Source organism: Myxine glutinosa, chromosome 1 (assembly GCF_964187855.1).
Source record: "Myxine glutinosa chromosome 1, kmMyxGlut1.1, whole genome shotgun sequence".
NCBI lineage: Eukaryota > Metazoa > Chordata > Myxini > Myxiniformes > Myxinidae > Myxine > Myxine glutinosa.
The window spans coordinates 117,262,446-117,334,534 of NC_136261.1; the positions used below are offsets into that span (position 1 = coordinate 117,262,446).

The 72,089-nt window shown below is 47.2% G+C and overlaps 1 protein-coding gene across 2 annotated transcripts; it reads left to right on the forward strand.

Moving 5' to 3' along the window:
• Positions 1 to 965: 965 nt before the first annotated feature.
• Positions 966 to 54,058, forward strand: LOC137427866 (uncharacterized). 2 transcript variants are annotated; one of them, XM_078776412.1, is made up of 6 exons: positions 966 to 995; positions 1,275 to 1,478; positions 3,859 to 3,902; positions 4,075 to 4,140; positions 50,734 to 50,797; positions 51,058 to 54,058. In XM_078776412.1, exons 2-6 carry the CDS (start codon positions 1,407 to 1,409, stop codon positions 52,117 to 52,119), a joined length of 1,308 nt encoding a protein of 435 aa, XP_078632538.1. In that variant the 5' UTR covers positions 966 to 995; positions 1,275 to 1,406; the 3' UTR covers positions 52,120 to 54,058. The 2 variants fall into 2 exon arrangements, with proteins under 2 accessions (XP_078632538.1, XP_067973750.1); XM_068117649.2 differs by lacking the exon at positions 966 to 995 and having other exon boundaries at positions 1,127 to 1,478.
• The last annotated feature ends 18,031 nt before the right edge of the window (positions 54,059 to 72,089 follow it).

The window sequence follows — 72,089 nt, forward strand, 5'->3', positions numbered from 1 at the left end:
CTGCCCCGCAAACTGGCCCTCCAGGTGCGCGGGAATTCTGGGGGGGCGCGTGTGGCGGACACAAAAGCCCACTGGCGTGGTGACATCATTCCACGCACCAAGTGGGCGGTGGCCACGCCCGAGGGGTAGGCGTGGCCTCATCATATATACACCGGGCGACCAGCCCGGAGGAGTTCAGTTCAGTGTTACAGTGTAGTCTTACAATAAAGACGTTTGTATGTTACCGCTTGTCCGCTTCCTCCTTGCTCACAAGCAGCGCGCGTAACGCCGCGCTTTAATACGGTCTTCATATCAATAATTGTGAAAACCAATGTTGATATACCGTTTGTAATCAATTTATTTTCAAGAATTCTACGAAAAGTTGTGTTAGTTCCGAAATGGAGCAACAGGAAGCTCGTTCTACCAAATTGGAAAAGTGATGGAACCGTTTTATCAGGATTTTTTTTTTTTTTTTTTACATGTAGCGAAAATCTTGGAGGAACAAGATGACAGGGGTCAAAGGGTCAACATATACAAATCGGGGCATTATCGAGAAAACTGGACGAGAACCACTGGGCATAACAAGAAGTTCACAAGGTCAACTTTGATGGAAGTGAGAATTAGTCTCACTGAGTGTCGTAAACCTCATAGGTATAAATAGAGGAGACCGTGAGGTAGGTGGTGGTGGGGCAGGTAGCAGACCTGAGTCCTGGTGGGATGTACATGACCTCAAGATAATTACAGACTGATGGGAAGACGGTTCTACATGCGATGAATGGAAGTGAGCGACAAGTTTTGACTTCAGGAGGGAAACAAGCAATGGATTTCAAACAATGTTGTAACTTTATCACAACAAAAGCAACGCCGGTGTATCTTCACGGGAAATTGAACATACAGTACATATTGAGCTTGAGGTCCGGACGACTCCCCGTTAGCGTGGTCAACATTCGAGCCACGCCCCGATTCTGTCCGCCCCGCCCACTTTCACTCCGCACACCTTCCGTGTTGTAACTGTTGTCCGTCATTTTACCTTGGCACCTTTCATTATTCGTTTTTCACTCGATTTCGTCGTCATTTCGTTCACCATATTAAAACCTCGTTCTTTGTTTATTACGTTTTCATTCTCCCTTTACGTCATTGCTAGCTTCGGCCATTAATGATTAAATATTCGTCTTACTGCTTAGGAATGGCTTAGTTTGCACGATCATTCCTCTCAAATGTTTGCAGCTCCTCTTTCTCCTTCCCTCTTGCTTTTCTCCCCTCTCCCGCTCTTATTTCCTCGTTCCCTCCCCCAGACTTTGTATTCTCTCCTGAAACGCCATGACCGGCTCTTGACCCAATCCGACGACCGCTCGAGCCGTGACGTAGGTAGGCAGGACTCAGGGCGGGCTCTGGTGGTGGAAGCCCGCGCGAGCGGAGCGCGAACAATGGAGGAACTGAGTGCTGTGGGTGAGCAAGTTTTTGCGGCCGAGTGCATCCTCAAAAAGCGTTTCAGAAAGGTGCGTTAGTGGATTGGCAATCCGTTTGCATCGTGCAGGGGTACGACCGCCTTGGGCTCTGGGCTGCGAACAGATGAGTCTTTCGGACCCCACTGCCTCACGTCTGTGTGCGTGCGTGCGTCTGTACGCAGTGTGTACAGTGTACGTAACGTAACGGTACGCATGTGTCTATACGTACGTGTGTGTACGTACGTATGTGGGTACATGTTTGTTTTTGTCCGTACGGACGTGTGTGTACACGTTTGCTTGTGTAAGGTACATATGTGTGTGCTCGTTTGTTTGTGTACGTGTGTTTGTGTGTGTGTATGTACGTGTGTATACATCAGTACGTGTGTGTGTGTTTGTGTATGTACGTGTGTGTGTGTGTGTGTACGTGTGTGTGAGTGTGTAGGTAGCTGTGTGTGAGTGTGTAGGTAGGTGTGTATACATCTGGGCATGTAGGTGTGTGTGTGTGTGTGTGTGTGTGTGTGTGTGTATACATAGGTGTGTGCACGTCTGTACATGTGGGTGTAGGTGTGTTTGTCTGTGTCTTGCACGTACATGTGTGTGTATACGTGTGTGTGTATGTACGTGTTTATACATCACTCATCAGTACATGTGTTTGTGTGTATGTACTTGTGTGTACGTATGCATTCGTGTGTATGTAGGTGTGTGTGTGTGTGTGTGTGTGTGTGTGTGTGTGTGTGTGTGTGTGTGTGTGTGTGTGTGTGTGTGTGTGTGTGTGTGTGTGTGTGTGTGTGTGTGTGTAGGTAGGTGTGTGTACGTCTGGGCATGTAGGTGTGTGTGTGTGTACGTAGGTGTGTTTACGTCTGTACATGTGGGAGTAGGTGTGTGTCGTATGTGTGCACACGTACATGTGAGTTTGTTTGTGTATGTACGCGTTTGTGTGTGTGTGTGTGTATATGTATGTGTGTGTATGTACGTGTCAGTATGTTTGTGTGTGTATGTACGTGTGTGTGTGTACATGTGTGTGTGTACATGTGTATGTATGCATATGTGTGTGTTTATGTATGTGTGTATGTACGAGTGTGTGTGTGTACATCAATGCATGTGGGTGTAGGTGTTTGTGAGTGTGTTTGTGTGTATATGTACGTGTTTATGTGTGTGTGTGTATGTATGTGTGTGTATGTACGTATAAGTATGTTTGTGTGTGTATGTACGTGTGTGTGTGTACGTGTGTGTGTGTGTGTTTATGTATGTATGTACGTGTAAGTATGTTTGTTTGTGTTTGTACGTGTGTGTGTGTGTGTGTGTGTGTGTGTGTTTGTGTGTGTGTGTATGTATGTGTGTGTGTGTGTGTGTGTGTGTTTATGTATGTGTGTGTGTATGTACATGTAAGTATGTATGTGTGTGTATGTACGCGCGTGTGTGTGTGTGGGTGTGGGTGTGTGCGTGCACATACATACACATGCGTATGTACTTGCATCACATTGTGTCTTGTACTTTACACTTTGTGTGCCGTGGTATATATGAAGGATTCCCTTTGATGATAGCTTCCATGCTGATGGTGTACCACTTATCCAGTCAAGTTGCCAAATCATTTGACTTGGAATAATGAAATATATTCGTACATTACTTGTACTGTTTTGAAGACCATGCGTTCTGCTTTGTAAGTTTATTATCTCCTCAGTTTTTGTCATTGGATGTGAGTTATGGACAATGAAAAAGAAAGAGGAAGAATATTGACATTTTTGAAATGTGGTTTTGGAGACGAATGGTAAAAATTCCATGGACCTCAAGAAGACCAAATAAATCAGTGCTTGAAGAAATTAGACCGCCATGTACATTGGAGGACTGATGTCAAAACAGAAACTCGTACTTTGGGCGCATCATGTGTGCAGAAACGTTAGCTTGGAAAAGTCAACCATGCTGGGTATGATTAAGGGAAGAAGAGGAAGAGGCAGGCCTTCTATGTGCTGCATGGATGTGACAAAGGATGCAACCAACTGTCTTTATCAGAGCATCAGGAAGCAGTGCAGGATAGGGATGTTTGGAGAAATCTGATCGTGAATGTCACGGAGTCAGACTCGACTTGACAAAACAAGTTGACTTACCACCTCATAAGAACAACTTGTTTAATTGTATTGATGATGAATACACAACACAATTGGTAGTTTACACACGTTTACACATTGGTAGTTTACACAACACACGTCACTTACCACCTCATAAGAACAACTTGTTTAATTGTATTGATGATGAATACACAACACAATTGGTAGTTTAAGGCATATTTACTTCTTGTTAACCCACTGTTTCCACATCGGTGCTCGTTATCCAGGCTTTCTGTTCAAATTGTCCTTTAATAATGTGTAATTTGTTTTGGTTTGAATTGTTTTTGTGTTTGCTCTTTTGACTGTCTCGTCCTTAATATTTGCAGGGGAAGCCTGAATACCTAGTGAAATGGAGGGGTTGGTCTAATAAGTAAGTTTGTCAATTTGGTGACCTCCTCCCCACCCCACTGCACCAAACTCCCACCCCAATCTGCTGCATGTGCATCTCCCTGTAGAATCCAACGATTTCAACTTTACATGTTCTCCACGTTCTAAATCATCTGCATCTCGATGTTCTCTTAATCTATACCTCGTGTGTGTAGGCATAGCAGCTGGGAACCCGAGGAGAACATCTTGGATGCACGACTGTTTCTTGCATTCTACCGGCGGTGAGTTGGTGCTTGCATTGTTTACAGTGTTGTGCTCATATACTACTGTCCATGCAAACGTGTGACCAAATGATGGCCACTGGTCAACTGAGGTTTAAAAAAAAAAAAAAAAAATCAATTGAGCAACATGTGCTTGTCTTTGGTTGATAATGATAAAATTTCGTTTTAGCATCCTGATTCTAATGTACCATACTGTGTATTGTGCTGGTGCTGACAGAGCGTAAATCCGTTCAGCATTTGGTGCTGTCGAGGCAGTTTCTTGGTAACGGTTATGCTGGGTGGTTTACTATTGCCTTCCCAGCAGTTGTTGGGGAAGGAATTTGGAATTCAGCCATGGTGTTGGTGATAGCTCTCCTAATCTTCACAAAGGAAACTGTGGGATCTTTAATGTCCATCAAATAATGCCAGCAGATGGGACACCAAGTTTCATGTCCATCCTGCCTGTGGAACACTGGGATGACAGTTTATAGCTGGGTCGAGATTCAAACCCAGGCTCGACGGCTCAGAGGAGATCTAGGCCACCTGCTGACCTATAGTAGCATTACGTACAGTGAGCTATAAATGTAAAAATTCAAACTGCATGAACATTAGTGTGCTATGGTGGATATAATTATATACATACACATACATATACAACTGGGTACCTTCCCCGCCATGGCCTGCATACACACTAATCATCAAAACTCAATCCTTCATTTACAACACACGTCACATTTTAACCCTTTCCACCCGATACACATGCTTGCCTCTCATGCCCCTCTTGCCCATCACCCATACCAAATCCCCAACTCACCTACATACCCACATTCACAAAGCATGGTGATTGGTGACAATGGGAAACGGTACATTTCACACAATTCCAATTTCCACTGGGAAGCACGTTGAATATCAGCAGTGCCTGCCTGCTGCAAGCAATCTTCCCATGTATCCCTTGCCAATCAAACCCAGGGCTCTCTTTCCAAACCGAGGGCTCATTAATCACAGCGGAACATCTGTGGAAGCTCATGCGGCCATCATCAGGCCTTTTCCAATCACTCCATCATGTTCCGCAGATGCTCCAATGGTTGTCCGGTGGGCCATATTTCTACCCAGTCCATGCGGATTTACCCAAATCCATAGACCAGCACAGCAAGGCAGCCTCAAAGAGAGGCCTGGGCGGTCACCATATCAGGCCCTTACTGGCTCTCAATGGTGCCACAACCAAAATGCGACCCACAACACCTTCCCTAGTGGTCCACATGGTGCACCATGCCAGGTTCCCATTGGTGACATCTCGGACTCCCGGAGGTCTCAACTCCTTCTGGGGTCTAGCGACCCCTCCGGACCTGAGACACTAGCTCGGACTGCACCCTAATGGAAAAGGGATGTGACACTCCACCAGACTCCCCATTGGGCCTGGGTTGTGCCACAACACCCGTGGTCGGACCCGATGTCCAAATCCTGCCAGTGCAGCTCTCCAGCCGCTTGGAACAAGCCAATATTCCAGGGGGGCAATTTCCAACGAGGCCGGCCCCCTTAACCTCCCCTGATCCGAATCCTGCAGCCCTGGAACTACCACCAAGACTGCCCCAAATTAAACTCCCAATAAAATTTGAATTTAAAATTATCTGCCTCGTCTGTCCAAATGTGGCTGCACGTAATCCCATTATTATCGGGCTTTTATGCCCCTCCCTGCAGCCGCTCCGAGCATTGAGCTTCCCGCTCTTTCAGTCCCATCCTTTCTTCCTTGTCATGAGCCCCAGGGTGCTCATAACTCACAGCTCTTACATGACACGAACAAGCACGTGTAACAACAAATTCCAATTGGGGCTCCAACTCACAACGGCCCACAATGGCCTGTCTCTTTCTAAGCGCCCTACCGTTGATATTTTTGCCCTACCGTTGGAACCTACCGTTGATAATATGGCCTGGGTAGTCATCACACCCGCTTCCTGCGCTCACTTACTTCGTCCTTGCTGCTTCCTCGTGCATGTTTTCTTGCACATCCGCCATCGTCTTCGCCATCAACCATCCACCATCCGCCATCATGCAAAAGCTTCTTCCCACAAGTGATTAATTAATCTTTAAAAAATTATATGTCCTACAATCTACGCTTCCCACGAGCGGTACTACAATCACCCCTCCCTCAGAGGTGATCGTTAAAAATTTGGCGTTAAAATTTCCCAAGCTGAGCCTAGGTGGCTCAGGGGGTTCGACAATAATCCCACGCCTGACTCCAAATGTCGTGTTCAGGGCAATTAACACAATCTAAACGGATGGGCTGAACAGGCTTTAACTCCCTCAGACTGTCAATTATTGCAGACTTTACGCTCGTGTGCAGGACTGAGGAGAAACAGGAGACCCTTCAAACTTTTATAACCAAAAATGTTTATTCCCGAAAAACAAAAGCAGGAGAAGATTAATTCAATAATAACTAGACAAGCCACCTACGCCTGGGCTACTTAATAACTGCGGGCAGTTATGACTGGGATCCAATCTGCCCCGCTTTGATACAACTCCGCTTTCATCGGACACGTGACCTATGATGTCCTCTTTATAAAACTGAAATCAGAATAGCTAGTCCATCACATATTTACAGTTTTGCATTGATCGGACAAGTGGTTGCAGAGACAAAATAAATGAAAGTGAAATAAAATCCCACTTCCCCAAGGGGGTTGTCTGTCTTGGGTGAAATCCATGTTAGTGTGTATATCCGTGTTAAGATAGCTTTATCGTGGCATTTTTCAAAAGCTGCTTCTTATTACAAAAGTAACAATAAAGAGCAATCAAAGGTTGCAGACCCTCACCAGGACGTGTTTGTGAGGTGTATTTTGTAGGGTGTTTTTGTACACCCTTTCATTATTTTGTACAACCCAACTTTCATGAGACATGCGTGACACATGATGTCCTCTTTATAAAATTTAATTCAGTATTGTATTTTAAATATATATATTTTTTATGAGGCTGTCCTCGGGCCTTTTGAGTCCCCGGGTTATTTTACATCCTTGGTGTATTTTGGGTCATCAAGGTCCTATGACTTTTGGGTCCTCAGGGTCTTTTGGGTCTACAGAGTCTTCAGGGTCTTCGGGATCTTCAGGGTATGTTGGGGGTCTTGGTGGTCTTAAGGGTCTTGAGGGGTTTTTAAGGTTTTTCAAAGGTCCAATGGGTCTCAGCAGTCCAAAGTGTCGAAAGGGACATTCTGATAATACATAAATAATAGACTTATGTAATTAATCGAAAGGATGCCACTGACTTCAAACAGTACATAATTAATAGATTTATTGAAAACTCACATGGCTGGAGAAGATAACATAGTAGAGTTTCTTCTTCTTTAAACAATAACAATTTCTGGCTGCCAGACTGAAAGACCAATCATATTGAAATTTTAAACACATGTTCTGCTTTACAACTAGTACATTACTTTGAAGTTTCACATTGGTCAATGAAGCGGTTCAAGAGATATAATTTCTAAAAGATTTTCGTTCAATCCAACATGGCCGCCAAAACATGTGGCATATGAATTATTCAAGGTCAGCATGGTATACGCAAGGTTTCTGTTCAATCTGTTCAGACGTTCTGGAGAAGTGGTTTTATTCTTCAAAAAATTATTGCCGCCAAACCATGTGACCTATGACGTCATGGTCACATAACATTTTGTTCGTCATGGTTATGTGATCATGCATGTAATGTTTTGCTTTGCTTTGTTTAGCTGTTTTGGAGAAAAAAGGTTTTCTGTGGTGTCTAAGGCTTTTGTGTTAAAACAAATATGATGGCCGAACCACGTGACCGATGACATCATCATTATTATTTTTTTCCCACCAATTTTTCCATAGATCATGCTCAAAAAATGTAATCTTGATCGGATGAAGTTTCGGACTTGTCGAATTATGACGTCATAATGGAGGAACCTATGTCATCATCATTAATATATGTATGTTATTCCCCATGGAGAGTTCTTTACAATGAGCCATGTCTCAATTTTCTCTATGCGGTGCTTTCGGAGTTATAAAGGTGCAAAGTTTTTCAGGTTTTCCAAGATGGCGCCCGTATCACATGACCTATGACGTCATAATTATTAATTTTTTCTCCACCAATTTATCCCTAGATGACGCTCAATAAATTTCGTCTTGATCGGATGAAGTTTTGTACTTGTTGAATTATGACGTCATAACGGAGGAACCTATGACATCATCATTAATATATGTTATTCCCCATGGAGAGTTCTTTACAATGAGCCATGCCTCAATTTTTTCGATGCAGCACTTTGGAGACATAGAGGGGCAAAGTTTTTGGGTTTTCCCCAAGATGTCGCCATACCACGTGACTTATGGTGTCATAATTATCATTAAAAAATTATACAGGAGGAGGCGCACCAATAGTGAAAATTTCCTGTCAATCGGACCAATCGTTGCACAGAAAATCTTATTTATTCTGTGCGGACAAACGACAGACAAACAAACGGACAAATGCAATGCCCTCCCTCTCCTCTGGTGAGGGTAACAAATTAAACAGAATGAAGAGGAATTAAAAGTGAATATTGAAATTAAACTTTAAAAAATAATGATTATTTTTGTCTGGAAATGGTGTAGTAAATTTGATTAAAGAAATGCATTGGCATGGTAATGTTGATGTCACCTTGAGCCAGCATGGTAAATCATCCAGGCGGCAGAGCAACAGATAGTGGGGATGGAGGCTCAGACAGCCTCTGTGGAGTGTTGATTGACTCCCACAGTGCATGAGATGGTACCTGTAGAGATGCAGTTAGACACCCACAGAAGTTTAGCCATTGATTTGTTACTTGGTCAGCTCATCTCTTACACGGTTTCGATCTGCGCCCACGGTGAAGGGGTTGGAGTCTTTTGAGGCAGTGAAAGAGCAGGCCAGCTTGGAGAGGGGCAGGGTAGCGTAATTGTCTGATTGTTTTTTTTTTTATGACGGTTTAGTTGCTGGGAGTAATTAGCAGCTGGCGGTAATTGGCAGTTGGAAAAGACAACAGGAGGCTTAAGGACATCAGTGGCAGTGGGAAGGTGTAAAAAGGACAAATAGCCATTGGCCTGCAGCCATGCTTGGGTACCCAAGGCAATACAATTGTTGGAACATCTTTCCAGTCCAGGGACTCGGTCCCTGGACTGGATTTGGACAGAAGTAGTGCTCTGCCACCAAGTGGTGCAATGTCTCCAGCAGAAAGAAGACGGAACTCTGCCCATGCCTCGCCTCTCCTTGCTCCAGCAGAGACTGCAAATGGGAGATCTGTTATAAGGATGGTCTGGGTCATTCAGCGAAAAGGCAGGAAGGCCCTTGTTGACCATTGATAGGCCGCTGAATGCCATTTTGGTTACCCCTTCCGGCGAGGACATGGCAAGGAACCTGTTGTGGTGCTGGTAGGGGGAATATATTAGGTGCTCAGGATTCCCCTTAAGATGGGACAGTGTTGGCACCCTGAAGGCATCACCTACGTATCCTCCCCCCCCCCCCAACCTGCTCCCTCCGTTTTCCCTCACCTCTCTCTCTCCCTCCTCCCCCACCCGCTTCCCCCCTCTCCCCGACTCCCTCACCCCAGCCCCTCTGCTCCCTCTCATCTCTTCTCCCCTCCTCTCTTAATATTCTCATAACTAAGTGACAATGCATTGCCCAACAACGCTGGTTACCTTTGCTAGTGTTGTGGCGGGCACAAGGGACAATAATTCCGCGCACCAGTGGGTGGCGCGAGCGTCCAGGTGGGGAACTGAAAGGCACGCCCCGCCTTTCGACCGATCGGCCACACCCGGGGGCAAGGCGTGGCCTCGGGACATATATGCGGGCTCGAAGCTCGAGCCCGCCCAGTGCTGAAGTGCGACCTCTTAATAAAGACTTGTTGTATCCACGCGTTGTGGCCTACCTCTCTGGCAATCGAGTCGTGTGTGCACAGCACCACACTGGTGACCCCGATTGGTTCAGCCGTTGCAGACCCCCGAACGCGCCATGGCTACCAACGCCGTCACAATCAAACTCCCGGAGTTTTGGGAAGCGCAAGCCGACGTTTGGTTTGTGCAAGCCGAAGCTCAATTCCAACTCCGGGGCATCACGGCGGATGAGACCCGGTAACTACCACGTGGTCGCCGCCCTCGGGACCGGGACGGCCGCCCGCGTCGTGTCCATCCTTCGGCGCCCGCCGGGCGACCACAAGTACGAGGCGCTCAAACGTCTCCTCCTTGCCACGTTCGGGCTCACAGAGGTCGAACGTGCCGACCGCCTCCTGGACCTTCCCGCCCTCGGCGACACACGACCATCTGTCCGGATGGATTTCATGCTGTCTCTGCATGGGGACCAGCGCCCGGATTTCTTATTCCGCGCACTTTTCTTCCGCCAGCTACCGATACAGGTGCGCCTCGCGCTGGCCGGTTCCAACATCATGGAACCCGGCGCCCTGGCCGGAGAGGCCGACAAGTTTTTCGCGGCCTGCGACACGCGGTCGGTTTACAGTGCTGCCGTAGTGGATCCCGGTGCAGAGGCTACAGCGCCCCCGGCCTCCCTCGTGGCCGCTGCTGCGCCCCGCCCACTACCGCTGCCGCCACCACCACCGCCGCCGACACGGCCGACGCGGCCGCCACCGCCGCAAACCTGGTGCTACTACCATGCCAGGTTCGGCCGCAAGGCTAAAACGTGCCGCCCGCCGTGTTCTTTTGACGGGTCGGGAAACGACTGGGCCGGCGCTCACTTGCGGCCTTGAGCGTCGGCCATTCCGGCAGCCTCCTGTTCATCACGGACACCTTGTCCGGGCACCGTTTTCTTTGCGACACGGGAGCGCAGGTAAGCGTCCTCCCTGCCTCCGCGTCCGACAAGCAAGCCGCGGGCCGGGGCTCCGCTTTGCTTGCCGCCAACGGTACACCCATGCGCACATTCGGGAAGCGTTGCCTCTCACTGCGGTTCGAAGGGCAGCGCTTTCAATGGTCGTTCGTCACCGCCAGCGTGCCAATGGCCCTGCTCGGCGTGGACTTCCTATGTGCGCATGGGTTGTTGGTCGACGTCAAGCGCAGACGTCTCGTCCAGGCCGAAACCTTCAGCTCGCTCGCTCGCTTGTTCGCTGAGCGGCTCGTTGAGCAGCTCGCTGAGCGGCTCACCGAGCGGCTTGCCAAGCGGCTTGCTGAAAGGTTCCGTCCCGGCGAGGTTAGTCTGCATGCTTCCGGCAGCGGACGAGTTTACCCGCCTCCTCGCCAGTATCCCGGCCGTCACGCGGCCCACCTTCTCAGCGGTGGCCGTCAAACACGGGGTGGAGCACCATATCCCCACGTTCGGGCCGCCGGTCTATGCCCGGGCACGCCGACTCGACCCCACGAAGCTCGCCGTGGCGAAAGCGGAGTTCGCCACACTGGAACGGCTGGGTATCGTACGGCGCTCCAAAAACGCTTGGGCCTCTCCTCTGCACATTGTGCCGAAGCCCGGCGGAGGATGGCGGCCGTGCGGTGACTACCGCCGGCTCAATGATGCCACCACCCCCGACCGCTACCCGGTCCCGCATATCTAGGACTTTTCCGCCTGGTTGGCAAACACGACCATGTTCTCCAAGGTGGACCTCATCCGGGGCTACCACTAGGTCCCCGTACAACCGGACGATGTCCCAAAGTCGGCCGTCATCACCCCTTTCGGCCTCTTTGAGTTCCTGCGAATGCCTTTTGGGTTGAAGAATGCAGCCCAGGCGTTCCAACGGCTCATGGACAGCGTGTTGCGCGACTTACCTTTAATCTATGTCTACCTGGATGACAGCCTATTCGCGAGCGCGTCCCGGGAGGAGCACCTGCTCCACCTCCGCACGCTTTTCGAACGACTGGGCCAGCATGGCCTGATCATCAACCCCGCAAAGTGCCGTTTCGGCGTCGCCGCCATCGACTTCTTGGGGCACCGCATCACCAGGCACGGGGCCGTCCCTTTACCGGCCAAGGTGGAGGCGGATCAGGGATTTCCCGCGCCCCCGCACGATCGAGGGGCTCCAGGAGTTCCTGGGCATGGTAAATTCTTACCACCGCTTCGTGCCCCACGTCGCCCAGCTCCTCCGCCCCCTGCACGAGGCCCTCCGGGGCAAGCCAGGCAAAGGTGACATCGCCTGGACAGAGCCGATGGCCGTGGCGTTTGCGGGCGCAAAGCTGGTCCTGGCCAACGCCACCATGCTGGCGCACCTGGCGCCCGATGCACCGATCGCCCTCACCACTGACGCGTCGGACTACGCGGTGGGTGCGGTGCACGAGCAGTGTGTGTGTGGTGCTTGGCAGCCGCTGGCGTTTTTTAGCCGGCAGCTTCGCCCGCACGAACGCCGCGACAGCACCTTCGACCGCAAGCTGCTCGGGCTCCACCTGGCGGTCCGACACTTCCGCCATCTGCTCGAGGGCCGCCCGTTCACGGCTTTCGTCGACCACAAGCCCCTTGTGTTCGCGATGGCCAAGGTCGCTGAGCCATGATCGGTACTTCAGCAGCGTCACCTCTCTGCCGTGTCCGAGTACACGACGGACATCCGTCACGTCGCGGGTAAAGACAACCCGGTGGCGGATTGCCTTTCCCGGTCCGTCGCGCACGCGGTTCACCTCAGGATCGACTATGCCCGGATGGCGGAGGACCAGACCGCCGACCCCGGTGTCCAGGCCTTGCGGACCGCCGTCACGGGCCTCCGCGTCACCGAGGTGCCGTTCGACGTCGCGGGCGCGGCCCTGCTGTGCGACGTCTCCCTCGGCCGGCCTCGCCCCATCGTGCCCGCTGGCTGGCAGCGCCCGGTTTTCGACGCCATCCACGGCCTGTCCCACCCGGGCACGAAGGCCTCCCAGAAGCTCGTCGCGGCGAAGTTCGTCTGGCATGGCCTCAGGAAGGACGTCCGCGACTGGGCCAGGATGTGCCTCGCGTGCCAGCGCGCAAAGGTCCACCGCCACCCCCGTTTACGGTGCCTGAGCATCGGTTCGACCACGTCCACGTCGACTTGGACCTCTGCCCCCCTCGCGGGGGTTCACCCACCTCCTCACCATGGTGGACCGCACCACACGGTGGCCGGAGGCCGTGCCATTGGCGGCGACATCTGCGGCTGATGTGGCGCAGGCCTTCATCGCCACTTGGGTTGCCCGGTTCAGTGCCCCCTCGGACATCTCGTCCGACCGCGGCCCCCAGTTCACCTCGGAGCTCTGGGGCGCGGTGGCGCAAGGGCTCGGCGTCAAACTGCACCGCACCACGGCCTACCACCCCCAGGCCAATGGCCTGTGCGAGCGCTTTCATCGCTCGATGAAGGCCACGCTCCGGGCCAGCCTCCGCGACGGCAGCTGGGCCGACAGGCTCACCTGGGTCCTGCTGGGCCTCAGGACGGCGCCCAAGGACGACCTGCGCACGTCCTCGGCGGAGCTGGTCTTCGGGCAACCACTGCGGGTACCGGGCGAATTTATCCCCGACTCCACGGCTCCTTGGTCCGCGGCGCAACAGCGCTTCACCCTGCAGGAGACCGCCCGGAGGTTTGCCCCGGTGCCGACGGCACACCACGGTTGCCCGTCCTCCCATGTCGCCCCGGAACTTCGCACGGCGGAGTACGTCATCATCCGGCACGACGCCCACCGGGCACCGCTACGGCCCCCATACGACGGGCCCTTCTGCGTGCTGGAGACCGGGGACAAATATTTCACCGTCGACATCGGCGGTGCCCCAGATCGTATCTCCGTGGACCGCCTCAAGCCGGCCCACCGCGATCTGGACCATCCCCCGCAAGCATCTCTGCCTCCGCGTCGAGGCCGCCCCCCAGCGGTCAGACCCCCGGCACCCCCCAGCCCCGCCGTCCCGCTTCCCCCCAGCCCTGCACGCATCGCCAGGGGGCGTTTCGGCCGGGTCATCCGGCTTCCCCGCAAGCTCACCCTTCAGGTGCGCGGGAATTCTGGGGGTGCGCGTGTGGCGGGCACAAGGGACAATAATTCCGCACACCAGTGGGTGGCGCGAGCGTCCAGGCAGGGAACTGAAAGGCATGCCCCGCCTTTCGACCGATCGGCCACGCTCTAAGCTCGAGCCCGCCCAGTGCTGAAGTGCGACCTCTTAATAAAGACTCTTGTTGTATCCACGTGTTGTGGCCTACCTCTCTGGCAATCGAGTCGTGTGTGCACAGCACCACAGTGTAATAATAAATGCCAGTGGGTGTCTTTCAGTCAGTCAGTCAGTCAGTCAGTCAGTCAGTGTGTGTGTTTCTCCTCCATAACTCCAAAACCATGAAACTTTGCATGCATACTAAGGAGCTCAAAGGAAGTGCATGAATAGAAACTGGGTATTTGTGTAAATTTAACCACCCCATTTGAAGATAATTAACAGCTTACCTTCATGAAAGGCTTATCCTTGGCCAGCCCCACTTCACCTCGCAGTGGTCTTAGCCACCAGTTTTATTCACCCTACTCAAAAGCCTTGCCTTGGAAACACGATGTATACTCACAGACTAATTAAAGTACAGTGCCTTCAGAAAGTTTCACACCACTTGACTTTTTCACATTTTGTTGTGTTAAAGCCTGAATTTAAAATGCATTAAATTGAGATTTTTTTTGTCACTGATCCACACATAATGATCCTCATAATGTGAAAGTGTATTTTTTTTTTTCTAGAAATTTTTACAAGATGATTAAAAGTAAAAGAGAAATATCTAATTTACATACCGTAAGTATTCAACCCCCTACGTCAATACATTGTAGAAGCGCCTTGAGCAGCAATTACAGCTTCGAGTCTTCTTGGATATGCCTGTATCAGCTTTGCACATCAGAATTTAGGGGGTTTTTCGCATTCTTTCTTGCATATTTGCTCAAGCTCTGTCAAGTTGGATGGGGAGTGTCGGTGAACAGCAATATTCAAGTCTTTCCACAGGTTCTCAATGGGGTTCAAGTCTGGGATTTGGCTGGGCCACTCAAGGACTTTTACCTTCTTGTTCTGAAGCCATTCCAGTGTTGCTTTGGCTGTATGTTTGGGGTTATTGTCCTGTTGGAAGGTAAATCTCGGCTGTAGTCTTGGGTATTTTGCACTCTGAAGCAGATTATCCGCAAGGATTAGCGTGTATTTGGCTCCATTCATTGTTCCCTCTATCCTCACAAGTCTCCCTGTCCCTGCCACTGAAAACCATCCCCATAGCATGAGTCTCACATCACCATTCTTCATTTTGGGGATGGTGTAAGATGGGTGATGATCTGTGCTTGATTTCCACCAGACATAGCGCTTTGTATTCATGCCAAAGAGTTCAATTTTCGACTCACAGACCACAGAATCTTTTGCCTCATTCTCTCAGAGCCTTTCACGTGCTTTTTTGCAAACTTCAGGCGTGCTTCCATGTGCCATTTTCTCAGGAGTGGCTTTTGACTGGCCACTCTTAGACTGGTCGGATATTTCCAAAAGTTGCCAATCAATGAATCCATGGGCGTTTCTTTGAGAAAGTCGGAAACATATCTTTTTCTATGTGTTTTTTTTTCCTGAATGCAAAAAACAATGTTGTCAAAAGCTGAATTTTGAAGTTAACATGCCCAAAATGACAAAATTCAAAATGGCCGCCAATTCACACTAAAAAGCTTATATTTCAGCTACTAAACAATGTAGAAAGTTGATTTTGGTGGCTATACCCACATTTTTGGGGACAAGAAAGTTGATTAAGCCAAAATAAATTCTTATTATGGCCACCATCTTGGATTTCAAGATGGCCACCATGGTCAAACAGGTATGACAGGCAGACCATTCTTAAAGTAGATCGAAGTATCCTGCACCATCTCCTTGTTGCTTACCATGGTGGTCGGGAAGTCAACATGGATGTAATATTACGACATGAACTCATGCCAGTTCCAGTATCACTTCTTGAAATGAACAAATCCCTCAGAACTGGTACAAAGTCAATATTGGCCGATGTCTTGCCCATCATCAATCACACTTGAAGGAGAATCAGGATTGATTATTGATGGCCAAGCACTGGTTGTAGCACTTGGAAAGCCAGACAAGGCCAAAACATTTGGTCATGTGGCAGATGCATTTGTGAAATGTGTGTTGCAAAAAGTAAGTGCATACAAAAGGATCGATGTAGTATTTGACAGATACCGGAAAATATCAATCAAGGCATCCACACAATCAAGACGTAACAGAAGTACTCATGCTGTCCGTCGGGTCATCGAAGATCGCAATGTTGCCCTTTCAAACAATTGGAAAAGTTTTCTTGCTCTTCCTGTAAATAAAGCTGACCTTGCCAAGTTCATATCAGATGAACTGATGCTTCAAACTCAAGATCAAGAGAAAACAATTGTTGTTGCTGGTGGTTTCTCTGATGAGGAAGGGGTCATAAGCTCAAATCAAGGTCTCAATTTGACCAATCTCACAGCCAACCATGAAGAATGGGATACTAGATTCATTTTGCATGCCATTCACATGAGCAAAGAGATGGCTATGGACAACATTGTTCTTGTTTCAAGGGATGTTGTTACATGCTCCTCCCTGACCCCCTGGTCACGGTGTACCTCCGAGCCCCGAGAGGAGTCGGGGCAGAAAAATGTGTTATTCTGTATGTCAAAGATCAATGGTGAAGCCACAACAATTGTTACAAACCAACAGGTATTGTATTAAGATCACACAAGCATAACAGTACAAAAACAATAGTAATCAATTGTACAAAAATAGTATATCATTCCTATGATGGTACCATCAGGTACGTACAATATAACTCACTGTGCTCCAAGTGAGCGAAAAGAAGAAGATTCCCAATGTCTCTATTCCCCGGCTTCAAGCCAAAGTCGATCCGCTCCAGCGATCGACAGATCAATGTCCAATCGAGACCAGAATTCCGTTGGGTTGGCAGTTACAGTCCGGCTGCCAAAGCTGTGCAAAGGCGCCCTCCAGGCGACTGGGAAATCACACCCTCGGGTATGGACGTTCCACAGCTCGCAGTCGGCAAACCTCAGATTTACCTTCAGGTATATCCGCGTTGCACACACACACACACCAGATACGTCTGAAAGCGGTGAAAACGGCTGACGTGAAGCAAAGAAAAACCTTGCGCGGCGCGCAAAGGCTGAAGCGAAGCAAAGAAACCTTGCTCGACGCACAAAGCACGCACGTCAAAATGGCCGACGGCCGTAGTCGAGACGTAAGGGCAGTCCAACGATTCTCTTCGGAATCGACCGCAACCTGACACGCAGGTTGATCTGTCACAGCGATAACAACTAAAAAGCGGATGCGGTTTGTGCCCTTTCTTATTAAAATTAACATCAAGCAAGAAGATCAAGACAACCAGAAACATCGGCCCAGCAGAGAAGAAGAAGACGTCATCATTTTATTATTTAAAAAATGTGATGACTGTGCATTTTGATGATGGTGCTTTTTGGTGCTTTTGGTGCATTTTTTCTTTATTGGTGCATATTGGTACATATGGTATGGTGTATCGGTGCAGTGCATGGCAATGGCATTTTTCCTCTTATCAAACCATCTTTTTCATCCCACAAAAGACAGGTCCTGGGTTGTAGTTGTATATAATCAAAATAGTAGTGTTTTTGTAAATAATGCTCCCCACCGGCTTTATGTGTAGTTTCAGAATAATTCCGCAATTCGGTTAATTGTGGGCGTGAGTCATTAGATAGGATGCAACGCAGCAGGTGGGACATATTTAGTGTTAAAACTGTCGCACTCAGGGTGAGGTTAAAAGTAGAGGGTAACCACACCTAAGTGTCACATTAAGTTAAAAGACAGCCCTTGTGTTTCGGCTCGGGACGAGCCTGGAAAAAGGGAGGGTGCAGTGTTGCGGTTTTAGAACCCACACTTTTGTAAATAATAATCACTTGTAAATATGACAGAAAAGGTTAAAGGTAGCACCCCTAGTTAGTCCACAAGCAACACGTAGGCCACCATTGGAACTCAGTTATTTCCTTATTATGTCTTAGTTTAGGCTGTGTTTCCAAAAGTTGAATCTGCGTTGCATCAATCAAATAAGGAGTAGGCCCTTTTGCTCATTTTGCGACCTCTCTCCAAATTCTGTTACGTGCCTTGGTTAGTGTTCGCTCAGGCGCCGCCATTGACCATGCGGTTGGCTCGAGGAAGAAGGGGGCGGAGCGCCAAGGACAAGGTGTGGCCTGTCAACTCACCATCAGGGCGTGGCCGGTAAGCCCCCACCAGCCAACCAGGGCTGATGAAATATCACTGGCCGGCGTGGCTTGATGGAGCGCGTAGTGATCTTGAAGCGCGATATATAAGCGCGAGCGTAAAGCCCTTTTACGGACTTCTTTCGGGGACTTCTTGCGCGAAGGACTTGAGGACTGCGCACGCTGGCAAACGGACTTCTTTCGGGGACTTCTTGCACGAAGGACTTGAGGACTGTGCACGCTGGCAAACGAACTTCTTTGGAAGGACTTGTTGGGAGAACGCATTGTATACGAGCTCGATTACAAAAGGCGCTTTATTGAAGGACACGAGTCTCCCCCCCCCCCCCCCCCCCCCCCGCCATATGTAAGGTCCGCTCGCGGTTGAACGATACGCGCGAAGCTGCCTACCGGGTTTTTGCCCACGGAATCGGAGCCTCACCTGGAGCCTGGACCTCACCACCATACCCTCTACCTGGACCTTCCACCCTACCAGCTACAATCCCGTGTGAGTGTGTATGTTTGTCCGGGGTCGTAAGTTAAGACTGTGTGGTTAAGCCTGCCCTGTGTCCTGCTTCTTCTTCTTCTTCTTCTTGTACATTCTTTCCTTTCCTCTTCATTTTGGTTGTAAATAAATTCACCTTGTTCTTTCTTTGTTTTTCCCTAATCCAATCGCCTCCGTCCTTTCTTTCAATTGAGTACTTGTGGCACAATTTCGGAACCGTTCAGAATCGGGTTTAGTCTTTGTTAATGGCTCGGACCGCGGATTGCTAACCGCTCGGCATTTACCATCACGTCTGTGGTTCGAGCAGGAGTTATTTCCCTGCTTTACGGTCGGGTTAGTAAGTAGGTATTTGGGACTACATTGACCAATGACCCTAGCTAATACCGAACGGAAGGAGCGTTATAACTTCTAAGGACTCGGGTCGGTCAGTCACGGACAAGGGGATTAATCCCCCCTTGATAAGGGGAGCGCCGACCCCCGAGATCCGTAACAATTATTTGCGTTTATAATCATTTGTGTGGTTTCACTATTGATTACTGACACAGAATAACACATTTTTCTTCCGTGGCTCCTCTCGGGGTTCGGAGGTATACCGAGACCAGGAGGTCGGGAAGGAACACGTAACAATATAATATACATATATATATATATATATATATATATATATATATATATATATATATATATATATATATATATATATATACATACACACACTAGCAGAAGTACCCGGCATTGCCGGGCGGGGGAGGGGAGGGGAGAAGAGGGGGAGGGGGAGAGGGGAGAAGAGGGGGAGGGGGGAGTGGCCGGAGGGGGGAGGGGAGGGGGAGGGGGGATGAGGGAGGGGGAATGGGTAGGGGGGAGGGGAGAGGGAAGAGGGGGGGATGGGGAGGGGGGAGGGGGGGACCCGGCAGAAGTACCCGGCATTGCTGGGCGGGGGGGAGGGGAGGAGAGGGGAACGGGGGGGGGAGGGGAGAAGAGGGGGGGAGGGGAAAATGGTAGGGTGGAGGGGGAAGGGAAGGGGAGGGGGAAAGGGAGGGGGAGGGGGATGGGGGAGGGGGAAAAGGGAGGGGGAGGGGGAAAAGGGAGGGGGAGGGGGAAAAGGGAGAGGGAGGGGGAAAATGGAGGGGGAGGGGAAAATGGTAGGGTGGAGGGGGAGGGGGAGGGGGAAAGGGAGGTGGAGGGGGAGGGGGGAGGGGGAAAGGGAGGGGGAGGGGGAAAAGGGAGAGGGAGGGGGAAAATGGAGGGGGAGGGGAGGGGAGAAGGGTAGGGGTATGGTGGAGGGGGAAGGGAAGGGGGGGAGGGGGAAGGGGGAGGGAAGGGGATGGCCAGTCAACAATGACATTGCAGTTCTCATGGTCGGAGAGCAGCACAACAATCGGACATAGTCCTGCATATTCACAACAGCACGAAGCGGATTTTGGAGACTCACCGATCCTGTGACGTCCTCCAGTACCGGCGTTGCCGGGCGGGGGAAGGGAGACCCGTACATTCCCAACCCGTACATTCGCCCTCTCGACTCAAGCTCACTCGGACAAAAGCCTCGCACAAATTACACCGTGAAGGCCCAATGGTCATGTCTATGCCACAAATCACGGGCGCACTGAATTGAAAATATATAGAATGCTCATACTCCGTGAAAAGTGAAGCCGCCGTGTCGCCATCTTGGTCAGCACGACTCGACCAACTCGCTTCGCGGATCTCGTTTTGTGCGGCAAGAAACTGCTCCAATCGGTTACGGAAGGGTTGTGGAAAGACGTTTCACAGCTGTTTCAAAGACATTTAATTCATATCGCACAAAATCGAGCTCTGAGCGAATCAGCGAGCTGTTCTGGAAGCGGCTGAGATTAGCGGGTACTTTGCTGAAATGCGCTGAGGCAAATATGAATAAAAAATATGGATCGTCAAATATTTTGAGTTCGGCCATGTTCGTCCCACGCTCAATGGCCATGTCTATGTCAAATATCAAGCACGTAAGCCTCTCCGTTTAGGAGTCTATCGGTAACATTACACACACACACACACACACACACACACACACACACACACACACACACACACAAACTGTGTTTTATATATATAGATATATATATATATATCCACATATATAGATATATATACAGTATATATATATATGTATATATATATATATATATATATATATATATATATATATATATATATATATATATATATATATATATATATATATATATATATATATAATTATATATATATATATATTATATATATATTTGTATGTATGTATAAGTATGTACACAGTCGTGGCTAAAAATATTGGTACCCTTGCACTTTTTTCAAATAACTCACAATTTTATCGAAAAATAAGTTGAAATTGCCAAAAGTATTTGGTCTCCACAATTCTTTATTTCACTGTTTAATATTACAGAACCTTTGTTTTTGATTCAGAACTTAATATATCATTTTAAATCCAAAAATAAAAAGAAATAGCATTGACAAAATTATTGACACCCGAGACTTAATATTTCGTAGCACAGCGTTTGGACAAAATAACTGCAGTCAAGTGCTTCCGAATAGCCATCAAGGAGCTTCCTACACCTCTCTACTGACAGTTTGGTCCACTCTTCTTGTGCAAACTGCTCCAGTTCTCCCAGATTTGAAGGGTGCATTCTCCCAACTGCTGTTTTCAGAAATTCCCCACAGGTGTTCAATGCCATTTAGATCTGGACTCTTTGTTGGCCACTTCAGAACAGTCCAGCATATTGTCTTGAGCCATTCCTGGGTGTTTTTTGAAGTGTGTTTGGAGTCATTGTCCTGCTGCAAGACCCATGACCTTCGATGGAAACCCAGCTTTCTGACACTTGGTTGAACATTGCGCTCCAAAATGCCTTGGTAATCTCCTGATTTAATGATGCCATGCACACATTCAAGGCACACAGTGCCAGAGGCAGCACAGCAACCCCAAAATATCATATATATATGTGTGTGTATATATATATATATATATATATATATATATATATATATATATATATATATATATGTGTGTATATATATATATATATATATATATATACACAGTCACGTGAAAAAGTAAGTACACCCCATGTAAAGTTTTGACTTTTTCAACATATTTCAACAGACAGCTATTTGATCTTCATTTCAACAATATTGATTGTTGAAATGTTTCAACAACAACAATATTTCAACAACAAGATAAAGGTGATATAATATAACAAATATCATGAAACATTTACATTTTGTAGTCCATTGTATAATTTAAATAAACATAAATGCAAATTTCGCATGTGGAAAAAGTAAGTACACCCCTGCATTTATCACTACTTCAAATACCTAAAATTAGAATGAGGTGCACCAGCTCAGGTGCAAATGATTAGAACATCGTTGGAGAGGATCTTGGAGGAACCTGTCTTATTTAAACCTCAGACATTTAGTTTGGCTTGCTCTTTGTTGTTGAAGCATGCGGCGTCACCATGTCTAGATCAAAAGAGCTCTCTGAGGCCTTCAGAAATAAGGTTATAGATGCCTACGAGTCTGGGAAGGGATTTAAAAAGATCTCCAAACAATTTGAAATCAATCATTCGACTGTCCGGAAGATGATCTACAAGTGGAGAAGATTCCAAACAACTGCCAACTTGTTTGTTCAGGCCAGTCCGCCCCAGCAAGTTCCACCCGAGAGCAGACCGCAAGATGCTGAAAGAAGTCTCTAAGAACCCCAGAATGTCATCACGGGACCTACAGGTAGCTCTTGCCACTGTTGATGCCAAAGTGCACGAGTCTACCATTAGAAAGAGGCTGCACAAATTTGATCTACATGGGAGGTGTGCCAGGAGGAAACCTTTGCTGTCCAGAAAGAACATCAGGGCAAGACTAAAGTTTGCCAATGAACACCGAGGCAAAGACCAGCACTTCTGGAACAATGTGCTCTGGACAGATGAGTCAAAGGTAGAGCTATTTGGCCACAGTACCAGAAGACATGTTTGGCGAAAACCAAAGACAGCATTTGACCACAAGAACCTGATACCAACTGTAAAGCATGGTCGTGGAAATATTATGGTTTTGGGCAGCTTTGCTGCATCAGGGCCTGGGCAGCTCACCATCATAGAATCCACTATGAATTCTTCATTGTACCAGAGGGTGCTTGAGGATAATGTGAGGCCATCTGTCGGAAAGTTGAAGCTCAACCGAAGGTGGACCTTGCAACATGACAATGACCCTAAACATACCAGTAAATCCACCAAGGAATTGTCTGAAAAGAAAGAAAAGGAGGGTTCTGGAATGGCCAAGTCCAAGCCTTGATCTAAATCCCATCGAGATGTTGTGGGGGGATTTGAAACGAGCTGTGCATGCAAGAAACTCCTCAAACATCGCACAGCTGAAAGAATTCTGCATGGAGGAGTGGGCAAAAATTTCTAAAAGTCGATGTCAGAGACTGGTAGACAGTTATAAGAAACGCCTACTTGAGGTTGTTTCTGCCAAAGGGGGCAATACCACCTATTAGAGCCAAGGGTGTACTTACTTTTTCCACATGCGAAATTTGCATTTATGTTTATTTTAATTGTACAATGGACTACAAAATGTAAATGTTTCATGATATTTGTTATATTATATCACCTTTATCTATCAATATTGTTGAAATGAAGATCAAATAGCTGCATGTTGAAAAACTCAAAACTTTACATGGGGTGTACTTACTTTTTCACGTGACTGTATATATATATAAATATATTGTTGCGGATCTTTGAAGCCTGTTCCCGTTACAAAGGGGAGATTAAGCCCCTTTTTCCCTCTGGGTCTTCAAAACCGCGAGACCGAGTCGCCACTTCCGGGCAGACGTGGAAAAGGGTTTTGGGACAATTTCACACGTACCTTGAGTACCCACGCCTCAGCGGAAGCGTGGATCGAGTCTCGCACGAACCATGCGTGATTGAGTACGCCCGAGCGGATTGCGTACCACGTGACTCGTGCTGTTACCTTTCTATAGAACCCGATTAGAGCGATCTAATTCATACCATGCGAGACCAATGATGGAAAAGACAAAAACGGTCGAATCAGAAGGAAGAACAGATTTATTTACACTATTCACAAGGATTGGGCAGGGCAGAACTTAATCAGTCGTATATTTAGCCCCAGACAATGGGCCCACTTACACACACGGGGAGATGGAGGAAGAATGGTCGCTAGCCGAACGCACCCGCTTCGGTCGCTCCAGGAACAGCTCACCCGGTCGTGGCCCTCTGGCGGTCACAGCACGTATCCCTGCGAAGGCAGGCAGGAGGGAAAATCCTCGCGGTGCGTATTCAGGCAAAGGCAGCAGGAGGGAAATCGCGCGTCTGTGGCCTGGCTCGGGTCACTCTTTACAGCGCGCGATTAATACTGCGCAGAGCGCGGGGAGCAGGACAAGTTCGTGTACAACGGGGTTATTCAGTTCATACGATATGACTCAATACGACGCAATCTCATGCGCGCTCTCAATTCCGAACTCCAACTGCACTCGTCTCCGATCTCACGTATTCTGATCTGAACTCCGATCTCATAACTGAGCGCTCCGAACTCCGGTGGGGGGCACGGGGTTATATGGCCCCGCCCCAGCCCGACTCGAATGTTCCAAACCCCGCCTTTTGCCGCAGTGGTAAGCCACTCCCTCGAGCCCTGAATGGCGGCTCGTGCTTACCGGTCACTCCTACTCCTTCTGCCCCGCCTTCCTTCGGCCTCGGTCGACTTGTTCAGGCCTGCCGCGTGAAATTTCAGCGCCAATACCAAACCAAAGCGCCATAAGGACACCTAATTTTCACTGGCCTACTCAACGCAAAACTAACACAGGAAAGGACTACGCTTACATTTACTAAGAAATAACTGAACTTAAGCGAGGCTACATGTTGTAGTGTAACTAACTAAGAGGAGAAATTAACCTTTATTACAAAACCGCAACACTACACCCCTCCCTCGTCAGACTCGTCCCCGAGTCGGAACCACCAATGGAACGACCGGTCGAGAGTGACATGCAAAATTAACTTTACTTTTAAATGTGACACATAGGTGTGGTTTCCCCTAACATTTACTCTGACCCGTGTGTGCGACAGTTTTAACACTAGATATGTCCCTCCTATTGCGTTGAGCAGCTATCTAACAGATTCACGCCCACAGCTACCTGAGTATTTCCGGAATTTCAAACTAAACACATAGCCGGTGGGCAGCATTCTTATATTTACAAGCACAAAACTTAATTTTATTTACAATTCTATGACCCAGGACCTGTCCTTTTTGGAAGAGAAGATTGGAGGAGAGAGAAAGCACAGCAAAAACACACTCAAAATCATGACACTTGCTGCTTGCTTCTTGCATCTTGCTTCTTGCTTCTTCTGTGGGCATATATCAAACCGGCTAGCCCCCGGACCGGCATACAGGCCATTTTAAACTTCAGGGCTATCTAAACTTACACATCTTCTTATGCCTAGCACACCATAATGAAAATGCACAAAAATGCTTTTATTTTGCCAGCAGGGCCAATCTCACGTGGTCCGACTGCGTGGCATTAATGCCACTCAACAAGTGGTCCGAAGGTGCAAGATGATTTTGCAGCAAAATGCTGCACAGCAGAGGTGCAAGGCCACAGGGCTTGTGGTCCAGAATGAGTGAGTGTAACAAGGTGCAGCAAAGGGTTTGGCAGCAAAGTGCTGCACAGGCGCAACAAAGGTGCAGCAAAAGGATATGGCAGCAAGGTGCTGCGCTGTTTGGCTGCACGGTTGGAACGGTGCAGAATGGATGCTGCTCAGGTCGATGGTGCTGCCCAGTTCGGGCTCCAAAATGATCCTGTGGTGGGGGAAGAGACAAGGCACAACAAGCAAAGCGGAAAGCACACAGTGGCACACAGAAAAACAAGGTAATGTGGTGCGAGGGACGCGGAAGAGCGAGCAGAGCAGGCTTGTCCCTATCCGTCCGTACCCCCCACCGTCGGCTACACTACCCTAGCCCCCCTTGTGTTTACAATCCGTCTCTACGTCTTGTCTCCCATATCCCCCTCTATCTCCGAATTCGTCTCCCAATCCCTCCCAGGAAGGAAGGGATGGAACAAACACAATGTCTCATTACGTCGTGATGCGTCTCACTACTCAAACAGCCTACAAAGCCTTGGTGTGGAGCCTCGTCCTCCTCGGTGATTGGCTGTGGATGGTGCGAAGGGATTTCTCACATCCTAACTACTCTAATGACATTTACTTTTTAAACTACCCGGGGTCGTGCCCTGCCAATGACTACCTAACCGGGGAAGGCCCTCCCTGGCTCTTACCCCACTAATGCCCCCTCTGGCATTGGGCTACCCGGGTCCTCTCCTTAGGATCCTCGGGCCCCGCTGAACTCTACCTGAACTCTAACCTGGCTCCCAGAGCCTACCTGCGGCCTCACCTGGCCGACAGATTACCAGTGGCCGAGTGCTCATCTAACCATACGTACCAATTAAGCCACACGCCCAGCCATTCCTCTAACTTACGCACCCCTCCAAGCACTTCATTGCTACTACATGCACCACAGATGTCAATATCCAACAATTTACCTACTCCTTCTACCTAACTTTAAACTACCCTCCCCGGGTATTCGTGAAGGGGTCCATCTTCACACATCCACTCTTTCGCACCATACATTCCACACCACTCATTCCATACCATCTATTCACTTGCACCCCATGCAAGTCATTCACTCAACACCATTACACATGTCTACAATGCTCTACTCATACACTTTTACACACACACACATCATTCACGAGCATTGCCTCATTTAATCACCAGCACCACCAAGACTCCCATTCACAATGCCTCATTCCAAGCCCATGCACACAGTGGTTCCCACAATTACACACACACAGCATCATCTGACTATCTATTTCCCTCTAATATTAGTGCTCTCCCCTGTCATCCCTTTACACTAAGCACATCCCTCGTCATTATTATCCAACTAATCTAACTACGTCCCCACTACTTGTACAATGTCCCTACTTAAATCTCAAGTCTCCTATTGTCATTTCTAGATCCCTAACCATTATCCTAGCCCTCCCTGGCTAGTTCTCACTGCCCATAAACTACTGCTCCTCTGCCCCAAAATAGTGAGGGATGGTAGAGCTACCATACCTCGACATCACTATTTCTATTTGTCCACTACACTTGAGCCTCTCGGTGCGGATACATTTCCACCGCTCGGCTTCGCAAAGCCGAGCAATGTATGCGGATGGCCAGTCTCCTGTTGGTTGGGTCCGTCCGGCATTTTCGATTCTGGGGAGGAGGCATACTTGGGCCGAGGTTCCAGGTGCCATCCCGGCACGGAGCCTTTCGGTCTCCGCCCCGATGACCCAACCTCCCCCGGTCGGAACACCGCCCCCGCCAGGGGGCGAAGGTCTGACCTGGCCTACCTCCCCCGGAATAGTGCCGATCGCCTTGTCCGCGAAGGCGCGGCACCGACCATACAGGGCGGGACCCGGCCCGAATCGTGCACGGCGCTCCTTGTGAGAGCGCCACGGCAACGATCCCCGCCGGCCCCCGCAGCACACAAAGAACACCACGTCCCGAGAGCTTGCGTCGGCTATACGTCGGCCTAAGCGCTGCCCCGGTCTGCGTCGATGCTCGAATCGCATGCTCACACCATGCGACCCTTTTCTCACTCGCACATCCCATACACTCCGTGCACTCTACCACCGCACGCTCTCGTGCACACTCCTTTCTTACACACTCTCGCACACATTCTTGCGCACTCATTCTACTCGCACACTCCATCATCACACACTCCTCTGTTACAACCATGGGTGTGCACTCTTGCACATACCCAATCATCACCGCACACCCTCGCGCACATTATTGCGCACACTCCTCCGTTACGTACTCCGTAACCACCATGGGTGTGCACTCTTGCACATACCCACTTACCCGCTCCGGTGTGCATCCCCGCACACTCTCCACAACCAAGTCTGGTGTGCATTCACCCTCACTTTCACACTCTGTTGTGCACTCACCCTCACTTTCACACTCTGTTGTTACACACCCACGCTTCGGTGCACACTTTTGTCTCACACGCGCGCCATTCCCTTTCACACAGCGCACCATGGACCTTCCACAAGCGCCCGGGTGACGCCGGGATCCCAAATGCGTGAAAAATCTTTTTGCGCCAAACCTTTTCGCGCCATATACAGCCCGGCTTACCTTCGGGAGCCTTTTCTCCACACGCAGCTGCAAACCTTCATTTGGGTTAGGAAGTATGGCATCATGATACGAATGCAGACTTTGTACAATTTCCATCCTTTCCTCCCGCGATTGCTTTTCTAAGTCCGCCATCTCCTTAACCCCCATTTCCACTATAATAATTAATTCATTTTTCTATTCAGCTCGACGACCGCTGGCGCACATAAAATAAAATTTTCCAATTCAGCGGTCGTCGGCTTTTCTATCCCCCGAGTCGCGATTTCTACCCCGGTCCACCCGGCTGTGCTTTGCTCACCTTCGCTTTCCCCGCGTTCCTCAAGCCGCGTTACCTCGTCGCATACCCGTGTGCCTTTCCCGCTCGACCTGCGGTCAATGTCTTTCCCCATCTTCTTTATCTGGCCACCCACTCTGTTTCCAAACCCCGTTAACCCCTCGTTTATTTCTCTTGCTTGGCCACCCACGTCCTTCAACTGGCCCCCCAATTTGCTTCCTAATCCCCCCAATTTGCTTTCTAATCCCCCCAATTTGCTTTCTACCCCCCCAATTTGATTGCCCAATTGCTCCCTGTTCTTTTCCATCTCCTTACTCAATCCCCCAATTTGGTTGCCCATATCATTTTTCAATCCCCCAATTTGGTTTCCCATCTCCATTTGTATGGCTGCCTGTAGCTGCGCAATGAGGGCCTGCATATCCATCCCTCCCATTTGCGCAGTGGGCGCGGCCCCCGTCGCCATGTGCGAGGCACCGCCATTTTGTTCGCCTGCAACCCCCACTGCTGCATCTTCATTAATCTCCTCTTCCATTCCTCCCAATTCTTCCCGGGGGTCCTGGTTAATTAATTCTTCATTTATTTCTACCTCCACCGGCATCCGATCGCCTTGGCTGTCCATGGCACGATTTAAAATTGAGGTGTTAATAAAAATTTCGGCCGCTCGTAATTTTGACCAAATTTTGTCCAAAAGATAAGAAAATTTGGTTCGGGTCCCAAATCCCACTCCCAGACACCAATTGTTGCGGCCAATAGCACAATTGGTGTCCAAAATTTGGTCGAAAAAATTTTTTTTAGTCCCAGGTTCCAAATCCCACTCCTGACACCAATTGTTGCGGATCTCGGAAACGTCGGCTCTCCCCTTATCAAGAGGGGGTTAATCCCCTTGTCCTTTATCTGGCCGACGCGATCCGAAGTTATCACGTTCCTTCCAGTTGGTGGTAAATAGGGTTGTTGGTCGAGTTTTAGTCCTATTACCTAAATACTACCACCGACCGTGAAGCAAGGGAATAACTCCCGCCCGAATCATGGATATTGATGGAATATTGCCGAGCGGATAGCAATCCGCGATCCGAGCTGTTAACCAAGACTAGACCCGATTATAGCGGTTCCGAATCGTGCCACGCTTACCCAATTGAGAAGAGACTAGGACGATCGGATTAAGTGGAAACCAGAAAGAACACGGTGATTTATTCACAATTTGTACAATTAATAAGAGGAAACGAAAGAATGTACAAGAAAGAAAGAGGAAGGAAAAGTACACAGGGCAGTCTTAACCACAGCCTTAACTTATTCCCTTGGACTCGGGCCCGATCACTCTCAGATTCGGTCTCAGACTTCAGACTCACGCGGGGATGCAGATGGTAGGGTGGAAGGTCCGGCGATGGCGTTCAGGCTCCGGTCCGGCTCCGGTCCTCGGCCCGTACCAGGTGATGATGGTGGAAAACCCGGCAGGCAGCTCTCCGCGTAGCGTAAGCGCATGGCGGACAATTATCGTGACGGGGAAAGGCTGGTATACTGGCGGTTACACGTAGCGCTTTTCGCAGACGTCCTCCCAAGGCAGCCGCCTCAATCAAAGCTCATAACCCGAGTTCTTTAGCGCGCTCTCCAACGAGTCCTTTATGAATGTTAACTTTCCCCCAGCGAGTCCTTCTCATAAGTCCTCAATAAGCCAACCTTCCAACAAGTCCTCTTTAATGCGAGCTCGCTCAGGCAGTCCTCACCATCAGCCTTCTCTTGGTAAAGCGCATATACTCTCGTGTTCTCCCAAAGGGCTTTGCGTGCACGCTTTTATAACCCAAGCCAGCGAACGCTCTCGAAGCCCCAACCACGCCCGGTCAGGCGATCTCACCTTAGCCCTGGTTGGCTGGTGTTGGCTTACCGGCTCCGCCCTGATGGCTGGTTGACGTGGCCGCACCTCCATCCTGGCGCTCCGCCCCCTTTTCGGGCCTCACCTCGTGGCTTCAAGGAGCGTAACAAATTGGGAGGGCCGATGGGGCATAGACGGGAGGGCGCTTAATGGCGTCGCGTGGAGGGAGGCTGCCAAAATGAACAAAAGGGGCCTACTCGTATTTGTTCTACGCAACGCAGATGCAGCTATTGGGAATGGCCTTATCTAAACACAGACTATGAAATAACTGACGTCCTAAGGTGACCTACGTGTTGCTTGTCGCCTATCTATGGGGTGCTACCTTTAACCTTTAATGATGTTATATTTACAAGTGTGGGTTCTCAAAACCGCAACAATATATATGCATTCCTAAACCACATCACGGAATGAGTTGAAAGCTGATGATTGGCCTCGGGGTGCATGAGAGGGTTTTATGTGATTGAAATAATTAATAGCTCCCAGGGTTCAAGGGGGGGAGGAGGTTGTCGTCTTGGAGTGAAAAATGGTGGTTGTTGTCTTGGGATGTTGCTTTTGGCACTCAAATCAATTAGTAGCCCCCAGGGATTGGGGGTAGGGAGAAGTCTGTTTGTTTTTTTTTTAAATACGATGTGAACTCTATCTATGCAAGATCTAATTCAAGTATGGGTGAGGTGACACGGTGGCACAATAGGTGGATCAAACTAACCATGGAATGAAGAACAGGAAAAGAGGAGAGAGAACAGGGGAGGAAATACAATAAACTTAATGTAAGAGGATTGAGGGAGGTAGGGTTAATGGGTGGAGAAAACTTATTGAATTTTAATTGGAGAATGGGTCTTTAAATATTTTTCTTGGCATTTTTTCCTCCCAAGTGTTTATGTGCAGAGAGGGGGGTGGGGTAGTTTTTTTTGTCTGGCAGTCGAACAGAATTGAAAATCATTCCAAACAGGAAACTTACTGTTTTTAGGGACGTCAGAAAAGACACAAACAATAGGCATGAAGAACTCATGTAATATGTTGAATAAGGTGGTGGAAAAAATGGTGCATCAATGGTGGTAAACTTCCAAAAAGGTAGTTTTTTGTCAACAGCCTTTAAAACCTTTATTTTATTTCATTTGAATGATATACAACACTGTGGAACACAAATCACCTTGTTTACACTTCCAAAAAGCTTCCGTACAACCTATTATGCCATTTTACACCATCTTGACCAATTAAACTTGCCGCTTGCGCTCTCAGCCTTGGGAATTTTTTTTTTTTTGGTATACAAGATCGAGGCTCGTGAAAGAGCGAACATTAATCACACAAAAAGTCAAACCGGCACATAAAACACAAAATAAGGGGAGCGGTAGACAAGATGGGGAGAGAGAGGGAAGGACACAAACACAACATTTGAGAGCAGGGACATCGAAAGAACTGTGGGAGGGAGAGGGCTTGGGGGGAGGTGGGAGAGGTATAAAACATATGGACACTGCAAGGACTTCCAGGAAAGAAGTTGGAATTTCAAAAAAAAGTGCATCTGGGGTGAATTAGCGGGGGTAGAAAAGATCAAGGTTTTGGATGGGGGAAGATAAGAGATGGTGGTGAACATCTGTTTTAAAGACCGGGAGGGAGGGGTGGGATTGAAGGGAGTGGGGGAGTTTGTTCCAGAGGTGGGAGAAAAGGGGAATGAAAGAGTGAAGGTGAGCAGAGAGCCTAGATTTTGGCAGTTTAACCATAAGAGGGTCGCTGGCAGATCTTGTGCGACCTGTAGGAATATTTGGGGGACAGAGCACAGAGAAAGCTTGGGGGAGCAAGGTCGGAGAGGAGTCGGTAGAAGACAGAAAGACCACCAACCTGCCTGCGGTGAGTGAGTGAAAGGCCCTCGGAGTTAGCTTCATCACAGGAGATTCCAATGATTCTGAAAGCTTTGGTTTCAACAGCGTGAAGCCGAACTAGGTGTGAGGCAGGAGCACCGGCCCAGAGGGGGGAACAGTATTCCATTGAGCTGCGGATGAAAGCCTTGTATGTGGTGAGGAGCTCAGGTGTGTCAAGGAAGGACTTCACACGACGGAGGATGCCCAGTCGCCGTCTGGGTTTGGAGGCCAGCTTGGAAATGTGGTTTTCACAAGAAAGATCATGGCAGATAGTGCGACCCAAAAGCTTGAGCGACAGAACTTCTTGGAGAGGATTGTTGAGAAAGTAGATGGGAGGGTTTTCCAGTCGGTCTTTTCGGAGAGACATACTGTATTTTCCGGTGTATCAACCGCGGTTTTTTACCGACGGGAAAACCCTAAAAAAGGGGGTGCGGTTGATACACAGTAACAGAAAAATGTGTGCATTGAAAAACTGTCATATCAACTGGACAACAACATGCATTTTAAGGCCATTTTCCCTGCTAGAGCAGGGGTTAGCCTTGCGGTCCCCATGACAATCTTCTCCATTTTCCCCTATTTTCTGCATCTCTCCTTGTTAACCCCCTTGCCCGCATTTCCTCTTCCACCATCTTTAGCCAAGTCTTTCTCGGTCTTCCCCATCCTCTACTTCCTTCTACATTAATTTCCATCACTCTTCTCAACCAGTCACTTTCATCCCTCCTCAACACATGACCAAACCATCTCAACCTGTTCCTCTTCACATCATCAATCACAGGCAATATTCCCATCATCTTTCGCAATTCATCATTTGTCTTCCTCTCTCTCAACGATACTCCGCACATCCATCGAACCATTCACATTTCCACCCTTTCCAGCCTCCGTTGCTGCTCTACGTTCATTACCCATGTCTCGCTCCCATAAATCATAACACTTCTCACACATGCAGCATACACCTTTCCCTTTAGCTTCAGCGACACTCTCCTCCTCATCAGCACGCCACTCAGTTCCCGAAACTTCTTCCATGCACATCTCACTCGAGCAACCGTTGCCGAGTCTGATCCACCTTCTCCATTCAGCATGTCTCCGAGGTAGCAAAATATTTTCACACCTTCCAGCTTCACGCCGTCTCCAAGATCCAACTCAACATTTCCTCCATCTGCAGCTCCCTCTGTGCACACCTTACATTTGAATGTAGCTGCCACACTGGTAAATGACCCTCTCAGACCACTACATTTTTGATGAACCCACTCAGCGCACATTATACTTTGAATGGACTTCACTCCGACACCCTTCCTGCACACAGCACACGGCCACTTCCCAGTTCTTTCCACCTCACCACATGCTTTACCACTTGCCATCACCTTCGTCTTTCCGATATTCACCTTCAGACCTTTTGTCTCCATACATTCCTTCCACTTGTTCATCTTTTCCTTCAGTCCATCCATACTTTCCGCAATCAACACCAGATAATCTGCATACAACAACTCCCACGGTAAACCCTCCTTTACGTTCTGAGCCAGCACCTCCATCACAGCTACAAATAGTAGTGGACTTAGTACCGCCCCCTGATGCACTCCCACCTTCACCTCAAACTCACCACTGTTCCCGTCCTTCGTCCTTACAGCTGTGCGCGCTCTTTTGTACATTGCCATCACTACTCTGATCAACCATTCCTCCACTCCTAACTTCCTCAATGCCCATGTCAATACTTTGCGTGGAACCCTATCGAATGCTTTCTCCAGATCAACAAACCCCAAAACAACTTCTTCCTCTTCTCCATGTACTTCTCCTGCAACTGCCTCACAATGAAAAGCGCATCTGTCGTTCCTCTTCCTGGCATAAATCCAAACTGCATTTCGTCGATTTTCACTTTCTTCCTTATCCTCTCCAACACCCTTTCCAATACCTTCATTCCATGCTCCAATAACTTTGGAACATTCTTTGGAGCATTCAATAACTTTGGAGCATTCCATGCTCCAATAACTTGCTCCAAAAAATATCAACGGGACGTAATCTTTATATTACTTTGGGGTTGCGGGGATACAATGATGAATGATCGTCAATTGCGTTACTAAGGTAGGTTCAACGCCGATTACTGCTGCCAGTCAAAATACAAGAAAGTTTGAAGTTTGTAATATTTGATTTTTCTATGCATGTTTGTGAAAATGTGTACTTTCACTAGTCCTCTTTGAATGACAGGTCACATAGTGAATAGAGTGTGCTAAATAAAGACAGGATTAAGTCACAAAACAAAAGCGTCAACATGGTAAACAGGATGTTTTGCATGGGACATTATGACGTACCTATTGTCTAACCAACGCTGCGGTAAGGCCACATAAAAATTAAAAGTTGTTGAGCGTCCTTTTTTCTCAAAAGTTCGGGTAGGGAGGGAGGTTTTTATTTTTATTTTTATATTTTTTTCCTACTTTCCATTGAGTTTTGTTGACATGGAAAAATATGAAATAAAGACTCCTTTCTCCTCAAAATGATTTTATTTCTTCATTTCTTCGGGTTCCATCCTGTGATCCGTGGCCGTGTCTGCAGCTAAACACAAATTTGAGAAATGAGCCAAGAGTCTTTGTCACATCAGAAACTTTGCAAGCTGGTGAAACTTTCGTCATGTCAGTTTTACTGGGGCCGGCGAATACTTTGACAAAAGTACCGCGTGTATCGTCAGGCAATGGCTCCATATCCCCATCATACTTGCCGTCTGAGAACTCTGCATAGAAGTCCGATATTGTAACATCCAACTCGATAATGCACACAAACCAGTCCTTCACCGTCTTGGAAGAGCCCTCATGGGCTATTGATGTGATCACAATAGGCATTTCAAGCCGATTCTATCACGAATCAATACAGATTTCAGCGGGAAAAATCTCACACAATAGCCGCCATGAATGGCCAACGTAAAATGGGTGAAGTTGCCCGAGGCACTTGCGACGCTCTGCGCAGCACGCACTGCGCATGCGGTGCAGAACGGCGCCAAATTTGAATGTGAAAAGATTGTTTTTTATGATTTTTTTCAAAATAAAAAATACAAAAAGTTTCGGGTCGGGTGTGTTTCGTAGGGTCGGGCGGGGACGATCAACAACTCTTTTTTTTATCTGGCCTAACCTATTGAAGTCGGCTTTGATGCCGCCGCATGGCCTGGGCGAATGTATAAAACGGAGAGGTCAACGGGGAGTTTCACCATTCGTTCTATCCTGTTCGAGCTATCAAGACCAAGATTCACCATTCGCTTCTATCCTGACCAAGACCAAGCTTCACCATTCGCTTCTATCCTGACCAAGACCACGAGATGGCACCGCGATCATTCACAGCAGCTTTCAAGCTCCGTGCCTGCAGGTTTGCAGAAGAGTTTAGTAATTGGGTGGCCGGCCGACACTTCGGAATCGACGAGTCTGTCATTAGACACTGGCGGACTAACAAGTAGACACTGGAGACGATGCCGAAGAAGAAGAAGGCGATGAGGGGCAAAGCAGCCCAGTGGCCGGCCTTGGAGGAGAGACTGCTAATGTGGGTGAGAGAGAAGCGAGCCGAGGGACACACCATCGCGACACTAGCGTTGCGACTCCAGGCCCGACTCATCGCCAGGGAAACAGGGGTCGATGACTTCACGGCCAGTACGTCTTGGGCGTACAGATTCATGGGTTGTCATGGCCTTTCCATTCGCCGGCGAACCCACATCGCACAGAGTCTCCCTGATGACATAGCAGAGAAGACTGATAATTTTCAGAAGTTCGTGATCAAGTTCCGCAAGCAGCACGACTATCCCCTAAGCCGCATCGGCAACGCAGATCAGACGCCGCTGACCTTCGATGTGCCTCGAGGGACCACCATCTCGGCCAAAGGTGACAAGTCGGTGTCCATCACTACAACGGGTCATGAGAAAGATCGTTTTACGGTTATGCTCGCGTGCACCGCTGATGGGGGAAAGCTGCCGCCGTATATCATCTTCAAGAGGAAGACACTACCAAAGGATAAATTTCCTCCGGGTGTAATCGTTCATGCCCAGGCCAAGGGGTGGATGGACCAAGCGCTGGTAGATGACTGGCTCCGCGTCGTGTGGGGGAGACGAGTTGGTGGGCTTTCATGGCGACGGAGCATGCTCGTCCTCGACGTCTTCCGTTGTCACAAGACAGTGGAGACCAAGTCAACGCTGAGGGGGCTCAACACTGATCTGGTGATGATCCCGGGTGGCATGACGTCGCTGCTGCAGCCGCTAGACGTTTCAGTCATCAAGCCGTTCAAAGACGGTCTGCGGCGCTGTTGGTCGGAGTGCATGCTGTCGGGGGACAAGACCTTCACCAAGACTGGGAGGATGAGGAAGGTGGACCTCCCGACGATCTGTAGCTGGATACTGAAGGTCTGGGAGGAGTTGCCGGCAGCCATCAACGAGCGGGCCATCCTCAAGTGCTGCATATATACACAAAGAATTAAGTTAAGCACCCCCCCCGTTTTTTTACAACCTCGCACATTACAAGTTTGTTGTCGTCAAAACAGTGTAATATATCCATGATATTGCTATATTTTCTGGAGAAGTGATATTATGGTCACATAAAAACATAACAATCATGCCGTTTTCAATATTGTATTCTGAATAATTTAAGGTGAAATTTTTTGGGAATTTTAGGCATATTTTCACCTCAACTTAAGTATGGAGCTATAGGTCCATCACGGACAGTGTGGATGACGTTTATGTTTTCTAACGTACAGTCATTGTTCTGAGAAGACCTCTAGCGATCTTTGCGTCAATAACGTGTGTAGGACCCACGTGATCGGATCACTGACTCAACCTTACGTCTCATAGACCCTGTAAGCCGTCGTATGCGTTGCTGTGGCAGGTTGAACCCCCTCGAGCACGTTTGGGACATGTTGGGACGACAAATTGCGAAGATGGTCCCTCCAATAGCCAATCTGGATGAATTGGAACGTGCATTACATCGGGAATGGAACAACCTGCCACAGCAACGCATACGACGGCTTACAGGGTCTATGAGACGTAGGGTTGAGTCAGTGATCCGATCACGTGGGTCCTACACACGTTATTGACGCAAAGATCGCTAGAGGTCTTCTCAGAACAATGACTGCACGTTAGAAAACATAAACGTCATCCACACTGTCCGTGATGGACCTATAGCTCCATACTTAAATTGAGGTGAAAATATGCCTAAAATTCCCAAAAAATTTCACCTTAAATTATTCAGAATAAAATATTGAAAACGGCATGATTGTTATGTTTTTATGTGACCATAATATCACTTCTCCAGAAAATATAGCAATATCATGGGTATATTACACTGTTTTGACGACAACAAACTTGTAATGTGCGAGGTTGTAAAGAAACGGGGGGGGGGGGGGGTGCTTAACTTAATTCTTTGTGTATATAATGCCTTTGATGGCATTCAAGATGACATCATCTGGGAGGATTAAGTGGTAGTGACCGACGATGGAGAAGAGGATAACGACGACGAGGATCTCGCCTACACCGACTCGGATTGGACTGAAGAAACGGATGACGAGGACTTCTTCGGATTTTAGAGACTAAACCCAACGGCCCTTTTCAGGGCCCCACATTGGCAAGAGCCAAAACCCAACGGCCCTTTTCAGGGCCCCACATTGGCAAGAAAGAATAATTATAATGTTTTTAAAATTCTCTTTCAACTCATTTCATGTATTTTCACTCTTTCTCTGTCTTCAGTTTCTCTTTCCTTTCATCATATTTCGCTTTCCATTTTATTTATTTATTCACTTCTCTTTTTTAAATTTTCCTGATTTTTTTTTTTCCCCTCGAAAATCTGATTATTATTATTTATTTTTTTTAAGTCGAAAATCGGGGGTGTGGTTGATACACGGGTGCGGTTGATACACCGGAAAATACGGCAGTAAGTGTGAGATTTGTCAGGATTGAAAGACATGTTCCACTTGCTTGACCAGTCTGTGATTTTGTCCAGGTCTGCAGCGAGTGAGGGATGAATGGAGCGGCATAGAGTGGAGTCATCAGCAAAGAGATAGAGAGGATTTTCCAGAGAGTCGGAGAGATCATTGATGAAGACCAGAAATAGCACAAGGCCCAGAACACGACCGTGGGGAACTCCAGCCTGAACAGGAAGGGGAGATGAGAGAAATCCATTCAGGGCCACACGTTGACTACGACGAGAGAGGACGCCCGCAAGCCATGCGTGGAGATTTCCATGGATACCATAGGAGGAGAGTTTGGTGAGCAGAGCTGTGTGCCAGACCGTATCGAAGGCACGTGATATGTCAAGGGAAACAGCTTTGATTTCCGGTTTGGCATTGAGGACCTCCATCCATTGTTGAGACAGCAGAAGCAACATGTCCAGAGTAGAATGACATGGTCTGAATCCAAATTGATGATCGGAGATCAAGCCATTGGAGAAGAGGAAGGATTTGATATCAAAAGCAATGATGGATTCCATGACTTTGCTGATATATAATTGGGAGCAGGCTGATTGGTCTGTCGTTGCAAGGATCTGTTTTTGCACCTTTTTGTGTAAAGCGGTTATGTTTGCTGATTTCCAAGATGCTGGCAGATGACCTTGAGCAAAAGAGAGGGTGAAAAGAACAGAGAGAGGGTGAGATAGAGCGGCAAAGCAGGATTTTAGGACCCATGGGCTGATGCCGTCTGGTCCAGTTGCAGAATCAGAGTCGAGGTTTGACAAAAACTCCTCCACCTTGTCAGGAGAGAAGGACACGGAGTCCAGGAGCAGTTGGGTTCGACTGGGTAAGGTGGGAACAGAGAGAGATGGGTTTGGGACACAAGATTTTGAGGCAAACACAGAGTTGAGGCATTCGGCTTTGTCACGTGCGGTGTCAACTGTGTAGCCATTTGAGGTAAGGGAGGGGATGGAGCGGGAACAAACACAAGAAACGGATTTGACCAGACGCCACCAGGATTTGGAGGAAGGAGACAGGTTTGAGAGTTCATTCTTGTGTGTGGAGAGATAGTGCTTCCTGGCACTCCTGAGGGTAGACACACACTTGTTCCATGCTTCTTGGAAGGAACTGAGATTGTCTTCGGTTGGATTTGCCATCCAAGAGGCAAAGGCAAGTTGTTTCAGGGCAACTGGCTCACCACAAGATTCAGTGTACCATGGATGGGAGGAAGGGTAAGACAACTGAAGACAAGATGGGATAAATCTGTGCATGAGAGAGAGCAGTTTGCTTTGGAAGAATTCCCAGGAAGAATTGATGTCAGAGGCAGTCGAGATGGGAGACCAGTCCAAATGATTGATGGCTGCTTGCAGACCGTGCCAGTCAGCCTGAGTGAAATGCCAGACTCGTCGGCGCTGAGGAGGCTATCTGAGAATGGCCAGAGAGGTGTCTACTTTAACAAGCACATGATCAGAAGAACCGATTGGAGCAGAAGAAGAGCAGCAGACATTTGCAGGGAAGTTAGTCATAACCAAGTCTAGAAGAGAAGATACTCCATTGAATGAGATCCGGGTCGGGAAATTGACAGATTGTGTCAGTCCCAATGAGTCTCAGAAGTCCTTTGCTGAGGTGCCATGGCTGGTGAGAGAGGAACCCACACCCAGCCAGCTGGCATAATGACAGTTGAAGTCACCACATATGAGGAAGAAAGAGTTTGGATGAGTTGATAGAAGTTGGTCCATGTTGTCAGACAGAGAAATGTAAATGGAGTCATCACTGTTTGGAGGACGGTGCAGAACACATATGAACAAAAGGTGGGAGCAGAGAGGAAGCCGTAGCCAGAGGTACTCTTGGGGGTGGGGTGGAGAGAGGGCAGTGCAAGCAGAGTGAAGAAGAGAGTTTTTGATAAAGATAGCAACCCCACCACCAGGACGAGGCTCAGGTCTATCATACCGGAGGAGGGAGTAACCAGGAAGAGATATTAAGGAATCAGAGACATCTTTAAGGAGGAAAGTTTCTGTTAAGCAGATCAAGTCTGGATTGTCAAAAGCAACCTGAATGGAGAGATCAATCAGGTTTGAGCGAAGGCCTTGGATGTTTGAGGTCCACACCGTTAATGAGGAGAGAGGGGGAGCATCGGGTAAAGGACAGGGGAGGGCTAGGGTCAGATGAAGTATGAGAGGGGGAGGTAGGGAGAGCAGTTGATAGTGTGTCAGAGATTACAGAAGAGTTACAAGAAAGGGAAGGATGAGGAGGACGAAAGGTTTGATGGTGATGGGATGAGGCTCAGTGAGGGGTTGTTTGAGGAGGGGCAGAGGAAAGTAGAAGGTTGGGGGAGGTGGAGGTATGAGATAGAAGGGAGACGAAGTGGGGAGGAGGCAGCTTTGAGGAGGAGGGGGGAGAATTGGAGAGGGATGGCAGGGGGGGATATTTGAAGGGAAGGGGTTGGGGGGAGTTTTGAAGGGGAGGGGCAAGGGGGGAGTTTAGGAGGGGAGGGGCAAGGGGGGAGATTTGGAGGGGAGTGTCAAGAGGGGAGATTTGGAGGGGAGGGGCAAGGGGTGAGTTTAGAAAGTGGATGATTAATGAAAGACGAACATTTATAACAAATTGGGTTTGTTGTGATTTTCAAGTTAGTGATCCGTTTAAGAATGATGGAGGAGGGCTGGAATGAATGAGAATTTAGAGCATGTAGTGAGGAAGAATTATAAGAGATTGAATTTTTTTTTGAAGTGGAATGAGTTGAAGAGGAAATTGAAAAGAGCTTTTTAAATAGGAAGAAAAACAGCATGTTGTAATATACCACTGAATAAAACACTGCAGTGGAAAGTTTAAACATATTTAAACAGAACCGTGAAGAACAATCTTATATTCACAAAAATTCCAACGTGGAGAGGGCCGAGAGGGACAACCACGAGTCAAGTGAACAGGGCAAAAGGTGGAAGGCAAGGAGATAATGGGAGCGGGGCGAGACAGCGCATGTGGACAGAAGCACACGATTGGACAACAGCACACGTAGAGAAAGGGAAATAAATGTTGTTGTTGTTTTTTTTGTTTTTTTTTTTGGGGGGGTGGGGGGGTTAAAACGTTAGACAAAGAGTAGATGTTCAGGGAAGTTTGTGGGAGAAGGGAAAAATCTAAGAACCAAGCATCACAGCGAAGGAAGGAACTTAAGTGAACAAACTTCGATGGGGGAAGGCTACAAGGCTACAAGGCTCAGGCTTCAAGGCCACACACGCGGGGCAAACAGAAACGATTAATTTATGAAAGATTAGTACCGAGAATCTTCCTAGGGACACACTATTGGTACACACACCGAAAGATAAATACAGTTTTGACCAAAATACAATTGTGAACAATTACTTAACTTCGAAAACGTGGAAAACGTGTACAGCTTCGAAAAACCGTGCTGTCGCCCAACTAAAGCAGCTGGAATATCAAGATTCAGACAAAATCGCAGCTCATAGGAATTGCAGATTGTGCTTGGAAATGCAAAGCAACAGCTGAGAAGACCACATGTCCAATTTCTCAAGACTACCTGTTGTAAGGTGTCCTATGAACTCTCTAGTTATTATTTGCGAAATCAAATATTTGCAAGTATATTGGTTGGATTGGTCTGTTATTCTGTCTGTTTGTCTGTTTGTTTGTATGTCAATCGCCTACAGTTCATTATTTTACTCGCATCTTCATGAAACTTGGCCACAAACTAAAGTCCTATTGTTTTCAAGGTCACTCGGTTAAAATGTCAAAGGTCCGATTGACGTGATATGTATATAGACTGTACGCACTCCTGGTCAACGCATTTTCGCTGATGCGCAATGAATAAAGTAACAAAACCTTTTTATTTTCCGCCACATATTTTCGCTGGTAGGCATTTTTCCATGTCTAAAGGGGTAACATATGTGCTGCAAATGTGAGAGCAGAAGGGGAAGCATTTGTGCTCTGGAGGATGATGGAAGGTGATTATCATTCTATTGTAAAGTGAAGGGTATCTTATTATAACAGAGCAAACGTATATGGTTATGTCGCTATGTTTGTCGTTATGTTTGTATGCGACTAAAACGTCTTCTTCTTCTTGAAATAAAATTACCACCCTCTTAATTAACCCTCTTAATTAACCCTCTTAATTGCGGTAAGACTGCTGAGACCCCTCAGACCTTTGATGGCCCTTTAATTCCCCCAAGACCCTTCAGACCACCAAGACCCCTGAAGACCCAAAATACCCTGAAGACCCCAAAGACCAAAAACACCCCAAAGACCCAAAATACCCTTCAAGGCCCTGAGGCTCAAAAAGACCCTGAATACCCAAAAATCCAAAAGACCCCGAACACCCAAAACACCCCAAAGACCCAAAACACCCCGAAGACCCAAAACCCCCCGAAGACCCAAAAAACCCCGAAGACCCAAAACACCCCGAAGACCCAAAACACCCCGAAGACTCAAAATACCCGAAAGACCCAAAACACCCCGAAGACCCAAAACACCCCGAAGACCCAAAACACCCTGAAGACCCAAAACATCCCGAAGACCAAAAAGACCCTTGTATTAAACACTCTGGAACAGTATATAATTAATATGGAGAAGATCCAAAACAAAAAAATAGTTTGGGTGGGATTAATTACATAAGGTGTCCAAACATCCCCTTTGGAACGCATCTTCAATGTATCACACCATGTCTATGGGAAAATCTTTTTGTGCCTCTGCCCCGAAGGTTTCTGGAGGCATTATGTTTTCTGGTTGTCCGTCCTTAGGTAGGTCCGTCCGTATGTCCAACACAACAACAACAACATGCATTTTAAGGCCATTTTCCCACCTTCTCCATTCAGCATGTCTCCGAGGTAGCAAAATGTTTTCACACCTTCCAGCTTCACGCCGTCTCCAAGATCCAACTCAACATTTCCTCCATCTGCAGCTCCCTCTGTGCACACCTTACATTTGAATGTAGCTGCCACACTGGTTAATGACCCTCTCAGACCACTACATTTTTGATGAACCCACTCAGCGCACATTGTACATTGAATGGAGTTCACTCCGACACCCTTCCTGCACACAGCACAGGGCCACTTCCCAGTTCTTTCCACCTCACCACATGCTTTACCACTTGCCATCACCTTCGTCTTTCCGATATTCACCTTCAGACCTTTTGTCTCCATACATTCCTTCCACTTGTTCATCTTTTCCTTCAGTCCATCCATACTTTCCGCAATCAACACCAGATCATCTGCATACAACAACTCCCACGGTAAACCCTCCTTTACGTTCTGAGCCAGCACCTCCATCACAGCCACAAATAGTCGTGGACTTAGTACCGACCCCTGATGCACTCCCACCTTCACCTCAAACTCACCACTGTTCCCATCCTTCGTCCTTACAGCTGTGCACGCTCTTTTGTACATTGCCATCACTACTCTGATCAACCATTCCTCCACTCCTAACTTCCTCAATTGCCCATGTCAATACTTTGCGTGGAACCCTATCGAATGCTTTCTCCAGATCAACAAACCCAAGAAACAACCTCTTCCTCTTCTCCATGTACTTCTCCTGCAACTGCCTCACAATAAAAAGCACGTCTGTCGTTCCTCTTCCTGGCATAAATCCAAACTGCATTTTGTCGATCTTCACTTTCTTCCTTATCCTCCTCTCCAACACCCTTTCCAATACCTTCATTCCATGCTCCAATAACTTTATCGCTCGGTACGAGCCACACTCTAGAGGGTCACCTTTCCCCTTGTATAGAGGGACGAGGGTACTCAGTTCCCAAACCACTGGAATGCGGCCTTCTTTCACCGCCAGATTACAGATCTCTGTCATTCTCTTCACACCCCAACTTCCTGCTGCCTTCAACATATCTCCTACAACTCCCGTCGGCCCTCCCGCTTTTCTACTCTTCATTGCTTTTATCGCTTCCTCAACTTCCTTCTCAGTTATCTTCTCTGCCCTTCCTAAAACTGGGTTACTCTCTATGTTGCCATCCCATTCATTCTCTGTATTCAACAGCATTTCCATATATCTTTTCCATCTTCCTTTAATTCCATCTGGGACCACAACGATTTGTCCCACTTCATCCTTCAAGTAACTCACCCCCATCACATCACACCTCTCTTTTGCTATCTGCTTTGCAATCCTGAATACTGCTCTCTGACCCTCTTCCGAATCCAAGCATTCTCCAAACATTTTCCTGCATGCCTCCTGCGCCTTTGCTACCTCTTTCTTTGCAGCCTTCTTGGCTGCCTTATAACTTTCATGCTCTGCTGTTTCTGCTCCCGTACCCGTTACCTGCTGCCACTCCTTGAACTTCTTCCTCTTCTCGTCAATCCTCTTTCCAACTTCATCATCCCACCACCATGTTTCCGAGTGCCTCGGTGGTCCTTTTGTCCATCCACATACCTCACCAACGGCTCCTAACAGACTAGCTTTCATTGACATCCAACCACTTTCAAGCTCAACCACATCATCCTCTACCCTACTCAGCCTCTCTTTTAATGCCTCCCTTACTGTCACCTCTTTCAACCTCCACACCTTCATTCTCGGTTGGTACTTCACCTGCTGAGCTCTCCTCTCACCTTTCACCCTTATGTCGCAGACAACCAAGTGGTGCTGTGAAACAGTCTCCTCCCCAGGGATCACCTTTGTGTCCCGGAGGTGCCCCCTATCTCGCCTACGCACCATCAGGTAGTCAACGGTTGTCGTCAACCCAACTGACCTGTATGTAACAAGCTTATTATCCTCTTTCTGGAACTGAGTATTACAAATCAACAAATCAGCTCCATCAGCAAACTCCAAAATCCTTTCACCTTCTCCATTTCTCACACCATATCCGTAACCCCTATGAACTCCCTCAAAACCATTCATACTCCTTCCCACATGTCCATTTAGGTCTCCTACCACAACAACTTCCTCATCTTTCATGTTTTCCATCAGCTTCTCTATCGCACACCAGAACACGTCCTTCTCTTCATCGCTCCGACCAACCTGCGGAGCATATCCCGTCGTCGTCGACGTCCCGAGATGACGTTCACCAAGAGCTTTCCAATCAACATTTTCACCATCATCAACCTATCACTCACTCTAGTCACACTCACCACACTGTCTACAAACTCCTCAGAAAACAGGACACCAACACCATTCACGCCCTCCAGGCACCCTTGCCACACAAACTTTTATTTCTGTCCCTGCCTACCCTTCACCATTCTCACACCACTTCCCTTCCATCTCGTCTCTTGCACACAACATATGTCCACTCTTCTTCTGACCAATACTTCCACCACTTCTCCTGATCTCCCTGTCATTGTCCCTACATTCCATGTCCCAAACCTCAGAAACCGATCTCCACTTCGGGCTATACCCTGCCCATATGTAGTTGTAATTGTCATGGTTCTGTTTTTGAGGCAATGTTTTTATGGCCGGATGCCCTTCCTGACACCACAACCACATGTCCGTATGTCCATCCGTCCATAACTGCTAAACCTTGTTTTTCTCAGCAACCACATGTCCGATTGAGATGAAACGTTCAGGGTAGGATAGACACCCACGCAGAATGTTTTTATAATAATTGTGACGTCATAGGTCATGTGGTATGGCAGCCATCTTGGAATAAACGCAAATAATTAAAAAAATTCTCGGAAACCGCTGAATGGAACAATTTGAGAAACTTGCCACATTGTCAAGTCCTCCCAATGCGGAACAAAAGCATGATAATGATGACATCATAGGTGAAGTGGTATACCAGCCAAAAATGTTTTAATCAAATTCCTTATCCAAGAAATCTGAAATTGCATGCACATGATCTATGACCCATTTGTATTGAAATATTAAATTTATGACATCATAGGTCACATGGTTTGGCAGCCATATTGGATTTAGCCTATAACCTTAAAAAAAACCTCCCAAACCACCAAATCGATTGACTCAAGACTTTACGTGCGTCATTGACTAGGCATGTCGATTAAAATATGATCACGAAAAGATCATTGATCACATGATGTGGCAGACATATTGGATTGAAGAAGAAAGAAGAAGAACCACCTTTAGAGGCCATTTTTCCCTGCAGAGCAGGGGTTGGCCTTTTTCGGGCACCATGGTCCCCTTTTTGAAGCAATGTTTTACGGCCGGATGCCCTTCCTGCCACAAACCCTGTTAGTCGACTCTTGCGACACACAGGGAATTAGCAGTGAAATGGTGCTCAATTTGCCGACCTCGGAAGGATGACAGGCTGAGTCAACCCCCCTGGTGTTAATTCAGCGATCAACCGGGATCCGAACCCAGGATCCTAGGATCCCGAGCCGGCACCCTAACCACCAAGCCAACACCAGGCAGACATATTGGATTGAAGGAAAATATTAAATAATTATAACTGTGAACCTACTTACCCGATTAATGCGAAATTTTACAAATTCATATAATCTAACACCATTGTTGCATATAGGTTGAAAATGATGGCATCATAGGTCATGTGATTTGTCAGCCACCTTGGATAGAAAAACGAACCTTATCTGATCAACACGAAACTTCATAAGCGTGATCCCCTACCCATACATATGCAGAGTACACATTTTTAAGGTCATATGCGACGTGGTTTGGCAGCCATATTAGCTTGAAAGCTGATGTTTTAATAAATTCCCTTCTCTGAAACCACTTCACCGATCGATGTGAAACCTCTCATGGCTGGTGAAAATGTGATACTTGAAAACAGCTGAAGGGATTTAAATCAAACTTGTTTATTTTTAGGACAGTGAACGAGGGCATCTACCCATTGTGGGACTATGCGGAGGCATATTGGCGACACAGTCGCATTGCTCTAGTTTGCTATAACATACACACTAGTGTTGTGTAACGCAGCTAGTTCGTATAGCGAGGAGTGTCAGTGTATATAAAACCGAAAAACACGGGTTGACTGTGAACCCTCCTCGACCTGAAGCCTCGGTCGACCCACATGAGTATGTCTATTAATTGTATGCTGTTTGAACGTGAGTTGGACTGTGAGTACGTCTATTGTATTATTGGACCATGACGTTGTCTACTAATTATGTATACTATTTGTATACTACTGGAACGTACCTTTTAGGTCTTTATATCTATAGATCCCCTTTAAGACCATTTTAGACACTTTAAGTAAATTTTAGACCCTTTTAAGACCATTTTAGACACGTTGGACATTTTCAGACCCTTTAGACCCCTTCCACCCTTTACACTCATGTTGTGTTTGTTACATGTTACATGTTGTGTTTGTGTTCTTCCCCTTCTCTCCCCATCTTGTCTACCGCTCCCTCTTTTTATATATTTTGTTTGTCTGTTTGATTTTTTTGTGTGATAATTGTTAGCTCTTTCACGAGCCTCGATTTTGTATACAAAAAAAAAAAAAAACTCCTTGGACCCTATAGTTTATACCCTTTACATCGTTAGAGCCCTTCAGACCATTAAAACCCCTTACGACCCGAAGTACTATTGGAAAATACCCTTCAGATCTTGAGTCTCTTTAAACACCTTAAATCCTTTAGATCTGTAGACATTTTAACCCTCAATGCCCATTAGACCCCTTTCAAGACACACGCACACACACACACACCACACAAACATCTATATAGAGTCTTCTCGCAATATACAGACTATACTTTTTTCAGCAACTAATGCGCAATCTTCACCCACCTGGAGTGTGGGTGCATTGAGCATTTGAACAGAATTTGCATATTGGGTCATTTAAGTGGGTTGTTGCAGTCAAAGGCTCAAAGGCTAAGGGCACAAACAATCATCAATTTTCATTCGATTGAGCTTAAATTTGAACTGAGTTTGCATAGTGGGTCACTGAAGCCTCGTGTGAGGTCAAAAGGTTAAAGCTCAGTGTCCCAAAATTATCATATTCCATCCTATTGAAATCTGAACAGGATTTGCATATTAGGTCACATAATTGGTTTAACAAAATCAGAACAATCTATTTTGACATGTAAACGGTTTCCACGACAACAATTTAACCCCCATTATAATCAAATGGGACTTTTAATGAATTTATTATTACCATCCCTCGATAATTTACAGGACATCAAATTGAAACTTAGGCAGCCCATTTGTACATATATGTGAGTAAGATTTGGTCAACATTAGTCAAAGGTCAAGGCCATCTGAAACATGCAAAACACCTATTAGGTCACGATTAGAAAATGTATCAACCAAATATATTATGCAAAACAATTGATAGATCATATTTTCAAAAGTGCCAAATTGCTGTTTCCATGGCAACGATTGTTTATTTGGATTTTGCAAGTATCATGCTATGCACGGCATCTTCCTTTTTTGCTTATTGATAATGCGATAGTTCCATGGCAATTTTTCCTGAGAGTGAATCGGGTTTCAATCCATATCTTTAAAAATACCACCGGTAGTTAGATTTGTACCTGGTACCCTTCCCACCAGTGTGCTTGCCACAAGACCACCATACCCATACATTTTCGAAGTGTGGATTACCTACAAGACTTTGGCCAGAAGAGCATCAAGAAAGAGACGGTTGTTGTCAATATTTTGATTGCCACCATTATGTCAAGGGTTGTACACCAAAATTTTGTCGTTTAGAATAAGTACCCGGTAGAACACAACAAACAACATGCATTTTAAGGCCATTTTCCCTGCTAGAGTGGGGGTTAGCCTTGCGGTCCCCAAGACAATCTTCTCCATTTTGCCCTATTTTCTGCATCTCCCCTTGTTTAATCCCCTTGCCCGCATTTCTTCTTCTACCATCTTTAGCCAAGTCTTTCTCGGTCTTCCCCGTCCTCTACTTCCTTCTACATTCATTTCCATCACTCTTCTCAACCAGTCACTTTCATCCTTCCTCAACACATGACCAAACCATCTCAACCTGTTTCTCTTCACAGCATCAATCACAGGCTCTATTCCCATCATCTTTCACAATTCATCATTTGTCTTCCTCTCTCTCAACTATACTCCACACATCCACCGAACCATACGCATTTCCACCCTTTCCAGCCTTCGTTGCTGCTCTACGTTCATTACCCATGTCTCGTTCCCATAAATCATAACACTTCTCACACATGCAGCATACACCTTTCCCTTCAGCTTCAACGACACTCCCCTCCTCATCAGCATGCCACTCAGTTTCCGAAACTTCTTCCATGCACATCTCACTCTAGCAACCGTTGCCGAGTCTGATCCACCTGCTCCATTCAGCACATCTCCGAGGTAGCAAAATGTTTTCACACCTTCCAGCTTCACGCCGTCTCCAAGATCCAACTCAACATTTCCTCCATCTGCAGCTCCCTCTGTGCACACCTTACATTTGAATGTAGCTGCCACACTGGTTAATGACCCTCTCAGACCACTACATTTTTGATGAACCCACTCAGCGCACATTGTACATTGAATGGAGTTCACTCCGACACCCTTCCTGCACACAGCACACGGCCACTTCCCAGTTCTTTCCACCTCACCACACGCCTTCCTGAACTTTCCACACGCCACCTTACCACACACCTTCCTGAACCCCCATGCCATTACCTTAGTCTTTCCAATATTCACCTTCAGACCTTTTGTCTCCATACATTCCTTCCACTTGTTCATCTTTTCCTTCAGTCCATCCATACTTTCCGCAATCAACACCAGATCATCTGCATCCAACAACTCCCACGGTAAACCCTCCTTTACGTTCTGAGCCAGCACCTCCATAACAGCTACAAATAGTAGTGGACTTAGTACCGACCCCTGATGCACTCCCACCTTCACCTCAAACTCACCACTGTTCCCGTCCTTCGTCCTTACAGCTGTGCACGCTCTTTTGTGCATTGCCATCACTACTCTAATCAACCATTCCTCCACTCCTAACTTCCTCAATGGCCATGTCACTACTTCGCGTGGAATCCTATCGAATGCTTTCTCCAGATCAACAAACCCAAGAAACAACTTCTTCCTCTTTTCCATGTACTTCTTCTGCAACTGCCTCACAATAAAAAGCGCATCTGTCGTTCCTCTTCCTGAAATAAATCCAAACTGCATTTTGTCAATCTTCACTTTCTTCCTTATCCTCCTCTCCAACACCCTTTCCAATACCTTCATTTCATGCTCCAATAACTTTATCGCTCGATACGAGCCACAGTCCAGAGGGTCACCTTTCCCCTTGTATAGAGGGACGAGGGTACTCAGTTCCCAAACCACTGGAATGCGGCCTTCTTTCACCACCAGATTACAGATCTCTGTCATTCTCTTCACACCCCAACTTCCTGCTGCCTTCAACATATCTCCCACAACTCCCGTCGGCCCTCCCGCTTTTCTACTCTTCATTGCTTTTATCGCTTCCTCAACTTCCTTCTCAGTTATCTTCTCTGCCGGTCCTAAAACTGGGTTACTCTCTATGTTGCCATCCCATTCATTCTCTGCATTCAACAGCATTTCCATATATCTCTTCCATCTTCCTTTAATTCCATCTGGGTCCACAACGATTTGTCCCACTTCATCCTTCAAGCAACTCACCCCCATCACATCACACCTCTCTTTCGCTATCTGCTTTGCAATCCTGAATACCGCTCTCTGACCCTCTTCCGAATCCAAGCGTTCTCCGAACATTTTCCGACATGCCTCCTGCGCCTTTGCTACCTCTTTCTTTGCAGCCTTCTTGGCTGCCGTATAACTTTCATGCTCTGCTTTTTCTGCCCCCGTACCCTTCGCCTTCTGCCACTCCTTGAACTTCTTCCTCTTCTCGTAATAAGTACCCGATACATGACATTAAATACAGAGACATGTTTGGTTCGATCTCTGAATAATGATTTTACTTGTCTTTTAGGCCAAATATCATAGATATTTTCTTGGGTTGCAAATAGCCTGCCTTTTGGTCCACATTTTCACAGTAAATTGGGTTTCAAAGGCAGATTTTGTTTTGGATTCAACAGCTTTAATAGGTGTTGTAGTGTAATGTATCAATATTTTTCCACCTTGTGATTTTGCTTTGTTTCTACCACACAGAGAGCAGCGAGAAGCAGCTGCCAACTCTCACAAAAAACCAAGAGGGAGACCACGGAAAAGTCTGGTAACTTCTCACGACACTGTCTTGCATAAGTAACGATGTGCACAAGCAAAGGAAAAGAGCAATTTATTAAACAATAAAGAAAGTTTATGTTTTATGCTTCTAACAAGGTTTGTGCTCTAGCAACCAGTTTTTATATTTGATAATTTATTGTTGAGAGAGCACGGTTGTATTTCCGTAAAGCACAATAATTTTGGCTCCTAACAGAGTAAAATTTGTGGACAGTGTGACTTTTTGTCTGGATGTGTACTGTTGCCCTGCAGCTCTCTCCCCCAGCAGAAAGACCATCCAAAATGCCACTCAGGACAACGCTTCAACATCGTCTGCCTGACATGCCTGTAGGAATTACTGGTTGCCGACCACCTCCTACTAAAGCGGCAAGGCGAGAGCAGCCAGAGAACAGGCCTGTGCTTGGACATAAACGAAGACTACGCCACCCAGAGAGGGATGAGACTCAAGGAAATCTAGTCCGCAGAGCGGAACGGAAACGCAAAAGGGCTGCTGCAAAACTGGTAGGGCAGATGGAACGTAGGCACAGTGGAATTGATAAGGGAGAAGGCAGAGTACGAGGTGGAGGTGAAAATCCTCATGATATTATGGGTAGCCTCATCAGTGGGCTGAAGAACTATGTAAACATCCGTTCGCTGAAGAAGAGCAAGAAAAAAAGGCGCCATATGGAGAGTGCTTTGACCAAGTTGCCTTTTGGGGCAATGCATAGTTCTTTAGCAGGGCTTCCTCTTCGTAAGAGCTCTGGGTCGGGCCGAATGCAAGGACCTACAATGTGGGGCTCCCCGAGTCGCCCACCACTTCCTCGGCCTGCTGCCGTACCCCCGAGCAGCATGTCCACTTCAGCATTACATCGACTCGCCGAGGCAGCATCTGACCGCCTGGCACTCTCCAACCGTATTCTTCCTCCTTCAGTTGCTCGACATTCTGGTGTTTTGCCCATGAAAGTCAGTACAGGAGCTCGACCAGGTGATATTGTGAGCTCAGCTAAGGATGGAAGAGGTGAGACTAATGGAGAACGAGAAGAAGTGCGTAAAAGTATCGCAACTGCACCTTGCCCAGCTGAACCGAAAGTCCATCCTACTAAGAAGACCATACGTCAGCAAGCTATGTCTCAGCCCACCACTGAAGATGAGAGTCCTTCAGATGGAGATTGGGGTACAGAATCAGGTACCAGTGGCTCAAGGTTGCACTGGACACCGATGCGTACTCTCCTTCAGCACGTATTTGTGACTGACGTAACAGCACACCTAGTGACAGTCACAGTGAAGGAGAGCCCTACGAGTGTTGGTTTCTTTTCTGTTAGCCGCGAGACGTGAATGGAAAGCAAGGACTCCAACGCTTATCGCAACGGATTTGCTCATTTCCACCGGCAAGTCGAAGTAAAGCCATCCTTGTGTTGACCGACATGTCGACCCATCACCTCTCCAAATAGTGTCTATTCATCTGATTACACAAAACAAATAATTTGACCACAAATTCTGCAAATCTGGAGTCTGTATATAAATCTGCTGAGAACGCTTTATCATATCCAGCAGATTTCTTATGGGTTGACTTGTCCTTATGCAGGATAAAATGTTCTCAGAATTGACATTGTTGAACGAGCTTTGAAAAGAGGCAGAATGAGATTAGGGACATGATCCTCCACCAGCTTTTTCAGCAAACTTAGTTTTGAATCAGAGGCACAAGGAGAAGAAGCTTTGCAGACAATTATTTATGTTGCATTGCTACTCAGTGCCTTATAGCTAAGCTGGTTTTCTGTTAGTAAGCAGAGCAGAGTACATTCATGTGTGTGTTATATGTTTTTTCTGTGTCTACAGTCTACTAATTTAAATTTTGCTCCAGGGCATCACGCAGGGTAAGCAGTTGCTTGATATTTGGAGTCTTGTTTATTTTAAATAAATCGTTGAAAGCAGCACTGGATCCTGGGATTTTGAATAAGCCCAGTCCCCTTTTCCTGAATTTGTATGCTAATTTGCGCGTCGTGTAACGTTTCCGAATAAAAGGACAGATAAACAGATGAGTGGGCTCTGTGCCGAGCAGCTGCGAGACGCGTCTCCTAGGACCGACCAGCAGGTGGCTTCATTGTTCCAGGTGCAGCGAAGCGGCTATTGCCAGGGTCGGCTTGGGGTGTAGGCACAGATGGAGCTGGACAGCACATTTATATGGCTATTGTGACGCGCGGTGGTGGTTTGAAACCTTTCTGCTTTTCTCAATGCGGCATGGTGCACCGTCTACATATTATGTCCGCAAAATGTAATATTTTTCAATACCGTTTCCTCCGCCTGCAAAATACACGACCCTCTCCCTTCCATTTCCTCCCTAACCCGCTCATTTATTTCCCCTTTCTCAAATTTACTCGTCATTTTATGCCTGACCCCCTCAATCACCAATCTTCCACCTTCCCTAAGTAATATATTTTAGTATCCTTTTGGTTTGCTGTTGATTCGCAGCACACCAATTTGATACATGAGTTTGTTTTACAATATCAATACGGTCCGGTCACATCAGATGACACTTTTACAGATACAGTAGCACAGCACAACACGATAAAACGAACATTGACAAATGAAACCCCTTCCACTTGATGGGATAAAAAGCCCTAACAAGTTGTAGTCCTTTCTTACCTCCACTGTCTAAAGCTCACCGAGGAGCTTACACATGTACTGTATGCGTGACAAAGACATTCGCCCTCATTCTTCCAGGAACCCACAACTGCTTATCCTCCAAAAGTCCTGATGCTCACCTTCATTCATTCATCCCACTGTTTATTCATCTGTGGAACTCCTTCCTTTTGTCTGTTGTGTTTGTGCTCTTTCCCCTTCCTCCAGTCTTTCATGACTCCTACTGGTCAATCTCAAAATCTCCTCTGCTCTTGCTGACTCTCTAACCTCTTTTCCTCCCTGTCCTTCCCCTTCTCCTACTCTAATGTATTTATACATTTTTTCCCCACTTTTCTCCCTTTGTTCCTCTGTGTTTCTATCAGCCTGCTGTCCTTGTCGTTTAGCTCCTCCATAAGCCTCAATTTCTGATGCTTTTTTGTTTTAAGTGAACTTTAGTTGAAGTTACAAGAACAAGTTAGGTTTTCTAATTTGACATTCCCATGAGACGTTCAAAAGGTTTGACGAACATACTCACATTCGTTTAAGACACGGTCACATTTTTTTTTGTCTTTCAATATACATAATTGGTAAGGAATTTTTTGAATCATGTGCACTTATATGTAGAAAAATCAAAATAAAGTATGCATGTCTTCGACTATTGTGAGTATATCTTCCATGAACCTTGACTTTGCATACTCATTCGTATAACTTTTCAAGGCCCGTCGAGCTCTCGACTCTGGGATCTAAGGTTGAAATAGAATATGCTATGGTGTTCTGTCCATTGTCTCCTAATGCCCTTATAATTCACTTCAAATGGACATTCAAACTCCTCCAATCAGCCTTCGACATTGTTTCGATAAAAACAAATTCAATACCAAATGGGATTTGAAGCTCAGAATGGCAACCAAATTTGTAATCTGGTTTTTCTTCGTTCGTTTGTAGCACAAGTCTGCAGGATAAAATCAATTGCTGAGGAATCATTGGCCTCCGCTACTCTTCACCGAGGACACCATGGGATCCTTAACATCCACCAACTAATGCTGTCAGATGGGACATCCGTTGAACATCCACCGAGGGATGGCACACCTGCCTGTGAAACACCAGAATGAGTTTAAATTTGGGTCTGGATTCGAACACAGGCTGGACAACTTAGAAGCGAGTGTGCATGCCCTGCGAGCCGGTACCGGTAGTCTGAATACACCTCACCGTCATGACTTTTTTATTCAGAGAGAAACTATAATCAAGCCATCCGAGGTTGTGGATGGGAAAACTAGGAGGTGAAGAGGGAGTGGTGGGATGGAGAAGGGAAGAAAAGAGAGTTGTGCAGAAAAAGAAAGCTATGTAGATGCTCTTTAAACATTAGATGTGCCATAAATAATGATCCTAAGGCCTCTAAGAGTGCAGTTAAAACTTACCAACCTTTTGCCCGTGAAACTCTGTGCTAACACTTGCCAAAGTTAAACTATTCCTGAAGTTATTTCCAATTAGAACCAGGTTCTTTGTATTTCACATTATCGTTGTCGCAAGGGGAAAATGGTCAAATCGGTTTTTGATTTATCGTACTCTATTTTGTTTTTCATGTTATACTTCTTTACATTTATGTTCTGTTTAGCAGTCACCTACCTGTTTTACGTGATCAGAATGAGCACGGTTCACTGAGCTGAAGGTACCTTTTGAAAAGCAAACCTTTATAGCTGATAAACTCTCTTTTTAGAACTCTTAATTGAACTTTTCAACAAACTTTTCACAAGTTGATCTTTAGTTGAACAGTGGACCTTTGTATATGACAATATGACATGCATGACGATTTTCCACGATTCTGTGGATTTCCACTTTTCTCCACCAATCTGGTCATTCTCAGATCAATATGAATTTGAGGAAAAAACAATATGGGGCCGGGGTCAGGGTTGTTTGGTATTATACTGATCTCGTACATTTATTTATATCTAATCCCATCCACCGGATCTGGTCTCCTTGCATGTCAACAATATATTTCTGGATATATCATGGATCTTGTTACATGCTAAGTTAAGCAACAGCCCCTGGAATTCTCCTTTTATCTGAACTTTCTCAGCATAACATTGCTGGAACGAAGAGGAACCAATCACAGAAGTTTGACTTCCACCAAGTACTCACCTAAGGGGCTGAATACTTTTGCAACCAGTGAATTTTGATTTGTACATGCTTTTTGCAGGTATTCCTGACATGTAACCTACTTCAACTATAACAGTGTTGAGTGTGATCTCTCCAGTTATGAATAAAAAGTTCATTTGGAAAAACTGTTTTGACATAATTCGTAATTCATCTAAAGGTGGCATTATTGGTAGGGGGTGAATACTTTTGCAGGCCACTGTATACCCCCTTTAGCTTCTGGTAGCCTGCCTTGTCTGGCCACACATTTACTGATCAATTTTCCAAAACCTTTACCAGCATATTGTGTTGTTGTTGTATAGCCCTCTCGAACAAGCCTGTGGCATTGAGACAGCCGATCAATCTCCCAGGAGCGACCCAGAGATCCCCGCATCCAGGATGGTGTACCCCCGCATTCACAAAGTCAGGGCCAGGACAGAGTTAGAGAGGGAGAGAAAGAAATAAAGAGACAAGAAGGAAAGGGCCGGTCCACTGGGACCGATCGGCACTCTAACCGTAACCAAGCTGCCCTGACGTATCCGGACAGCTGGGAAGAATGAGGAAGATTTGGCCCCCCGACTTGCATTGGGGGTACAACCACCGTGAAGAGGCGTCCCCAATAGTTGTGCAGATTGTCTTGTCTACCAAGCAGTAAGTTATGCTGTGAAATATCTAAAACAGTCACTTATAAAAATTAACTTAAAATTTCACATAACCACAAACTCAGCTGATGCAATCTCTGGTGGGGGATGCTGAGGGTTCCAAGAGGTTTGAATCCATACCCCTGCCCAGAAAACAAAATGTCAGCTTTATATAATCCCTATAAGGAGTGGTACGTGCAAAGTTCACCAACTTCGGTCGACCTTCCATTGTATTTGTGGATTCTGAGGGTTCCAAGAGGTCTGAATCCATACCCCTGCCCCTTAACCAAAAATGTCACCTTAATACTCGTATAATCCCTATAAGGAATGGTACGTGCAAAGTTCAACAGGTGAGGTCGACCTTCCATTGTTTTTCCATTGAATATCACAATGCGCTTTGTCCTTTGACATTGCCTTTGAAACAGACGACATGGCAGATAGAACAAACGTTGTTTGGGCAGCCTGAAAAGGTTGTTTGAATTGCTGCCACTTTGGGTTGATGAAATACATCGCTCAGAGGAAGAAGATCTGGAGCAGCAGATCCGCCATTTTGTGTCGAAAACGAATATCGACCAATGTTTCATCAATGAGTTTAAGTTGGCAGGTGAAGCCATGATGGTTGTGCCTATGGCAAAACGGTTCGAGCCACCTCATTGTTCGGTTGTTTTAAATAGCACAGTGGTTAACCATTGCTTGTAAGTGTCTCCCAGATAACAACAACGTTGGGCCAATGTTGGCATTTGGTCAATCGGTTGCTCAGTTACGTCGTTGACGTCAGGGTGACGTTGTCTATTGGTTGCAAACGCGACGTCTATTTTCTAACGTTGGACCAACATTGTTTTTCAGTTGCAATTGTGACGTCTATTGACCAACGTTAGACCGATGTTGTTTATTGGTTGTTGTAAACGCGAATCCAAACCGAATTAGTTTATTGGTTTAGGTTTGCCTGGATAGTTGAAAACGACCAAAGAATGTAATTTTTTAATGAACATTTTAAAAATACAAGATGCTGCTCACAAAGGGTTAATGAGTGTTATTTGATGTGAAATCCTCCACAGATGACTGACTGGTGGGTACCTTCATGGTATATTTTGTATCTTGGTATATTTTGTTTTTTTGAGGAATTGTGTGTCACAGTAAGCTGGTGCTCATTTTGCCAACCTTGGAAGGATGAAAGGCTGAGTCAACCCACTTGGTGTTAATTCAACTACATGACAGGGGGGTTGAACTCAGGTGACAGTGCCGTCTATACTGTTTCATCGAGTCTATTATAACAAGTTCGTTTCCCCCCAACTTGGACCAGTCCATTTTCCTCTTGTCCCCCCCAGACACCAAGTGGAATGGAAGAGTCCATAAGAGGATGCAACTAGATCAAGATTGCACAGCAACCAGATGAAGATCGCACAGCAACCAGATGATGATCGCACAGCAACCAGATGAAGATCGCACAGCAACCAGATCAAGATTGCGCAGCAACCAGATCAAGATTGCACAGCAACCAGATCAAGATCGAACAGCATCCAGATCAAGATTGAACAGCAATCAGATCAAGATCGCACAGCAATCAGATCAAGATCGCACAGCAACCAGATCAAGATTGAACAGCAACCAGATCAAGATCGCACAGCAATCAGATCAAGATTGAACAGCATCCAGATCAAGATTGAACAGCAATCAGATCAAGATCGTACAGCAATCAGATCAAGATCGCACAGCAACCAGATCAAGATTGAACAGCATCCAGATCAAGATTGAACAGCAATCAGATCAAGATCGCACAGCAATCAGATCAAGATCGCACAGCAACCAGATCAAGATTGAACAGCAATCAGATCAAGATCGCACAGCAATCAGATCAAGATCGCACAGCAACCAGATCAAGATTGAACAGCAACCAGATCAAGATCGAACAGCAACCAGATCAAGATTGAACAGCAACCAGATCAAGATTGAACAGCAACCAGATCAAGATTGCACAGCAACCAGATCAAGATTGCACAGCAACCAGATCAAGATCGAACAGCAACCAGATCAAGATCGAGCAGCAATCAGATCAAGATTGCACAGCAATCAGATCAAGATTGAACAGCAACCAGATCAAGATTGAACAGCAATCAGATCAAGATTGAACAGCAATCAGATCAAGATTGCACAGCAACCAGATCAAGATTGCACAGCAACCAGATCAAGATTGCACAGCAACCAGATCAGGATTGCACAGCAACCAGATCAAGATTGCACAGCAACCAGATCAAGATTTCACAGCAACCAGATCAAGATTGCACAGTAACCAGATCAAGATTGAAAATGTCACCGCTCAAGAGTTGTTGAAAGCCGCGATCGAGCAAAGGTGGCTGAGAAGAGTGGATTGGAAACTTAATTAGAAAAATTATAAGCCAAGCAATCTTCAAACATAGTTCCAACCACTTTGCTCCAGGTAATGATTTTGCAGCTTCGTAAAACGAAACATACGAGATTAAATCAAATACTGGAATTAGACACAATATACCACGTTTGCAGCTGTTACTCGTTCACCTTCAACTGGCAACGACCGCAGTTGGATTTCCACTCTTATGTGTCACGTGATGAGTTCTGTTGAGTATCACATGACCTTTGTTGCTCACATGACAGACGACAAGGCACCTCCCAAGTGCTCGGTCCAATCATGGGATAAATCGAAGCCGAGACCTCCCTTGTTAAGCGTCTGGTGCCTCCACTCTTTCCCAAATAGATTCCTTTACCCCATCCACGCTTGTCCAACCTCACTACTTCCTCAGTATTAAATGTTCAGCCAGTGGTCTGCAGGTGCAACACCGACACTGAGTCTGGATTCTGGAATACAATCTGTGTGGCTCGGCCTACGATGCGGGTCTTTCAGGGACTGTGTCTCCCCGATCCTTGGAAAGATGATGACTAACTACTACTACGACGACTACTACTACGACTACTACTACTACGACGACTACTACTTCTACTACTTCTACTACTACTACTATAACGACTACTACTACTAGTTTAATGGCCCCAATTAAATCCTCCCTTCTGGGGTTGGATCATTTGTTCAGGGTGTGATTGATAATTCGCTTAATTTGCATCAAATACCCCATGAGTACTTTATCGTCAATCAATTAAGGCCAACGGCACTCCCAGGTTAATGTCCATACACACATTGATGAGTCACCCTGCCTGTGAAACACCAGGATGACAGTTAACAACTGGCTGGGATTCGTGCCAAGTCTAGACAGATAAGAGGGGAGTGTGCCAGCCCATACGGTCATGCCAACAGTAGATTAGGTCAAAATTGGAATTCGATAGGAGATGAAGGGGTACAGGGATGTTGGCAGAACTTGTATGTAGCTTGTGTGGATGAGTGATGGTTTCTGGGGTTGGTGGTGCTTCGTGTGCAGCCTTTGGCTGCTGGTTGCATCATTTTCTGGGGACGTGGCTGATGCAATGCCTCTCCATGACCAGTCATCTGGTATACATATTGCCGACCTCAGAAGGATGACAGGTTGAGTCAACCCACTTGGTGTTAATTCAACAGCATGACGGGGGCTCAAATTCAGGACCCTAAGATCTCAAGCCAGCCACCTTAACTATTAAACCAACACCTGGCTTTCTGGGGTTGGTGCAGTGCACACATGATGGGCCGAATTGCTTCCTCCTGCACCAAAGTACCTTGTTGTTGGTCCTTATTGGTATATGCAGTACCACCAGAAAGTGCTGTATTTCACACCCTCTGAATTTTTCACATTTTGTCTACAGCCTGCATTTGAAATTGATTGAATTGAGATTTTTTGTTACTGATCTACACATAATACCCCATAATGTCCACTCCTGAGAAAAAGACACGTGACAGCATGCCTGGATTTTTCAATGAGAGCACGAGGCAAAGATGTTGTGGTTTGATGAGACGAAAATTGAACTCTTTGTCCTGATTGCAAAGTGCTACGTCTGGCAGAAACCGAGCTCAGTTCCCTAACACCATGTCTTCCGTGAAGCATAGTGGTGGGAGTATCATGCTATGGGGATGCTTTTCAGCGGGAGGAACTGGGAGACTTGTAAGGCGGGAGGAACTGGGAGACTTGTAAGGCTCACTTTAATTGTAAGGAACAATTAATGGAGCCAAATACAGGCAAATCCTTGAGGACAATCTGCTTCAGAGTGGAAATGACCTCAGACTGCGGTGAAGATTTACATTCCAACAGCACAATGACCCCAAGCATACAGCCAAAGCAACACTGGAATGGCTTCAGAACAAGAACGCGAAAGTCCTTGAGTGGCCTAGCCAAACCCCAGACTGGAATCCCATTGAGAATCTGTGGAAAGACTTGACGATTCCTGTTCACTGACGCTCTCCATCCAACTTGACAGAGCTTGAGCAAATCTTCAAAGAAAAATGGGAGAAACTCCCCAAATCCAGATGTGCAAAGCTGATAACAGACATACCCAAGAACACTTAAAGCTGTAATCGCTGCCAAAGGCGCTTCTACAAAGTATTGACCCAGGGGGTCGAATATTTATGTAAATTAGATATTTCTGCATTTCATTTTGAATTATTTTGCAAACATTTCTGTGTAAAAATTGCAAATTTTAAAGTATGGTTCATGAGTTAAAAGAGTCAATCATCCTGGATGTTGAGCTTTCCTCACCATCAAGAGAGTCATGTGACTGTGAAACAGGACATGACTGGACCTTTATAGTCTCAACTTTGCGTTCGAAAGATCCTTTTCGTTTAAAACGGTTGATCACACTGCTCCTTCACAAACAGGTAAAACTCACCGTGTAGACACGTGTGAAGTTAAGTGTATATTAATCGCTGGTTTTGAACGATCACTCGAGTTTACGAGAAATCGTTGTTATTGATAAACGTCTCCCAAGCGAATCCGACCCAAAACACCGGCATTTTGTTACCTGCACGTCACAAAGTGACGGCATAATCTGAAACTTGGGCCACAGACCAAACAAGTTTAGCGTTAAGCGCAGGTCTCACGCACCTGCCCGACCACGGAACTTCCATCTCGGCTCGTGATCTTCACCTGTAATCCACCAACGTCGGAATTCTTCTCAAGTCCGCGTCCACCAAATCATACGTGTTGTTTTAAGAGGCGAGGACGTCGTGCAGGTGTGTAATTTCACGGCTGCTTCTTAGTTCTGCTAATGACATGAGGCTTCGGCCAAATGGCTTTTACCTCACAATTTAACTCCGGCCCTGAGCGTCTGTCCGTCACAGGAGCTCTATTTGGTCTACGGCGATAAGCACCTCGCTCAGCGCTGTCATCCACGGGCACGACATCTGTAATTTCCAACGGAGAGCCGAATCCTGGGGCGCAGGTGCTCGGGGATCGCAAAAAGCATGCAGGTGCGGCACCTTTTCTCTGGCACGTCCCTCCATAATCCACCTCCATGACCCCCCCACCCCTCCCCAGTGAGTCGTAAATAAATCGTCAATAAATCCTTGTGTGATTTGGTGGACATTATGTTAATATTTATGCTTCCCGAATTCCCAGGTAGAAGTTTTGCAATGTTTTTCCTGAGCACAAAATGGTGAAATCAAAATGAGCTGTGAAGTTTGGAGGAACAATATGAGCCAATCAAATCGTCCGGTTACCTCCGCTACCGAAGGTGCATGTAGGTTATGTTTTCACCCATGTCTGTTTGTCTGTGAACAAGATATTTATGGGTTGGGTATGTGACAAGGACGAAATGATTCGATATTGGTGAAGATCCGAATCCAGATCAGATAATTTTTAAGTGATTCTTCACCATTGAGTGATAGGGCGAAAACCAATATACGTAAAGCAGGATATCTTAAAATGTTGTGGACGGATTCGGACTAATCTTGGTGCACAGGTTGGGTGTGTGCCAAGGAAGAATTGTTTCAATTTTGGTGAAGATCCGGATCAGATCATTTTTAAGTGATTCTTCACCATTGAGTGATCCGGCTAAAACCAATATATAGCACGATAACTCAAAAAGTTGGGGACGGATTCGGACGAAGGTTGGTGCACAGGTTGGGCATTTGACAATGAAGAACTGATTCGATATTGGTGAAAATCCGAATCCGGATCAGATAATTTTATAATTTTAAGTGATTCTTCCCCAATCAATGATAGGGCTAAAACCAATATATAGCACGATAACTCAAAAAGTTGTGGACGGATTCGGACGAAACTTGGTGCACAGGTTGAGCATGTGACAAGGAAAACCTGATTCGATATTGGTGAAGATCCGAATCCGGATCAGATAATTTTAAAGTGATTCTTCACCATTGAGTGATAGGGCTAAAACCAATATGTAGCCGGATATCTCAATTTTTCCTTTCGTCGTTTTCCTTTCCAGAAAGGAAAATTTCCAGATTTTCCTTTCCTCGTGTGGAATATTGTTCATATTTGTTAAGAGATTACTCCCCCTGCCTCGGATTCATCGGTTGGTATGTGTCTGCATGTAAACGAGCGTATGGTTCTATATGAGGAGCATTCAAAAATGTTTCCGCAACGATATCACTCACAAATATCCAGTTTGTATTTTTATTTTCCAAAACACAAGAAAATGTATAAATACCGCAAATGTCTTTTTTATTAATATTTTTGCCTCCTGAAACTTTTTTTCCCCATGGATCGTTGTGGGTATTCCAATTTTTGAACGCTCCTCGTATCGTGCAATGGGTTTTGCGCTCCATCACCAAGATGCACTGGAAGATGGAAACGAAGCATTAATATTACATTTATGGTTCCATCATGGAGATGGAAACAAAGCAGTGATATTGCACTATGGTTCCATCGTTGTCGGTTACTATGGAAATGAGGTTCCATGACGTATACGGAAAGCGCAAACCATCTATTGCCAGTTACACTCTCACGCCACCTGCAGATCACAGCAAGTTGTTTAAAATGAGATTCCGATTTCCCACAATTTCATGCTGTCCTCCATCACATAACGTTTATATCTCCATTACATTTCATATACATCGTTGTGCATTGCTGTTACAATTATAGGCGTATTCGGTCTACTATGACTACGACAACTACCAGTACTACCACCAGCACTCTACTTTAACGGCCCTAATTATTCCGACCTTCGTATGGAGTCGGCCGGAGAAAGTTTTCAGCCCAAGTCTTTCACGGACCTATTGGCCATGCCTGAAGTTCATATTAAGGTGGCAGGTATTTCTATAATTTGTGGGTGCTGGCAATAACTCGTCTACTCTTATATATATACAGTTGTGGCAAAAATATTGGCAACCTTGCACCTTTTTCAAATAACGCACAATGTCTTCAAGAAAAACGTTGAATTTAAAATATATTTTGGTATCAACAAATGTATTTCTTTGGTTTTCAGTGGAACAAAACAAAAAAAGCAGAAAAAATTAATAAATCTTAGCTTATTCCACACAGAAATGCTAAAACGGCCCGGACAATATTATTGGCACCTTTTAGAAGTTGTTAGAAATAATTAGAATTCAAACAGGTGGATTCTCCTTTACATTGGAATTGAACTCACCTGTGGTGAGTTGCAGGTGCCTGCGATATAAAAATCACTCATTCAACCAGTTTGAATAGAGAAAAGGAGTCATTCTGCTGTTTTGTGTCACGGTGTGTACCACAATGAGCATGGAGAAAAGAAAGAAAACCAAAGAATTGTCTGAGGAGGTCAGACACAAGATTGTAGCCAAGCATGGACAATCTCAAGGCTGCAAGTCCATCTTCAGAGACCTTGATGTTCCTGTGTCCACCGTACGAAATGTTATCAGGAAGTTTAAGGCCCATGGTACTGTAGCCAACCTCCCTGGACGTGGCGCCCATTAAATTTTCTTTTCCAACTCAACCCTCGCCGGTGCCCCCAAAATGTATTTGTCCAATTCGACGATCGTCGGCTCCTCTACACCCTCCCGTGTCGCTACTCCCATAGCCCCTGTCAATTTAGCTGTCCTCTGCTCAAGCTCGCTCTCCATGCATTCCTCGTACCGCTTCACCTCGTCACGTGCCACCATGAACTTCTCGCTCAACATGCGCCCTATCTCCTCCCCTGCCTCTTTCATGTCCCTTCTGTATTCCTCCCTCATCTTTTCCATGTCACACCTCCATTTTTCCCTTTTTGACTCTTCTATCTGGGTATCCATTTTGTTTTTCAACCCTTCCTTCATTTCTTTTGTTTGTGCGAAGATTTGTGTCATGAGTAACTGCATGTTGGAACTCACTTGCACAACGGGTTTGGCCTCCGCCGCCGCCACGTGCGAGGCGCCGCCATTTTATTTACCTACTGCCGCACCCTTTTCAGCTTCCACTACCAACTGTCCCTGCCGGTCCTGGGTCATCAGTTTCTCTTCTTTTATTATTCCCACCGGCATTTGACCGCCTTGGCCAGCCATGGTACAAATTTAATTTGGCTTTTAACACTAAATTTTGTCCGCTCGTAATTTTGAGCACGTGAAGCTCAGGTCCAATTTATCAGTCCAATTATCAGGCTCAGGTCCAAGCTAGGTCAAATTATCTCACACTCCCAGACATCAATTTGCTGCGGCTAATTTGTCCAAAAATTTTTTAGGGTTTATATCCCACTCCTCACGACCAAATTGTTGCGGATCTCCGGAAGCCCGTTCCCGTTACAAAGGGGGGATTAAACCCCTTTTTCCCCCTGGGTCTTCGGGTCCACAAGACCGAATCGCCACTTCCGGGCAAACGTGAAAAAGGGTATCGGGACAAATTCGCTCGTACATTTAACCCACGCTGCCACGAAAGCGGGGATCGAGCCTCGCACAAGCCACGCTTAATCGAGTATGCCCGAGCGGTATGCGTATCATGTGACTCGTGCTGTTACTTTTATTGGAACCCGATTCGAGCGGTTTTATTCGAACCATGCGAAGCCAATGGATGGAAGGGACAGGACGGTCAAATCAGAGGAAGAACATGATTTATTTACACTATTATGTACAATGATTCAGGAATAAGGAAAGGGGGACACAGAGCAGAAGCTTAACCAGTTTAATTTATAATCCCAGACACGGGCCCAATCACTCACATGGGGAAATGGAAGAAGAGCAGGTTCGCGCGCCAAACGCGCCTGGACAGCTCGCAGCCCTCTGGCGGGCACGGCACGTATTCAGGAGAAATGCAGGCAGGAGGAGATCGCGCGTCTGTGGCCCGGCACGGGTCGTCCTCTCGAGCGCGCGATTAATACAGCGGTAGAGCGCAGGGTACAGGGCACGGGGCAAGTTCGTGTACAACGAGGCTATTACAACAGTCAATTCAAGCACTTTGACTTGTTCAGGGCTGGGCGTCTTTCACTCCTCGTCTCTCGTTCTTGATCTCACCCGTTCTGCCGCCGATGAACTCTCACAGCTCTCTCCTTTTGTGCATTCTCGTGCATTCTCTCTCGTGCGTTCTCTCTCGTGCATTCTGCTTAATTGGCTCGGGGCAGGACCTTATATGGCACCTCCCCGATCTTACCCGAATGTTCCAAGCCCCGCCTCCTGCCGCAGTGGTAAGCCACTCCACTCGAGCCCTGATTGGTGGCTCGTTGCTTACCTGCCACTCCCCCTGCAGCTCGTCCCTTCGGCCTTGCCAGACTTCTTGAAGGCCTACCACGTGGCATTTCCAGCCCAAACCAAAAGCACCAAAGCAAAGTGCCAAAAGAACACCTAAGCTCACTGGCCTACTCAACGCAAAACTAAACACAGGAAAGGACTGCGCTTACATTTACGAAGAAATAACTGAACTATCGCGAGGCTTCATGTTGTGGTGCAACTAACTAAGAGGGGGAATTAACCTTTATTCCAAAACCGCAACTATATATATATATATATATATATATATATATATATATATATATATATATATATATATATTGTTGCGGATATGAGGACTGTATTTTTTTTATTGCGTGCTTTATTATTATTATTGTTTATTCTGTGCCTCCTGCCTCCGGAGTTGTGTAAAGGTCAAAGGGCGTCCCATAATTAGTCCAAAAGCATACACGTCAGCCAATCATAGAATACCCCTGTTCGATAGTTATATCTTATTATGTGTTTTAGGGTAAGGCTGTGTCTCCCATTAATTGAAATACTCCATTGCACCAGTGAAAGAAATAGATTCCCTTCATTCCCATTCCCAAAACCTCCATTTCCCCTTTCGTCATTGCCAGGCCTCGATCGCCATTGCCAATTACATCCCCTCCAATTGCCGCCATTGACCACGAGGCAGGGTTGGTGAAGAAAGGCGGGTCCCCACCTCGTCAGGAGGGGAGGAGTGAGCCAGCCCCACTCGACCAACCATGAACAAGGGGTTTGGCTTGAGAGGGCGGAGAGAGAACGTTTGGTGGAGGTTCGAAAAGGTTGAGGGGCGGGGCCTATATAACCCGCCGGCGGGCGTTCCCAAGAGCAGGCGAGAGGGAGTCCAAGCAGTTGAGACAAGGAGGGAGAGACATGAGATGGGCTGAGAAAGGAGAGGAGCTTTTAAGAGAGTCGCAAAAAGGTCCAAGGCAGATGAGCTGAGAAGAGAGAGGGTCCAAGAAAGAGCTGAGTTGTGAGGTCCAACAAGCAGAGATCATCCAAGGAAGCACCAAGCCTGCTATTCGTCATCTTGCTCGTGAGCGGCAGCGTCTACAGCAGCAGCAGCAACAACGCTCGCCAGCCGCTTAGCGGCCTGGACGGCAGTTCGGAGCAGGGCCGCGAAGGAACGGAGGCTGCCCAACGTGCGGATCGTGCTGCCGGACCCAGTGGACTTTCCTCTCCTTCCAGCCAATTCCTGTCATCATTCCCCGTGTGAGTCGTCTTTGTTTGTTCTGTCCTGGGTAGGTAATTAAGTCTGTATAAGCTAAAGATTTCACTGTGTCACCTGCGTCTCATGTCCCTGTAAATAAACGTGACTGCTTTCTTCTTGCTTATATGTGTGTAAATAATAAACCCAGTTACGCTTCTGTACGTCTTCTTCCTCTTTGCATTCGGTCGCTTTAGAGTTTTCCATATTGAGCAGCTGCGGTGCGATACGGCCAACGTTTGGGGTTGAATCGGGTTAGTCGGGGAATAACTGTTCGGTCGCGGAGCCTCCGCTCGGCAAATATAACATCTTTAACTGCGTACCGTAACAATTGGTGTCGAGGAGTGGGATACGAGGCCCGAAGCGCGCTTAACGTGCTCAAAATTACAAGCAGTTGGAAATTGTTTTGTTTTTAAAGGAAAACCCGAATTTTTAAATCGCGCCATGGCTGGTCAAGGCGATCGGATGCCGGTGGGTGAGCTAGAGGAGGGGTTAAGAGTAACCCAGGATCAGAGGGACGAAGTAGAGGAGAACATTGGCAATGTGGTTGAGGGGGTATCAGATGCACAAAATGGCGCTCTCGCGCACGAGGTTACGGGCGCGCAAAATGGCGCCTTGGCGCACGCGGTTACAGCGGCACCAAATCTGGCGGCGCCCGTGACCGTAGCAGCACCGGTGAATTGGGACCTCTTTATGATACAAATAAGGGCGCTCATGGTCCAGACAAGTGAAGACCTGAGGAAGGACTTGGGGAACCGGATGGATGCTCAGGGTGAGCGGATAAGGGACGAAGCGAGGACTAATAGTGAGCAAATAAGGGACGAAGCGAGGGCTCAGAGTGAGCAATTGGGGGTAATGAGGGACGAAGTGAGGGGTACCGGTGAGGGATTAGAAAAAAATTTTGAGGGGTTAGACAATGGGATAAAAGAGGTAAAGAATGTGTTAACGGGGGTGGAAAATAGAATGGCTGCCCAGGAGAATCAGTTAGAGGGGGTGAAAAACGGGTTAATGGGGTTAGAAAATAGGATGGAAGACAAATTGCGGGAGATAGGGGAGCAATCCGCCCGGGAAATCGAACAGATGGGGAACCAGATAGAGGAGGTGAGAATCGGGGTAGAAACCAAACTGGATGCTCAGAGGGATGAATTGGGACAGATGAGGGTGGCATCTACAAAAGAGAGGGAGGAGATGAAAGAGGAGATACGACGAGGTGTAAGTGAGGAGGTCTCGGGGGTACGCGAGGAGGTAAAGCGAGGTGAAAAGCGTATAGAGAAAGAGGTGAGGAATAATACGGCTAGGTTACAGGGGGGAATAGAGGGTCTGACGAAGGGAGTAGAACAGCTGACAGTGGGACAAAAGGAACTAGTGGACCAGGTGGAAAAGAACACGGCAATAAATCGGGGGGTTAAAAGCGACACAAAAAGACATTAAGAACGAATTAATAGCGACACAAAAGGAATGTCAGATGGTACATGAGGGGTTGACGAAGAAGTTGGAGGAGGTGACAGAAGTAATGGAGACGAAGGACCGAGAGGTGAGGATGCACATAGAAACGGTTAAAGTGGCGTTAGAGGAAGAGATAGAGGAGGCGCACAGGGAGATGAAGGAGGTAAAGGAAAAATTAGAGGAGGTGGAAGAAGGGGTGAGTGAAATTAAGAAGAGACGGAGGGAAACTAAAAAGGAGATAAGGGAGGAAGTGATGGAGTATGTACAAGGTCGGTGCTCAACTCATAATGTGATGCTCTCTAACCAAATAAAGAGTTGCAGGTGGCAAAGGAGGTGCGGAGACGAGCTGCCAAGGTGAGTGGCGATATACGTGGAAATGTACATGATGTGAGGGGAGCTTCAGTCGGCGTGGGGGTTGTTGTGGACCCGGGTGTTCGTGAGAGGCCGTTGGTGAAGTGTGCGACAGGTCTGGTGTGCAAAAAAAGATGTGTGCGAGAATGTCCGACCATGGGGTGTGTGAGGAAAAAGTGCGCGCCGAGGAGTGAGTGTGCTGTCGAGAGCGAGTCGGTCGTAGCGCGTGTGTGAGGGAGCACATGGAAGCGCGTAGTGAGAAGTGTTACAGAGGATGTAACGGAAGCATGCACGCCTGTGGTGAGTGTTACGGAGGAAGTAACGAAAGAGTGTGCGCAAGAGTATGCGCGAGAAAGGTGTGTAATGGACGTGTGCATGGGGAAAGAGTGCGCTGTCAAAAGAAGGAAGAATGCACGCCTGTGGTGAGTGTTACAGAGTATGTAACGGGAGAGTGTGCGCGAGAAAGGTGTGTAACGGACGGGTGCATGAGGAAAGAGTGTGCTGTCGAGAGTGAGGGTGAGTGCGCTGTCAACAGTGGTGGTGAAAGTAGTGAGAGTGACACGGAGCGTGAGTTGGTTGTGACAGGTGAGCGAGGATGTACACCTGGAATGGAAGGATGCACACCTGGAATGGTAGAGCGTGTGTGGGAATGCACACTTGAGTTGGTCGTGAGGCACGTGGTTGGGTGTGCGAGTGAGAGCACACCTGTGATTGTCACAGAGGAGGTGACCGAGGAGGGGGCGCGAAGAGGTGTGTTGGTGAGGTGTGCGACCGACGAGTGTGTGCAAAGGTGTATGGTGGTCAGGTGTGTGACCAAGTCTGTGAGTGAAATGAGTGTACCTGGGTGTGTAAGAGAAGGTGCAATGACCAAGAGCAGGGAGACAGCTGGATGTATGAGCAAGGAACGGGCTGCGGGGTGTACGGGCGGCGTTGGAGCATCGAGCTCAGTGAGGGTGAAAGGGGTAGCGTATGCGTGTAAGCATGCAGGTGAGGCATCGACGGTAACCGGGTTAGCGGTTAGAACGACATTTAGCCGAATCGGGCCCTCGGTGCGCGTCGGGCAGCTTCGCGTGCCGCGAGGACCAGCGGGGATCCGAAACACGGCGAGTTCGAAAGGACCGCCGTACGTGATCCACGCTGGGCCGCGCTTGGAACGGCCGTGTCCGTGCTCCGCTAGGCGGAACGGGCAGCCCGATAGGAAGGGTCGTCATGGCGACCCCTTTTTGTTAAAGCGTTCCGGCAGGTCTAGATCGGGCAATTGGATGGCTCCACGCCGAGGTGGTGCGTGGGATCTCGGCCCGGGTAAGCGTCCTTCCCTGCACCGAGTGCCGGACGCATCCAGCCGCCGGCGCCAAACAACCCGCGTTCATTGCTCGGCTTTACGAAGCCGGGCTGTAGACGTGAATTGGAGCACCGAGAGGATCTAATAAGTAGACGGGTGATGAGGTTAGTGTTTTGGATGCAAAATTAGAAAAAGGCAAAATTAGTTGATTGGCAAATTTTTGATTTGTTGGATTTGGACGAGCAAAATTAATAGTGAGAGATCCCCCGATGTGGTGGGATGGCCAATCCACCATCCCTCACAGCGGGGGGGGGGGGCAAAGGAGCACTAGTGTTATGGGGTTGATGGCAGTGAAAACGAGCCCGGGAGGGTTAGGATATATCATGTGTAGGGCCCTAGAAGATTGACATTAGGTAACGGTAAGGTTAGGTAGCTACATTGGACAGGTAGCAGGGGACATAGAGAGGGTAGTTTGGATGATAATGACGTGGTATGTGCTTAGTTTAAAGGGAAGACGTGGAGCACTAAGTTAGCAGGGCAACAGGTAGTTCAGATGATGCCGTGTGAGTGTTGGAGGTGTATAGAAGTGTATTGAGCAGTGTGTAAGGAACAGGTGTGATTGAACAGGTGTGATTGCACAGGTGTGCAACTGAACAGGTGTATGGAGCAGTGTTTGAGTGATGGTGATGGTGATGGTGATGTGTATTGTGTTGACCAAATGGTCCAGGGAGAAGGAGGGTGCAGGTGGCACCAGGTGTGATTGCACAGGTGTGCAACAACAGGTGTATGGAGAATGGTTGTGTGAAATACATGGAGTGTGGAGTATATGGAGTATTGGAATGGATGGTCGTGGAGTGAGTAGGATGGAAACTGTGGAGTGGAGTGGATGGTGCAGAGGTGTGAATGGGGGAAGAGTGGACCCCCATCACGAATACCTGGGGCGGGTAGTGTAAGTGTTAGGTAGAGGGTATAGGTAAATTGTGGTTGGATATTGGCATCTGTGGTGCGGGTGGAAGAATGGCGATTGGATGGGTGCATTAGTGTTGTGGAAATGGCTGGGCGTGTAGCCTGTTAGTGTGTGTAGTTGGTTTGGGCACTCCACCACTGTGAGGATGTCGGCCAGGTGAGGCCGCAGGTGGGCTCTGGGAGCCGGTAGAGTTGTTGTGGATGGGGCCCGAGGATCCGGAGGACGGACCCCGGTAGCCCAGTGCCAGAGGGCACCGAGTGGGGTGACAGAGCCAGGAGGGGCGTTCCCCAGTTAGTTAGGTTAGGGTGAGGAGCTAGGTAAGCTCGGGTGGCAACTACAGTGGTGGAGGTGTGCAGGTGGGTAGACCTGCTGGGAGAGCTACACGTCACAGCCCATAAATTGTGCAAGGGCACCGGGAGATGAATCGGGGGAGTGAGACCCCAAATTGAGAAGCACCACAGTTTGGTCAATGGGAATTGGTTTTTAGAACCCATAGTGTAAGTTGGCCAATGGATTGGCAGGGAGAGACCCCGGGTAGTGTAAAGTGTGTTAAAGTCATTTAGAGGATAGTTAGGATTAGGAAGTCTCCTCGCACCATCTGCATCCACTCACCTAAGGTGACAGGTACTCCACACCATGCCATGTTTAATTATTTATGATGCAAATGTTTGGATTGTGAGACGCATCATGACGTGGGTGTGACATTGTGCTTTATTGTTCCATCTCTTCCTCCTTATGAGGGTTGATGACGAATTGGGTGATGGCAAATTTTGGATAGAGGGATTGTGGTGACGAATTTGGTATGGGAAATATGGGGAAGACGGGACGGTAGCGACGGATTGGTAAATGTGTAGATTTTTGTACATATGGGGTAAGGGCAAGGGTAGTGTAGGTGACAAGGGGGTGACGTACGGTAGGGACGAGCTTTCTCACTTCGCCCTCCATACGCATTTCGCTTTGCATTGCCTTATTGATGTGTACCCTTGTGACCTTACCCCTCGCTCATTTGTCTTCCCGCTTTTGTCTCCCACATGACCTGTGCGCCATTGGGCGCCGAGGGGAGCGTGCGTGAGTCCTCCATTGTGCGCCCGGAATTCCCAGAACCAGCTGTC

Excerpts from the sequence above, each read along its gene's own strand:
- LOC137427866 (XM_068117649.2), top strand. The coding sequence starts at position 1,197 with ATGTTTGCAGCTCCTCTTTCTCCTTCCCTCTTGCTTTTCTCCCCTCTC. Across the intron at positions 1,479-3,858 it reads TCAAAAAGCGTTTCAGAAAG|GGGAAGCCTGAATACCTAGT; the intron begins GTGCGTTAGTGG and ends TAATATTTGCAG. Across the intron at positions 4,141-50,733 it reads TTTCTTGCATTCTACCGGCG|AGAGCAGCGAGAAGCAGCTG; the intron begins GTGAGTTGGTGC and ends TCTACCACACAG.